Here is a 72,089-nt window from a genome sequence, read left to right as displayed (position 1 = left end):
TTAGGTATCTTTTGTAGAGAAAGTTCTTTTATAGGATTAAAGGCAGGATAATTGAAAAAATTAAATGGAGAGACTCTTAAAATGGCAATTTATTCGGAATATCCAGGGAGTTCTTGAAATGTGGATTCTAAGGAAATGGGTAGTACTTAAGAAGAAAAGGTAAACTCAAACTCACTATTTCAAGTGGTAAAACTGTAAGTGAATCACAAAGGGATGGAGTTGCCAGTGCTTTCAGAGGAAAAACAGGAGACCAATAACAAAGCGACTTGGGTCAGCTTTTAAGTAATGGTACCACCAATTCAAGAAAATCCTAATGAGGAAGAAATCAATCTGCTCTGTTATGGCTATATAATGGCTAAGGAACAATAGTAACTAGAACCTAAATTAATATTATACTGCTTATTTTATCTAATTTCAAAAAGTTATCGTTACCTTAAATCATACATTTATCAGACTGTTTTATACAAAAGTAATGTTTGAGTTTGACTCCTCATAGTAAAATTAAGTACTTCTAAATTTAAAATATGGGACACAAGATATGCTACGGACTGAATGTTTGGTTCTCTCTAAAATTCATATGTTAAAATTCTAACCTCTAAATCAATGCTAGGAGGCAGGGCCTTAGGAAGGTAACTAGGTCATAAGGTGCAGCCCTAATGAATGGGATTAGTACTTTTATAAGAAGAGAAAGAAGAGAGATTTTTTTTTTCTTTCTCTGCCATGTAAGGATAAAATGAGAAGTCAGCCATCTGTAAACAAGAAGAGGACTCTCACCAAGAACTTGACCATGCTGGCACCCTGACTTCAAATTTCCAGCCTCCAGAATTACGAGAAATAAACATAACAAATGTTTGTTGTTTAATATACCCAATCTATAGCAGTCTGTTATAGCAGCCAAAATTGACTAAGACAAAAAAGTATCATCTGAAAGCAATCACTAATGTATAATTCTGAACTTGACATTCACTATTCCTAAGGTTACATTGGTTTCCAAGTTGCCAAAAAATAAAAATAAAAATCAGGTAGCTCATCTGAGAAGACACACAGATGGAAATTATGCACGTGAAAAATATGCTTAGCATCATTGGTCATTAGAAAAATGTAAATTAAAACCACATTGAGATACAACTACACAAGTATCAGAATAAAATAAAAACACTTTTAAAAATTAAATGACAATATTAAGTGTTGGAAAGGATGCAGAGCAACTGCAACTCTCAGATATTGCTGATATGAATAGAAAATGGTACAGCCACTTTGGAAATCAGTTTGGCAGATTCTTATAAAGTTAAATTTATACTGGGCATGGTGGAGTGTGCCCATAGTCCCAGAACTTGAGATACTAAGGCCCGGATCCCAGGCATTCAAGGCTACAGTGAGCTATGATCATGCTGCTGTGCTCCAGCCTAAGTAACAAAGTAAGATGCTGTCTCAAAAAAACAAAAAATATTCCTCATTTGAGGAATAGATAAACTAACTAGTATATTCATAAAATGGAATAGTGTTCAACAATATAAAAGAATGAACTATTGATACATGCAACCACGGGATGAATTTCAAATGCCTTATATGGAGTGAAAAAAAGTTAGACTCAAACAACTGCATATGAAAATACTCCATTTAGATGACATTCAAAAAAATGCAAAACAATAGTTATGACAAGATCTGTAGTTGCCAGGGATTAAGAGTATAGAAAGGGGCCAAGTGCAGTGGTTCACACCCCTAATCTCAGCACTTTGGGTGGCTGAGGCCAGGAGTTCAAGACCAGCCTGGGCAACATGGCATGATCCCCCCACCATCTCTACAAAAAATGAATTTTAAAAATTAGCCAGGTGTGGTGGCATGCACCTGTAATTCCAGCTACTTGGGAAGTGGAGGCAGGAAAATTGCTTGTGTCCAGGAGGTCAAGGCTACACTGAGCTATGACTGCATCACTGCATTCCCATTTAGGTGACTCAATGAAACCTAGTCTCAAAAAAATATTAAAAAAAAAAAAAGATTGTAGAAAGAGTTTGACTACAAAGGAGCAGCGCAAGGATATTTGGGTGTGTAAAGTGTTCTATATCTTCATTGTGATGGTGGTTATATGAGTTTGTACATAAATAAGACTCACAGAACTATATACCAAAAAGAGTGGGTTTTACTGTATGTAAATTTTAAAACAAATTAAGAAAGTGTATTGAAAACACAATCATAGACCACAATACCATTGTATTAATTTCCTATTGCTGCTGTGACAAGTAACCATGAACTTGGTGATTTTAAACAACATAAATGTACTTTTCCATGGTTCTAGAGGCCAGAAGTCCAAGGTGAGTCTTACAGAGCTAAAATCAAGGGTAGACAGGCCCAAGTTCCTTTTGGAGGTTTAGGGAAGAATCTGTTCCCTGCCTCCTCCAACTACTGGTGGCCATTGGCATTTCTTGGCTTGTGGCTGCATCAGTCCAATCTCTGTTTCCATGGTTATATTAATTTCTCCTCTTTTGTCTGTGTGAATGCTACCTTTGCCCCCTGTCTTATAATGATACTTAGGATTACATTAGGGATCAGGTGAATACTCCAAGATAATCTTCTGTCTCAAGATCCTTAATACCTCTGCACAGCCTTTGCCATATAAGGTAATATTAACTGATTCTAGGCATTAGAATGTGGCCATTTTGGGGTATGGGGCCATCATTCAGCCTCCCACAATCATAGTAAATAGCAGAAGTCTACACAGGGAACTTTTCATATACTGATGATGTTCAAATTCTTAAGTGATAAAAACATAAATGTTCAGCATTTGAGAGGCAGAAAAGAAGAAAGGGGGTATTTCTACCAAGTGAGTAGTTTGGAGGAGTTGGAAAGTATATGGCAAATTCAGGCTATGATGAATCTTGGTTCAATTGTGTTGCTATAAAGGAATACCTGAAGCTGGGTAACTTATGAAGAAAAGAGGTTTATTTGGCTCACAGTTCTGCAGGCTGTACAAGAAGAATGGTGCCAGCACCTGCTTGTGATGAGAGCCTCGAGCTGCTTGCACTCATGGCAGAAGGCAAAGAGGAGCCTGCGTGTACAGAGATTACACAGTGAGAAAGGAGGCAAGAGAGAGGGAAGGGAGGTGCTAGGCTCTTCTTAACAACCCGCTACCACAGACACTAAGAGTAATCATTCACTCACCTCAGAAGGTATTAATCTATTCATGAAGGATCTGCCACCGTGATCCAAACACTTCCCATTAAGCCCCACCTCCAATATTGGGGATCAAATTTAAACATGAGATTTGGAGGGGTCAAACATCTAAACTATAGCATGACTATACTCAAGTGACTTTAACATGGGATGCGGTGGAATATATCATGAAAGAGGTTTAAAAGACAGGTTACAGCCAAATAATAGAGGACCTCAAATCTTTTGGTAATAATTTTGGTATCATTCTGGAGCTCTTACAGAGAGATTAAATGTTTCTGAGTCAGTGGGAATCAAATCAGTGCATTAATTCATTGTATAAATGCATACAAAGTATAATAGCATGTATTATGTGTCAAGATTGGCTTCAGCACTTTAAATATTTTAAATCATTTTATTCTTGTAGCATCCCTAAGAGTAAGCACTGTTATTATCATCATTTTACAAATGAGGAAACTGAAGCACAGAAATGTCAAGCAGCCTTCCCAAGGTCACACAGCAAGTAAGTCACAGAATCAGGATTTGGATCTAGGAAGAGAGCCTTCAGAGTCCTTGTTTTAACTATTTGCTCTACCAAGAAGAAAAAGAAAGAGAGAAAAAGAAAATAAAGAAAACAGGAAGGTTAATGAGAGGAAAAGATAAATAATGAAGAACAAAAAGCAAGGAGCAATATTCTGAAGAGTACAGACATAATGGAATAAAGATCAAGTTGTCAAAAGGAGCTGCAAATGCCCATATGCTCCCTTCCAGGAGCGCTAGACTATCTTTATGAGACAGAGAGTAAATCCTGATGCCATCGCTCAAACTAGATCTACAGGTGCCTCAGGTTCTTATAGATTCCATCTTTTTGGGCAAAATATCCAACCATCCTTCAATTCATTCCACAGGTCAAAGAACAAATGTCAGGTTACACTCTTGAACAGTCTAGTCCTATTTTCTCCCGTAAATGCCTGCATAAAACATCTTCTTCATATGGACCCTAGAACATTTCTGAGAGTTGTAGACTTTTTTTTAGAACCGCAATAAAGCAAAGTAATTAATACATTGTTTGAATTTTTTACTGTTTTATATATAATACCTGAGATTGGAATTGTGTCCCTTTTATATAAAATTGGGCTGTTTTATTTTGTGCCATTTCGAAGATATTGTTCTATGTCACTGTAGTTTCAGATGTTTATTTTTTTATTATTTCAGAGTCAAAACATGAGGAAATAAGATGTATGTTTCTCTATGCCTTTAAAAATGCAAACCTGCAGCATTAATGGGAACTTTCCCCAGGACACTGCATTTCCGTTCCAACTGGCTGCTAATTACTTACTCACAGTGAAAGTGTCACACTGCTTTCCTTTCAGCACTTCGTTGGCCAAGTGTCTCTGGCAATAATCTCTCAACACATAAGCACTGTTCCCTTTCATCACATTATTTAATCAATAAAGTAATGTCCTCGCACTGGCCAGGCCCAGAGCCATCTTGTCACAAGTGCTAAATAAATGCAACAAACACCAGTCCTGCTTCTACAACCACTCCATTAATAAACACGAACAGAGATGCCTTTAATACAAAATCCATTCTCTCGAACATTTAAAACTGCACACACATGCACATTTGTGAGACTAGAAGAGGAATCATTTACATGATGGTGAGAACAGGCCAAGTAGCACTGGGCCAAGTCCCACTCACAAGTGATGAGATTACATTATTTCCAACTGGGACAAGTGCCCCTTCCATGCTCTCCCAGGGCCGCTTGTTCCCAAGTGGTTGTGTTTCCTCATCCATGTCCTGACGGTATAAAGCAAGCACATTACGGTGGGAAGGAAGGAACAGTGCCCTCTACTGCTCAGTTTACAAAAGAATGATAGGCTGCCCCATTTTCCCACCTCTTTTTCCTAGGGGCCCTGTGCTATGGTAGTATTGGGCTTCCAAATATAAAGCGTGGATCCCAATTCATCCTCTCCTAGTTCTCAATGGAAATAAAACCAAAGAAGAGAACGGTGGGTCTTAGCCTTAGTCTAACAGATGCTGACACACTCTACGTATGCAATGTCAAATGGATAAATGACCTATTTGAGTAGCATCAGAGTCACCTTCTTTAGAAGCTAGCATTTACTAAGCACTTATGTGGCAGGCACTCTGCTAACAGGTAACTTGTTTAATTCTCTTATTTTGTAGATTGATAATTTAAGGCTTGGGAAGGATAAGTCAGTTACCCAGAGTCCCAGCAGGTGAGAACAAAGCTAGGATGCCTTCCTTTCCCTCTTTGAAAAGTCTTATTTACAATTTTAGTCCTAGAACTTTCAAGATTCAATTTTTTTCCATTGTTTTTTATTTTCCTGGGCTGCATGAGGGAATATATTATTATGACCAACTGGCATTGCTATCAGTGTTTCAAGAATAAGCTGCCTATCCCCAGGTTCTGTTGCACTCAAGTATCAGAGACCATGTTTTCATAAAGAAAATCATCCTGTAACCATTCCACTTTCTGTGAAAAATCTCACTGTACCACAATATTTCCATGGGTTCCCAAAAGGCTCCCTCTGTCTGATTCCTACTCTTTCTGAAATCCCCCACCTTGCCATCTCACTTCCAGGCGTGTTCTTCTTCATTTCCACTCTGTCCCAAGCAAAGGAGAGCTCTTCTTCCTGCATTACCCAAAGCACCATTAAATAAGGGTGCTATGTAAAACTGACTTTTATTGAGGATTATGAAAGGAAATTAAATTATGCTGCAGATCAAAAAAACTAACTTCAAATGGAATATTTTACATCATAAATACATTCAGCCATTCTGCTACAATCATTCTTACCAACCGTCTTCCTCGCTTAGGTCCTGACTGTTATCCACGTCATCTTCCTGCTAAGACCCTTTTACTCCATCTCTCCTTTATGCTGAACATTATTCAAACCCTAAACAACTCCTTCTTGAGTATCCAAGAGACAATTATCAAATTCTTGTTACTTGAGGATACAGAGCAAATAAAGCACCTTTCCAATATCTAGGTGAGTTTTGGGGAACTTGCTTTTCATTTTGAAAAAAAAAGCAAAAAAAAAGTTTTCCTTACAAAAAGAGAAGTCCCCTTTTTATAGGGTGGCCACTTCAAAATGGAGCCACCCATTATGTTTTTCCCACTGCACAATTTTTAGAGTTCTAGAAGGTGAACAGAGCCTTGTCTAAGCACTCGAAGCTCTCGGCGGTGTGGATAACTACCCTTACCCTAAAACAATGCTTTCTTTAAGATAACTAGAGGAAGTACATCCTAGTTAAAATATTCTTTTCCTAAATAAAATAGAAATAACTCCTCCTGAGCTATTTAATAAGTTAGTGTCACTTAGGGTGAGTGTCACATTCTTGATGTTGTTCAACAAATATTTGCTAAATAAATTGGTGATTGCAATCACTTCCCAAAGGAAAGAAGACAAAGGATAAAAGTAAAGTAAAATTACGTTATTTTCACTTTGAGAGCAAAAACTTTAATAATTGCCTTGAGTCTGTTTTAGCAGAAATTAGGCACTTGGTTTTCATTAGCAGAGGCATTCAGAGATATTTCTCCTAATGAAAATCTAAAACCAGGCCTTTTAAAATGGCTTAGTGATAGTGATGATTCTTCAGAGAACCCACGAGTTTCACAGCCCTATGGGACATGTTGATCATTCATTTTATAGGTCAAATGCAAGTGCATTTATTAATGTATGCTCTGATCTAAACCACATTGCGGGATTAACTTCACAGGGCTTGATCAATGATACCCAAATTAATGGATTCATCAGTGTTGCCTAGTGAGACACCCTCGTCATTTATATTGCATTTCTTCCAACTCGTAATTAGGCATGTAATCTGTGCAGTCTCTAAGTGGATTCTTGAAAAGAAACCCACATCAGAAGAAACTGTGGAGATTTTTATAATCTTGATGACTTCGGCTCATCATTTGCTCCTGTTCTGTTGCATTATTGCTTCTACATCTTGACAGTTACTTTCTTTCTCATGCTGAAATTCCCCCATTCTTACAAATCCTCAGAGATTGTATTCTATATCATGCCTTTCCTTTGCCCATAAAATTTCTGTTCCTACTACTGCATTGAAATATTCATTTCAAAAGTCTTCACAATAATCTTCTAACCACAATATTTAATTCCCTTTCATAGACTCAGTAGCATCTGATATTGCTAACCATACATTCTTATTTGAAATTTTTTCCCCTTCTGGACTCTAAGACATTACCCTTTCCAGATCCTCTTCCTGTCTCTCTGTTCAGAATTCATCACTGTCTTTGCAAGGCCTCATTCTACTGGCTTGTTAAACTTTCCTCCAAGTTCTGCTGCCTCAACTCCTTTGCTCTTATTCTCCACAATACACTCACTCCAATGGCTTCTGCAATCACCTCTAGGTACATCATTTCCAAACCTAAGTCAAACTGAAGAGGAAAGCAAGGGAAAAATGAAATAATTTGGTAGAAATAAATCCCCAAATGCCGTTAATAAAAGCAAATATTAAAAAACTAAATCCTCTAGTTTAAAAGATCTGTGAAGATAAAAAACAAATTGCTTACAAACTCTAAGACTGAATAAACATAGAAATTTGTTTGTATGTGTTTGAAAGAGGGATACCCAAACATAAAGACACAGAAGTTTGAAAGTAAAGAAAGAAACAAGGTATCTGCCTCCCACCACCATCAACAACAACAACAAAAAAGTCTTTCTCTCTATATTAAGAGCAGATAAAATGCAATTTAGGGCAAAAAAGTAAATAAATTTAAAAGTTAAGATAAAAAGGACAGTCTCTGAAAAATATATAACTTATCTGACCCATCTCAAGAAATAAATAACTCAAATGGATATATAACCTTTAGAACACAGATATTGACTCCCTAATTAAAATCTACACATCTCACTCTTCAGCAATAAAATGAAACAAAGTTAATTAAGCCTTTCATAAAGGGAGAATAATATATAATATAATGGAATGTTTTTTTGAGACAGGGTCTCGCTCTGTTGCCAGGCTAGAGTGCAGTGGCATGATCTTGGCTCACTGCAATCTCCGCCTCCTGAGTTCAAGCAGTTCTCCTGCCTCAGTCTCCTGAGTAGCTGGGATTACATGTACGTGCCACCACATCCAGATAATTTTTGTATTTCTAGCAGAGACAAGGTTTCACCATGTTGACCAGGATGGTCTCGATCTCCTGACCAGATGATCCACCTGCCTCAGCCTCTCAAAGTGCTGACATTACAGGTGTGAGAGCCACCACAGCGACCCATCATGGACAATTAGAACTGGATGAATCTTAGAGAGCATCTGATACAACCCTTCCCTGAAAACAAGGGAACTGAAGTTCAGAGAGATGAAAATAACAACTGCCTCCACAACAGCTGCTCGTGTTACTGGAGTCCTCATTACGAGTCAGGTAGTATGTTAAATGCTTTGCATGCATTTCATTCAATATCAATAATCCTGTAAAATAAGTGCTAACATTTTTGTTATGCATGTGAGCAAATCGCAGCTTATAAAATTTAAATAACTTGCCCAGGGTCACTTGGCTAATAAGAGGCAGTAAGATTCAAACTCAGGTTCATCTGCCTGCAACACCTGTGCTCCCAGCTGCAGCAGTGGCAATCAGAATGCATAAGGCAAAGGTACAGTAGATACTGAATTCTCTCTGACCCTTCTGTTCTCCCTCCTGGTCCCCACCCCCACCAAAAATTTCTTTCCTACACTATCTCTTTGGGGACAAGTAAGTGTGAAATATTAGGAATAATAATACTAACATATTTTAAAGAAATTGTTGTATACAAATTCTATATAAAAGAAACTATTTGCTGGCAAAAAAAAAAAAAATTCTCACTATTGCAAGGCAGCACTGAAGACAAAAAAAAGCTGGTGAAGAATATGTCAGTGCTATCAGATTCTTTCCTGCAGAGAATATTAGCTATAGTATAGTGAGATTATTCAGCTCTTAACTAGAGATTTCTACTTCTTTTTTGTAGCAAGCAGAATAATACCGCCCACACACACCAAAACCATAAAGATGTCTGCATCCTAATTTCCAGAACCTATAAATGTGTTTTGTTACATGGTAAGGGAAAATTAAGGTTGAAGATCAAATTAATCTTGCTAATCAACCAACCTTATAATAAGATTATCCTAAATTATCTGGGTAAGCCCAGTGGAATCTCAGGGGTCCTTATAAGTGGAAGTGAAATAGCAGAGTGAGACAGATTTGGCCTAATGTTGTTGGCTTCCAAGATGGAAGAATGGAGCCATGAGCCAAGGAATACAGGAAGTCTCTAGATGCTGCAAAAGGCATGGAAACAGAGGCTCCCCTACAGCCTCAGAGGGAATGCAGCCCTGCCAACCTCTTGATTTTAGCCCTGTGAGACCCATGTTGGATTTCTTTCCACCAAAACTATAAGATAATAAATTGTGTTGTTTTAAGCCACTAAGTTGACCGTGATTTGTTACAGAAGCAACAGGAATCTAACACACATCCACATAAAACAACACAAAGTGTCATGACTAGAGGCACTGCTTGGAGTGACCCAGCTCTGCCTATAACATGTCATGCACGTTAGCAGGGTTACTTCTGATAGCAGGGAAGTAGCAGCTTCATGTTCAGAATTCTGGCTCTGCTAATTACTCAAATGCAAGAATTCCAAAGGCATAGCTAGAACATACTTTGAGCAATGCTAATATACAGTCATTCATTGCCTAAAGAAAGGGATAACTTCTGAGAAATGTGTCATTAGGTGATTCCATTGTGTGAACATCACAGCACGTATTTATACAAACCTTGATGGTATAGCCTACTACACACCTATGATATGTGGTATAGCCTATTGCTCCTAGGCCACAAACCTGTGCAGCACATTACTGTACTGAATACTGCAAGCCATGGTACCACAATAGTAAGTATTTGTGCATCTAAACATATCTAAACATAGAGGAGATACAGTAAAATACCATATCGAAGATTTAAAATGGTACACCTGTGTAGGGCACTTACCATGAAAGGAGCTTGCAAGACTGGAAGTTGCCCTGGGTGAGTCAGTGAGTGGTGAGTGAATATAAAGCCCTAGAACATTACTGTACATAATGGTAGACTTTATAAACACCAGATACTTACGCTACAATAAGTCTATTTAAAATTTTTGTTCTTTCTTTAATAACAAATGAATCCTTAAATGACTGTAACATTTTTATTTTATAAACTTTTTAAACTTTTTAACTCTTGACTGTTTTCTAAAAATATTTAGTTTAAAACACAAACACATTGTACAACTTTATTGTATCCTTATTTTTGAAGATATTTTTCTTTTTTTTTTTTTTTTACTTTTTAAACTTTATAATTAAAATCTAAGATACACACACACACACACACACACACACACACACACACACTAGCGTAGGCCTCCACAGGGTCAGGATCATTAATATCACTGTCTTCCACCTCTACATCTTATCTCACTAGAAGTTCTTCAGCTGTTATCTCCCATGATAACTATGCCTCTTTCTGGAATACCTCCTGAAAAACCTGCCTGTGGCTGTTTTACAGCTAACTTTTTTCATGTATATAAGTAGAAGAAGTATACTCTATAATAATGATAAAAAGTATAATATTGTAAACACATAAGCCAATAACATAGTAGTTTATTATCATTATCAAGTATTATATACTGTATATAATTGTATGTGCTAGACTTACACTACTGGCAGTGCACTAGGTTCGTTTACATGAGTATCACAACTAATGTGAGTAATGTGTTATGCTATGGCGTTAGGATGGCTACAACATCACTTAGGTGATAGGATTTTTCAGCTCCACTATAATCTTATGAGACCATCTTCATATATGCAATCTGCTACTGACCAAAATGTTGTTACACAGTGCAATGTAATTTTATATGATAATAAAAGATTACCACGTATTTTAAATAATGCTCATAAAAATAATGTAAATGAGCAAATGAGATATTTCATATAAAGTACTAAGCAGAAAGCACATATCAATAAATGTTAGCTGTGGTTTCTTTTTAAATTACTAGCTACTATTTCTTGAGGAGGTATAGTGCTACATATGTTTTCTATAAACCTTGTAACAACTTTGCAAGGTCAGTATATTCATCTTATGGATGAGAAAATGAAAGAGTAGAAAGATGAAGAAATGTGCCCATGGTTACACAGCTCATAAATCAGTTTTGGAATTAATGTGTAATTTCTTAGTGATTCTGAAAGGGATAAAACTGATTTATTGTATAAATTTTAACACCTTTAATTTAAGAAATATCAGTCACTTATGCTCCAGATTTCAGTGAATTAAACTCTAAAGTGTACATATTATTAGCTGAAGCATCAAAGAGTGACCACAGAAGTGAAAATATAAGAATCTGCCATCTGATCTCAGGTTTAATTGCCACCCCCAACCTCTGAAACCCACCCCACTTTGTGAGATCTCAGACAAGTTTCTGGATCTCAATTTTCTTGCTTGGAAAAATGAATGAGGGAATTAAGACTCACCATGGTCTCTTGCAGCTCTTAAACCCATGGCCTTATGATAAGTATCTTCCTCAAGGTGCTAATCGTTAGAACTACTAGCAATTTATTTATTAACGAAATGCAGTTTCTTCCTCTCCACTCCATTCTGACACTCTAGCGTTGATTCTCCTGATTCTCATTCCTTATTGACTTCTCTTTTTACCTACATCATGCCCTACTCTCTCCATTCTTTGATCAGGATACCTATAGTTCCTCTCTGAAAGAAAAACATTGAGAAGAAATTTAAAAATAGGTGCTCAATACATGTCGATGGCATTATGCTAGAAATAAAAACATCTATTGAATATTTTGCAACTTAATAAACTTTTTTGGAAAAGTAAATTTAATAAAAAAGATAGAGCCTATATCAGTCCATTTTAACACTGCTGTGAACACATTTCCAAGACTAGGTAGTTTGTGAAGGAAAGAGGTTTAATTGACCTACAGTTCAGCATGATTGGTCAGGGGTTACAGGGTGTCTCAGGAAACTTACAATCATGTTGGAAAGAGAAGCAAACACGTCCTACTTCACATGGCAGCAGGAAAAAGTGTGAGTGCCCAGTGAAGGAGGAACCTCCTTATAAAACCATCAAATCTCATAAGAACTAACTCACTATCATGAGAACAGAATGGGGAAGCCAGCCCATAATTCAATTATCTCCATCTGGTCCCTCCCATGACACATGGGGATTATGGGAACTATAGTTCAAGATAAGATTTGTGTGGGAACACAGCCAAACCATATCAATCTGCTCCTGGCCCTTCCCAAATCTCATGTCCTAATATTTCAAAACATAATCATGCCTTTCCATCAGTCCCCCAAAGTTTTAACTCATTCCAGCATTAAATAAAAAATCTAAACCCAAAATGTCATTTGAGACAAGGCAAGTCCCTTCCACCTATGAGCCTGTAAAATCAAAAGTAAGTTAGTTACTTCCTAGATACGACGTGGGTACAGGCATTGGGTAAATACACCCTCCAAATGGAAAAAACAGGCCAAAACAAAGAAGCTAAGGTCCCATGCAAGTCTGAAATACAAAAGGGCAGTTATTAAACCTTAAAGTTCTAAAATGATCTCCCTTGACTCCATGTCTCACATCCAGGTCACACTGATACAAGAGGTGGGCTCCCACAGCCTTGGTCAGCTCCACTTCTGTGGCTTTGCAGGATAAAGCCCCCCTCCTGGCTTCTTTCAGCCAGTGTTGAGTGTCTATGACTTTTCCAGGCACACAGTACAAGGTGTCAGTGGATCTACCATTCTGGGGTTTGGAGGATGGTAGCCCTCTTCTCACAGCTCCACTAGACAGTAGCCCAGTAGGAACTCTGTGTGGGGGCTCCCACCCCACATTTCCCTTCTACACTGACCTAGCAGAGGTTCTCTGTGAGGGCTCCATCCCAGCAGCACACTTCTGCCTGGACATTCAGGCATTACCACACATCCTCTAAGTCTAGGCAGAGCTTCCCAAACCTCGATTCTTGACTTCTGTGTACCCACAGGCCCAACACCACATGGAAGCTTTGGACGTGCACCCTCTGAAGCCATGGCCCAAGTAGTACCTTGGCCCCTTTTAGCCATGGTTGGGAGAGATAGGACTCAGGGCACCAAGTCCCTACGCTGCACACAGTCAGGGGGTCCTGGGCCCAGCCCAGGAAACCATTATTACCTTTTAGGCCTCCTGGCTTGTGATGGGGAATGCTGCCATGAAGGCTCTGACATGCCCTGAATATATTTTCCTTATTGCATTGGTGATAAACATTCAGTTCTTTGTTACTTATGCAAATTTCTGCAACAGGTTTGAATTTATATCCAGAAAACAGGGTTTTCTTTTCTATTGCATCATTGAGCTGCAAATTTTCCAAACTTTTATGTTCTGCTTCCTTTTGAACACTTTGCTACTTACAAATGTCTTCTGCCAAATACCCCAAACTATCTCTCTCAAGTTCAAAGTTTCACAGATCTCTAGGGCAGGGGCAAAATGCTGCCAATCTCTTTGCATAGTAGGAGTGATCTTTTCTCCAGTTGCCAAGAAATTCCACATCTTCATCTGAAACCACCTTAGCCTCGACTTCATTGTCGATATTACTACCACCATTTTCATCAAAGCCGTTCAACAAGTCTCTACGAATTTCTGAACTTTCCCATATTTTCTTGTCTTCTTTTGAGCCTTACAAACTTCCAACCTCTGCCTGCTAGCCAGTCCCAAAGTTGCTTCCACAGTTTTGGGTATCTTTACAACAGAGCCCCATGAGCTGATATCAATTTACTTTATAAGTCCATTCTCATACTGCTATAAAGACATACTCAAGACTAGTAATTTATGAAGGAAAAGGTTTAGTTGACTCACCCCAGCATGGCTGGGGAGGCCTCAGGAAGCTTACAATCACCGTGGAAGGGAAAGCAAACACATGGCAGCAAACACTTTCTTTACATGGCAGCAGGGAGAAGAAGTGTGAGTGACCAGTGAAGAAGGAAGTCCCTTATAAAGCCATCAGATCTCATAATAACTAACTCACTATCATGAAAACATGATAAACCATCTCCTGATTCAATTATCTCTACCTGGTCACTCCCATAACACGTGGGGATTATGGGAACTACATTTCAAGATGAGATTTGGTTGGGGACACAACTTTGTTCTCTTTTTTTGTATTTCACCAACTGCAGAACATTAACACACACACACACACACACACACACACACACACACACACACACACACACACCCTATGATCTCAAATAAATCCTAGCACTTCCCAAGAAGAATGTGTTACGTGATGTGAACCACTGACTCTCTGAGTCCTTTCATTGTCCTTTATTAATGTTTATCATCAATATATGGTGTAACAAAATGGATTTTGTTCCTCATCAATAAAAATTACCCAAGTTATATAGCCCTAGAGCACAAAATCAAAATGATCAGAGAAAGCAAATGCTTCTTGTTATACCAAAATCATCCATCGTTGCCCAAAAGGGTTCCCAGTACCATCAGCTGCCAAGTCCATACAATACATGAGTCTTACAACACAAATATGGAACATTAATATAAAAACATACAAATCTATGAATCAGGTAGTCATGTTTTACACCATAAACTGCAATTTTAATTAAAGTTGGCATATTTCTGCTGCTATGATTTAAAAGATTAACTAAGTTGGACAAGGTCTCAGATCTTTAACTACACCCAACCTGTTTGTGATTTTTGGCACTCTGCATTTTAGGTGTGTTATGAAGATGACAATGTGCCAGTCATCCAAGCTGTCAAATGCCTGCTAAAATCTGTTCAGAGCCAAACTCATTTGCACTTGGATGAACACCTCTCAAGAAGCGATTGCTTAAATACCTGCAGTTTCAGGTGCCACTCATGGCTAATAAAACACATTTTACAACATACCCAGAATGATTTTTCCCAAAGTGCTGAAATAATTCCATAGAATAAACCAAGACAAAGAGTTATAGGAGTTATTATTAGTACTATAATTATCATGTATCAAACATTCACAGAATAAAGCATTGGGTTTGGACATGTATACAATTATGTGGTTAAAACATTTTTTGAAACAACTTAATTAACATTATTTTGAAACATAATATTAAAAATATGTCCTCATTTTGGTGGGAAGGACACTTTCACACACTGCTAGTAGGAGTTTAAATTGATACAAATTTCTGACAAATATTTCTTGGATATGCATGAAGATGTTTTACTGTTTGTATACTTTGATCCACAAATCCCAGAAGCAGGACTGATCTAGGTAAAGAAAGGGGGTGAATGTGGTAAAAGAGCCTTTAAGGCAGAGAGGCCCTCATCTGCAAACTACAAAGTAACAAAAAGTCTAATATCTTTTCTAGAACCACTAATACAAGAAGGTCTCAGGCACTCAGAAGCTCAGTGCTCACAATATGAGCTCTTCCAAGAAATCATGAAGTTGATAGGGAATAGTCTGCCATGTTGCTGAGGTATGACTGTATCTGAATGGGTGGGGGCTTGGGAAAGTCTCTCTGCCACTGATTGTGTCAAAGATTATCTTTCATGCAGTGATCTTCATTAGAAATTTGTGGGACTATTCCTATTTTTGGTTATACTTCACTGTATTTTTAAGGGGGAACATTATATGCTATGATGATATTTTGAAAATTGATCCATGTTTGTCTTTAGGAACATGAAGTGTATAGATTAGTTTTATATAGCAGTACACCACTCTCTCTTTCTCTGTCACTCTCTCGTCACACACACACACACACACACACACACACACACACACACATTAACACAGATTATTTTGGATACAGAATAAAGTACCTTACAGATAAAACCTTATTTTATGTGTGTGTAGGAGAAGTAATCTGTTTCTTAATATATCCATCAGTATAGGCTAAACTGTGCTGAGAGAATCAGCAACAAGGAAATAGCAGCAGCTTAAAATAACAGTTGATTGCACACTTTTATTAAATCTCAGCGAGCACAGAGGTGGGGAAAATGTAATGAAGCACTCCCTGGTTCTTACGACTTTTAATTGAAAGTAACACACGATTTGTCCTTTCATATTGCATAGGCCAAAGAGAGTCACTAGGTCATTCTTCATTTCAAAAGGGTAGGGTGTTTCATTTTTCTACAGGATCTTAATATATGTAAACAATTACATAGAACTCCATGTTTAGTATTATGAAATGTCTGTCTCGCTGCTTAAAAAAATAATTATAGGCCAGTCGCAGTGTTTCATACCTGTAATCCCAGCACTTTGGGAGGCCAAGGTGGGTGGATCATGAGGTCAGCATGGAGACCAGCCTGGCCAACATGGTGAAACACTGTCTCTACTAAAAATACAAAAAAATTAGTTGGGCGTAGTAGCGGGCACTTGTAATCCCAGCTATTCAGGAGGCTGAGGCAGGAGAATCGCATGAACCCAGGAGGCAGAGGTTGAAGTAAGCTGAGATGGCACCATTGCACTCCAGCCTGTGGCAAAGCGAGACTCTGACTCAAACTAATAATAGCAACGATTATAATGTGCAGATATTAATATAAATATATATATATATATAGCCTAACATGGCTATATCTCCTAATGGCTGAAAAGTGCCTCCGGGTAGACATGCATGACCAAGAATGGATGTAGATTCAAAGTGAAAGGAACAATTGAGCCAGGGGCCAGTGCTGTTGATGAAGTCAGCTATATGAACCCACAGTTCAGTTAATGACATTGACTAGTAAGGTAGTGGTAGCATCTGAAGAGAGAAGTCTCAAAAGAGGACAGTTTTCAGCCAGTCGCAGTGACTTACGCCTATAAACCCAGTGTGTTGGGAGGCCCAGGAATTTGAGAACAGCCTCAGAAACAGCAAGACCCCATTTTCCAAGAAAAGTTAAAAATAAGCCAGATATGGTGGTGAGCACCTGTAAACTCACTTGGGAGACTGAGGCGGGAGAAGTGTTTGAACCCAGGAGTTCCAGGTCACAATGAGCTGTGATCGTACCACTGCATTCTCCAGCGTGGGTGATCAAGTGAGATCGTGTCTCTACAAAAAGAAAAACAAAAGAAAAAACACCACAGTGTTTTTACACTAAAGTAGAACAGAGTAGGCACATAGGCATGAGGACCTAGACATTGTTTCCAGCTTATCCCCATCACACGTTTCAGGGAGTTCTGATTTCATTGCAGTCATACAGCTAAGGGAGATCTAGGAAAGGCTGAAGACCAAGGGGAGAGCTTATTTACTGTGGAGCAGAGGCTTCAGTGGGCAGAGTGGATAGTATTAGGAGAAGGTCAGGGACAGCAGGAAGGGCAGGGAGAACATGTAGAGTCCAGGGGGAGAGGGCTAAAATGAGCAGATGACCAGAGGCTGGCATTCAGAGCATGGCCGAGCCTGCTTAAAGAGAGAGGTTTGGAGCAATTAGCCAGCACCAAGGGCCCAGGGGGAACCCCAGGACAAAGTGGGCTTTTCAGTCCTACACAGGGTAAGATCACAGGAGATCTCCTAAGCCTGAGGGAGCTACAAGATGCTGCACCCAACACAGGCCTAGACTCCTAGACTGGCATAGGTCACAGGATATTTTCTATTCTTTTTTATTTTATTTATTTATTTACTTTTTGAGACAGATTCTCTTTCTGTCACCCAGGCTGGATTGCAACGGTGGATCTCAGCTTACCAAGACCTATGCCTTCTGGGCCCAAGCAGTTCTGGTGCCTCAGCCTTCTGAGTAGCTGGGATTACAGGCATGCACCACCATGCCTGACTGACTTTTGTGTATTTTCAGTAGATACAGGGTTTCATCATATTGGCCACGCTGGTCTCGAACTCCAGGCCTCAGGTGATCTGCCAGCCCTGGCCTCCCAAAGTCCTGGGATTACAGGCGTGAGCCATAGCTCCCGGCCAGATCACATGATACTTTCTTACTCATCAAACTAATAAAGACTTAGGCCCTGAACACATTGGGGAAAGCAAGAAAATCCCTCAACTAATGACAATTAAACTGTCTCTCGATACTTCATTTTACTTTGCCCTTTCAATCTAACTCAATTACATCCATATTTTATCTCTGCAAAAGAATTTTCTATAAGCATCTTAAAAGCTTCATAGAAAAAAGTATAAGGAGAGAATTGGGGGAAAGCTAGTTTAAGAAAGAAAAGCAATTTCAAGGTTAGGGAACATGGTACAGGAAAAGATAGAAATAAAAGTGAGAAACAAAAATGTAAAAGTGAAAGATTCATACATTGGATAAAAGTGTTAAAAATGAGGTAGAAAATTTTTTAATTTTTGATCACGAAAAGCAGTTGCAGAAACTCCAAGGAGAGAAATAGCGTGACTGTTATGGCAGATATAGCTGAAAGCTGTATCATCAAGAGCTACTTTATTTTTTCCTCTGTTTTTAATCTATGGAGAATTAAAGGTACTATTATGTGGGGTGTCCCTTTTTTTCTTTAGTTATAGTATGATTTCTTTTGAACAAAATATCTCCCTCCCAATTGCATTAGCTGGTGAAATGCAACTAAATAGTTCCTTCAGGACTTTGTTGCATGGCGTCTTTTGTATAACTCCATGGCTTTCAATGCCAACAACACAAGCAAACACCCCTCCTTCACCACCACATGGTAAACTAAGGATAGTATGTTTGTCATGGAACGCAAAGCTGTATTTAGTTGTTTTTATCTTCTTGCAAAGTTTAATATTCAGATGGTAAAAAATACTCATTTACTTGTGAACTATCATAAAATAATTCCTTTATGATCCAGAAATAATTTTATTTCTGAAAAGTTTGAAAAGTGTAGACTCTCAATCATGTACTCCACATTAATTTAGCAGATATTCAGAGACCGCATACCACATGTCAGGCATTGTTGCAGGCACTGGGGATATGTAACAGAGAACAAAAACAAAAAGAAAATCCCTGTCTTCTTTCTATTTACATTGTAGTGAAGGAAATAAATATAAGCAAGATTAAAATGTGAAAAACATAGTGTTAGTGAAACTTGCTATGGAAAAGATAAAAATAAAGAAGAAAAGGGAGATGAGAATGGAAGGGTTGAAACTTCAGATATTGGGTAGCCAGGGAAATAATCACTTTTGAATAAAGTCCCGGAGGAAATGAGGGAATAAGCCATATAGCTGTCTGGAGAAACAGCATTCCAGGAAAGAAGCAGCAAGTGCAAAGGCCCTGGCCAGAAGGCTGCCTGGTGGGTTGAAAAACAGTGATCGAACTCTTTGGCTAAAGCAGAGAGAAATAAGGAAGAGTAATAGAAGACGAGGTCAGGAACAGAAAAGAACCTGGGACGTAGATCACAGGAGGCCTTATAAAAGTAAGGATAGTGGCTTCTGTTCTGAGTGAGATCAGAAGCCAGTAGTGGAAGCATGATGGGATCTAGCGTATGTTTTTCAGGATGACTCTGGCTTCTGTGTTGAGAATAAGGTTCAGGAGAACAAGGCTAGAAGCAGAAAAAACAGTTCAGATGACTACAGCAATAATCCAAGCAAGAGGTGATGATGGTTGAATTTTTATTATTTCCAGGCAATCTTTGGTTTGAATATACTGCAGAACAGTAAACATGACTGTATAACTTAATAATCAATAATCTTATCTTAATAATCAATGGGAATAATTATGATTATTCTACAACCTTTAAAATTTTTCTTACAACATTCAAAACTCTCTTGCTGTCTGTTAAAATGTATAGGGAAATGAAATATTAAAAATACTAAAACAATTATTTAATTAGAACACTGTAATTTGAAACATTAGAAAATTAGTGCTTTGTTTCTTTGTAAAAAACATAACAAGTGGTTTGAACAGTTCTTGCCTTTTTAAATTTGCCATATAACTTACAATAATGAGCAAGCCTCTTTCCTATATGTCTTGGTGAATTATTGTACCTCTATCTAAATTTGGGTCAACTTTCAACATTTAATGTTTGTACTTTTAACATCATGAAGTACTTCTGAGGGTTTCTTTAATGTGCAGTTATTTCTCTGTCATTTCCTCTGGGACATCTTCATCCTTTTTATCACAAGCACTTTCTTCATTTTTGTTGGTAAGTCCATCTGAATGAAGTCCTTCTGGCTACAAATCTAGTCTCTTGAAGTATGGTAGCACCTACATTCCTATGGATAAGTATTTCTTCTATAACTTTTGATTTGCTGATTTACATTTGATTTGCATTTTACTTCCACCATTATTATCATTTTGGGGGTTTTTTTGGCCACACTTTCATCTTTATGTGTCAATTTCTTCTTTCAATTATCCATTTTTGTAAAATGGGGTATATACTTATTACTAAGAGACAAGGAGTCAACACAACTGCACACTTTGCTGTCTGGGAATTACAGATGTTCTGTGATGAGTCACAGACAAGCTCTGAAAGAAGTCACATGATTGGTCATTGACTATGATGAGCAGCTATTTTTCTTTTTTAGAGATTTATGAACTGAAGAGCTAGTATTACTCAGTTGATATATTGTGGTAACTGAAATTTGAGCCACGTTGCTGGTGAGCTGGTATTATTTTAACTGTGGTAACTGAAATTCAAGCCTATCAACCACAAAGTGAGGATTCCCTATATGATGAAGACAGAGGCAATGGAGTTTTTTGGAAGGTGGGATGTGAAGTGGAGTAGCATGTCACAGATGCAGCTTTATATCGGCTAGTGATATTGATTATCTAATACTGACTGCCCCTCCTGATAGCAAACTTCATGAAGGCAACCACACTTATCTTTGTTCATCATTATAACTGATGTTGCACTTTCCCAAAGAATGTCTCTTTAAGTCTCACAACCCCAAGCAGCAGGTACCATCTAATTTTGCAGATGAAGAAACTGAAATTCAGAGAAGTTAAATAACTTAGCACCATTTCACACAACTAGTGAGTGACAGATTGGGACTCAAATTCATATCTTCTGAAGTTCAGTTCTCCTTCCTTTGAATCACATACTCCTCCCTAATAAAAACATAGTGCTATAAAGCTTTGCTCTGGAAATCATAGCACCATGTTTTCTACACCACAATGAATTATCACATGAAAGCTGTAGAATATAAATGACAGCAGAAATAAGACAAACACAGTGCATTTGAATCTCTTGTCTGTATAAATATCCTACAAGTTTCCATTTAATTCTGTTCTTAGCCTCATGACAAGGATTTATAAAAAGACAAAATGTGGCAACTACACGACTGAAGGCAAAAGAGCACATCCTACCCTTCAAGGAATTTCCCATTTCTCTGCAAACAATAAGGAGGAGTTAAGAAGTACATTCTGGAATTGCTCAGACTTTAATCTATGAATCCGAATGTTAAGAACAGGTACCTGCAAGGTAGAAAATGTTTTGATTCACATCACCGAACACACCCCTGGGTGCATTTACCAGAAATCCACCTCTGTTCTCCAAAGCAATTATTTTCTAATCAGTCAACATCTTTCTCTTCCTTCACCACTTCCAAGGCTTTTCTTTTTCCATTTGCATCCAGATACCATTCCTCTCAAGATGCAACAGTATCACTAATCAAATGCACAGAGCAATTTGAGGCAAACTTACTGATCCCAATATAATGACTAAAGAGACTATTGTCTTGGCTATTTTAACATCCAAGTTAGTCCGTCAGAATGTAAAATCATTGCTTTGTTACTAGCATATTATTTTAGCAAGGAAGATGCTTAGCAAGCATAATCACTCCAATTAAGGGACACTTTCACTCTTTTTCATTTTGATACGACATAAATTTTTTACAAGTATATGTTACTTTTAGAACTAACAATAATTTTTAGGTGTCATAACTGAGTTGGCTTGTAAGGATATATAAATAGCTCTTAAATGATTATTACACAATAGCCTAAAGAATTCAATTAAATATATATATAAAATTGAATACTAAAAGATCTGATTGGAAAAGAGATGTGAGAATATTCTGTACAATCTGGAGCTGAGAATAAGATTATAATGTAACACAAACACCTCTTACAGCCATTTTATAATAAACACCCAATCAAAATTAAAACTTAATGTAAAAATAAAAAAATTGATAACGCCTCTGGCTGAATAAAAAATAAGATGCTTTGGACTTGGGGGAAATTTCCTCTATTTATATGATCAATAGGAGTTAAGAAATGCATTTCTGAATTATTCAAACTCTGCTTTGGGAATGGTAATCAAGAAGACTACCAAAAGCAGAGGATTCCTTTAAATTTTCCAATGGAAAAATATGTGCCATCATTAAGCAGATAAATGCATGTATTATTTAAAATTAAATGAGTATGACTATTGCTATTATAACAAAGAAATGAGAGGATTTGATATGCATATTATGTAGGATAATAGAAAATAAGCACATATTTTGCTTAGACTGGTTCTGGGGATAAAAAAAGGTTGTTATTGAGTAGACATATGAGTCTGGGTTTCATATAATTTTTTCTGCATGTTGTCTGACACCCATCTCATCCCTCACTATCTGTGCCAACCCTAGCCCATCCCAACCTCCAACCTCCCTAATCCTCCGACTTAATTTTTATCGACCTCATGTATTTCCCCAGAAGTTGACATTCTCTGCTCCAGGGTGTGGATGTCCATTTCAAACATCACTTACCAATTTTCCTTGGAAATTGAGATTTTAATTGTTTCTTTGTTTATGCAACATCAAAAATAATGCTGCAGTCAAAATAACTATGTCAGTTATGTAGATAAAATGGAAGATTGAACATACCCCTATACTTTTTCCCCTTCCACTAAAAATGGCAATAAAGGGATTTTTGCTTTTAAAGACATAAATCTCAAAGTATGAGTAGAACAGGAGGGGATACAACTTCAACCACATTTGGGGAAAGGGAAAGCAGATGAAGCGATTGTAACTGATAGGAAACTGGAAGAAGATGAATCCTAGTCCAGTAATGTGGGAAGCCTAAATGTGTTCACAGACTCTTCCAAAGGCTTAGATATCAGAAAAACCAAGTGCTCCCAGAAATGGGGTGCTAACATAAGGAAAAACGGTTAAGAACAGTTTAAGAAATAGACACCAAATCCCCTCTACTCTGATAAGTTGGGCAAATTATCCCCCATTACCAGGCAGAACACCAGGAGTTTATTCTGTGGATATTAATCCTAGGTTGATACTCTTAAACATAAGTAGGCTACCAAGATCCCCTAGACAGTAGAGGAAACCTCATGATGTGAATAACTGAGACCAAGAAAACAGAAAAAAACATGCAAAGCAAACAAAGGCTGCTGGGAAAATAAAACTTGAGAAAAACACAATAATCCTAGAGAAAGAAGATCATTTATAAGATGCTATAAAAAGGAACACTCAAAGAACACAAGAAAGAATATGGAATTGAAGACATGAGAGCATCAATTTTTTTTAACTCAATAGATTTATTAGAAAATAATATTTAGAAAAATCTCCCAGAAAGCAGAGGAAAGAAAAATATAAATTAGGAGAGAAAAAAATAAGGAAGCTTGTATGTTTAAAGTCTTTCTTATTAAATTTATATGCTTTAAAATTTCAAATTGTACTAAAAGGTTTGTAACATAAAATTATCCATTCCCCACCCACTTTTTCTACTCCCTGCTTGGTAATTTCAGAGGCACTTTGATTCTTTCAGCTGTTTCTTTTGACATTTACCTAACTTTATATGTTTAAATAGTATGTGTATTTGCTATGCCTAGATACATGAATGTTGGGCATTATCTAATTACTTCCTATTATGGTAATTGAGCATTTTACTCTCTTAGACTCCCACTGCCTCTGCTTTCCCTCCTCTATGATTCCAAATCAGTTGTAGTTGTTTTTAGATTAAATCACTATTCAGTTAAGTCTGTGTAAATATTACTCACAGCTGAGGACTGTACTATGATTACATTTCCTTTCTTATATTTTCACCAAAGTTAATTATTACCATCTTTTTTGATTGAGGTACAAGTTATACAGCATAAACTGCACCCATCCTAAGCATACAATTCAGTGAACTTTGGTAAATGTATAGAGCTATGCAACTATCATCACAATCTAGCTTTGAAACATTTCCATCACCCCAGAATGCTCCCTGGTGCCTGTTTGCAGTCAATCTTCACTTCTACTCTCAGTCCCAGGCAACCACTCATCTGTTTTCTGTCTCTATAAATTTGGCTTTTCTGGAAACTTCATATAAATGGAATCATGCAATACACGTCTTTTGCATCTGGCTTCTTTCACTTAGCATAATATTTTTAGATTCATTATGTCATAGCATGTATCTGTAGTCTGTACCTTTTTATTGATGAATTGTATTCTATTTTATAGATATACAACACTTTGTTAATCCTTTCACCAGTTGATAAATTGTTTCCACTTTTTGGCTACTATAAATACTCCTGCTGTGAACATATATGTACAAGTTTTGTGTGGACTTATGATTTCATTTCCCTTGGGTAGATATCTAGGCATGGAATTTCTGAGTTGTACAGTAAGTTTATGTTTAACTTTTTAAAAACTGCTAACCTTTTTCCAAAGTCGCTGTCTCATTCTACAATCCCAGAAGCAATGTATGAGGGTTCCAGTTACTCCCCATCCTCACCTACACTTGATTTTGTCAGTCTTTTTTCAAGCCATTTAACGGGCACATTGCAATATCTCATTTTAATTCACATTTTCCTAATCACTAATTATTTTGAGCATCTTTTCAAGGGCTTATTAGCCATTAGTATAATTTTTTTGATGAAATGTCTGTTCAAATCTGTTAACCACTGTATTGGCTTTTTATTGCTGCTATAACAAATTAACACAAATTTGGTTGCTTCAACCAATACAAATTTATCATCTCACAGTTTCTGTAGGATAGAAGTCCAGTTGAGCTCAGTTGGGTCTTCTTGGTTTCATAAGACAAATTATGGTCTCAGTTGGACTTACTAGATGCTCTGAAAAAAAAAAAAACCTCTCTCAAGCTCACTCAGGTTGTTGGCTGAATTCAGTTCCTTGTGCTTAACCAGGACTAACACCTTCATTTCCTAGCTGGCTGTCATCTAGGGACCAATCTTTGCTCCTAAAGGCTACCTGTTTTTCTTCTTTTACTTTCTATGTGGCTGCCTCCAGCAACAGGGCTGGAAGCAGCCACACAGAAAATAAAAGAAGAAAAACAGGTAGCCTTTAGGAGCAAAGTTTGAATTTCTCACAGTTTGAATTTCTCTCTGACTCTATTATAACTTTCCTAGGTAAAGAAAAGATCATTTCTAGCTAGCTCATCTCTTTCTAGCTTATCTTTCTGCCTCTAGCTTTTAAAGGTTAGCATTATTAAATTGAGACCACCCAGGTAACCTAGGACAGCGTCCCTGTCTTAAATTCTGTAACTGACCTTAATTACATCAGCAAAAATTCCTTATGCATTCTTGCATAACATATTCACAGATTCCAAGAATTAGGGCATGGACATTGCAGACAGGAGGGTGAATTCTGCCTAGAACACCCATTTATTTTGTTTTATTATTTTTATAAGATAGGCTCTTGCTCTGCTTGCCTAGGCTGGAGGGCACTGGTATAATCAAAGCTCACCGAAGCCTCCAACTCCTGGGATCAAGTGATCTTCCCACCTCAGACTCCCTGCCAAGTAGCTGGGACTACAGGTGCATGTCACCACACTCAGCTAGTTTTTTTTGTTGTTGTTTTTTGCCTTTCAATACTTTTTAGAGATGGTGGGTCTCACTTTGCTGTCCAGGCTAGTCTCAAACTCTTAGGTTTAAGTAATCCTCCTGCCTCAGCCTCCTAAAATGCTGGGATTACAGGTGTGAGCCATTGCACCCAGCCTAAAACACTCATTTTTAAGTGAGTTGTTTGCCTTCTTATTAACGATTTGTAAAGGTGTTTCATATATTCTGGATATAAGTCCATTAACAGATCTATCAGGGGCTCACACACTTTTTCTGTCAACGAACAGATAATAAAATACTTTATGTTTTGCAGGCTACAAAGGATTTCTTTTGCATATCCTTTTTTAAACAACACTTTAAAACTGTAAAAACCATTCTTAGCTTATGAGCCTTACCAAAACAGATCATAGTACAAATCTGGCCTTCAGGCCATAGGTTGCCAGTACCTGAGATGTGTGCTTTGCAAATATTTTCTCCAAGTTGGTGGCTTGTCTTTTTCTTATTTTCATAGTGTTGCTTTTGGAAGAGTATAGTGAACAGACTTGAAGATGGCTCTCAAAACCCTTGTCTCCAGGTGTTGGTGATTTGGTATAATTCTTCCCCTTGAGTGTGTTGGACCCTTTGTGACTGGCTCCTAACCAATGGAATGCAGCAAAAGTAGTTCCAGGAACATGATTACATAAAAGTGTAGCACATATCTTGCCATTTTCCTCTCTCCTCTTTGACTGTCTCTTTTTTTCCTCCTTTATTCTTGAATTGGCTATAATAATTTGTGTCTTCCTGGCTTTGAAGAAGTAAGATGACATGAGCCCCACATCCCCTGAGTATTGAATGTTGCCAACAATCCTGCAAGTGGGGAAATGGACCTTATAGAATAATTATGTGTTGTTTTAAGCCACTAATTTGTGGCTATTTGTTTTAAGCCCCGGAAAACTAATATAAAGAGTACATACCTTTAATTTTATTAAGTCCATGTTATTGTCTTCTTTCTTTTGGTATCACATCTTAAAAATCTTTGCCTAATCCAAAGTCACAAAGATTTTTTCTCCTGTGTTTTCTTCTAGATATTTTACAGTTTTAATTCCTACATTTAGGTGTATCAACTGCTTTGGGTTAATTTATATGTATTGTTTGAGATAAGAGTCTAAGTTCTTTTTTTTTTTTTTTAATAGATGGATACCTAGTTGTCCTAGAGTCACTTGTTTGTCTCCTTTCTTTCATTGAGTTGCTTCGGCACCTTTGCTGAACATTAATTGACCATGAAGGGAAAGGTTTATTTCTCAACTCTCAATTTTGTCTCATTGGTTCATACATCTATCCTTACCCAAATACTCCATGGTATTGATTACTGTGGATTCATAGTAAGTTTTATAATTGGGTATTCCAAGTCCTCCAAATGTGTTTTTCTTTTTCAAAGTTGTATTGACTAGTGTTGGTCCTTTTTGTTTTCATATAATTTTAGGAGCAGCTTATCAATTTCTAACAAAAAAAAAAAAACAAAGTAAAAAGCCTGCTGGGATTTTGAGAGAAAATGTGTTAAATCTACAAAGAATTACTATCTTAACAATATTGAGCCTCTCAGTCTTAGAACATAATTTATTTCAATCTTACTATTTCTCAGCAGCAGTGTTTTATAATGTTCTGTGAATAAGACTTGAACTTTTGTTACATTATTTCTCAGTATTTTATTTTATTTATTATTATTATTGCTATTATTATTTTTGAGACAGAGCCTTGCTCTGTTACCTAGGCTGGAGTGCAGCGGCGCCATCTCAGCCTCTACCGCACAGGTTCAGGAGATTCTACTGCTTCAGCCTCCTGAGTAGCTGGGACTGCAGACACTTGCCACCACACTCAGCTAATTTTTGTATTTTTAGTAGAGATAAGGTTTTACCATGTTAGCCAGGTTGGTCTCAAACTCCTGACTCCTGAACCACCTGCCTTGGCCTCCCAAAGTGCTGGGATTACAGGCATGAGCCACTGGGTCCAGCTGAGTATTTTATTCTTTTTGATGCTGTTGAAAATGGAATTTCATTTTCCAGTTGTTCATTGCTAGAATAAGGAAAAAAAATATTTTTGCATATTTACCTTATTCCTGTGACCTTGTTGAACTTCCTTATTAGTTCTAGTTTTTTGGTTTGTATTCTAGATTTCCTAGGTGTGTCTATGTTCAAGATCATGATGTCTTCAAAACAAAAAGTTTTACTTCCTCCTTTTCAATCTGTATGCCTTTAATTTCTTTGTCTTATCTGATTGCAGTGGTCAGGGTCCCTAGTACAATATTAAGTAAAATGGATAAGAACAGATGTCTTTAACTTATTCTTGATTTTCTTGATTCTAGGGAACAAAGCACTATTTTTAGCAATTTACGATGTTAGCTACAGGCTTTTTTAAATGCCTTTTAGCACTCTGAGAAAGTTCTCTGCTATTCCCAATTTATTGAGAGTTTTTATTTATGGGTGCAGGATATTTTTTTCAGTTGGTTTTTCTGTGTTTCTTGAGATGACCATACATTTTATATCCTTTGTATTATTAATATGGTATGTTACATTGATTTGTCTACATATTTGTAGATGTTAAGACAACCTTGCATTTCTAGGATAAATCCTACTTGGTCATGGTTGCTGGATTTTGTTTGCTAATTTTTCAAAAAATTTTGCATTTGTTTTCAAGGAAGTTTTGATCTGTAGTTTTCTTTTCTCGAGATATCTTCATGAGCCTTTCCTATCAGGATAATACCGGTCTTATGGCATGTGAAGTGCCAACTATCTGCTATTTTCTGGTAGAATTTGTGAAGGGTTGTGATTATTTCTTATTTAAATGTCTGTTAGAATGTTCGTCAGAATACACTTGTGTAAAATATCTGGGCCTGGGTTTTTTTAAGTGAATTTTTAATTACTAATTTAATTTCTTTTTTGTTGGTCCATTTCAATTTATTTCTTTTTGAATGAGTTTCAGTAGTTTGTGCTAGGAAAATGTCTGCTTCATCTAAAATGCCTAATTTGCTGATATAAAATTGCTTATAATATTTTCTTACAATTATTTTAATTTTTGAAGGTTGGTAGTGATGTCTTCTCTTTTATTCTTGAATTTGCTATGATGATTTGTCTTCTCTCTTTTTTTCTCAGTAAGGCTAGACTGAGGACCAATAGAGTATGTGTAGCTTAGTGGTCAGCCCAACACTGGCCACATGTTATGCTCCAACATCTTGAGCCAGTAAGGCTTACACCCCATTGATAGACCTGTTTGTGCAATGGGAGCACATTCACACATCAGGCTTTTACTTCCTGTAGTGTCCTTACAGGTCCCAGTCTGCTAGTGATGTGTCATGAAGACCTCAGCTAGCTCTTCTATAGCTTTCTCAGTTCTGCTCCTCACCCCACAGAGTTACAACCTCAGATTTGTATTGCAGGGTTATGGCTTTCATTATTCGTTCCCTATTTGGATGTGAGGGTTTTTTGCATTCCAAATCAAGTCAGCCTCTACAGTAGCAAAGCTGCCATTAATAGTTTTATGACCAGCCCCACCAGACAGCACTATCACGCCACGTGACCAAAGGATTTGATGGCAACCACCCCAGGCAAGAATGGCACAGACTTCCACTGCTCTTAACTGAAGTTGAATTATTTCTTTTAATTAATAAATTCTTTCCAATTTGTTGTTTGCATTTGTTAATCTCCAGAGCCCTGAAATATGTGTGGTTTTCTGTTTATTTTTAAATTTGTCCAGTTTCATACTTCTTTTAGTCAGAGAATATTTGCCAGCTTCTTCACTTTACCATAATTGGAAATCCCTGAACAGGCTACCTGGCATCTCTGATTCCTGCCTGTTTTATTTATTTCATTTTTACTTATATTTATTGCTAATTATTCACACACTTGCCAGTTGTCAGAATAATATTTCACCAGATATAAGTTCTCTGTTTTTGTGTTTTATTTTTGAAGTCTACTTTTCTGAGAACTTTCATTCTGCTTTTATCTGGAGTAGAAACAAATTGCACCACTAATGTCTTGGGCAGTCGCCTCCTAATTGTCCTAGGAATTCTTTTTGCTCATCTCCTAATTTAGATTATACATCCCATGGATTTCAAGATTTTCTACTTTTTTGGTTAATTCCATTATTTGGGTGGAACCTGGTCTCCAGTAGCACTTTTTCTTTTCTTTCTCATGTTAAAGATAGTACAATGCAGAGAGAATGGTGCCAGCAATCCTCAGCATGCCTGCTTCTTGTCACACTGTTCTGATCTATACTTCTCTCAACTGTAGTTTGGCCTATAGAATTTTTTTTTTATTTGTTTTGTTTTGCTAAATAGAGAGTGCAATTTGAGATAAATAGGCTAATTGCTAAGAAAAAACAGGCTAATTGCTAAGAGTAAAGAAAGAGAAGAAAAAGACACAGTAATAGTTTTTCTTTGCCAATGGTTTTTAAGTTAGTTTCATTTTGGGGAGTAGGACAGATTGCTGATTCCTGCCTCAAGGTGGTTTCAAAACCAAAGTAAAGACATTCAAGGAAATGCATCACATTGTTATTATAGAAACATGAGGATTATAAAGTTGACCTTACAACTGTACATCCTAATAATACATCAGCACAAATCTGTGTGGGGAAAAAAAAAAAAGGTTCATTGTGCAAAGACTAGATAATTTTATTTAGCAAAGTTGTCGAAAAGCATCTTCCAAACACAACCCTTGTCTAAAGGCATCTTCCAAATTTCCGTATCTCAAATCCAAACAAAAAGAAGACTCTCACAGCCATGGAGACCATGGTAAATCCAGGTACCCTGGAAATGATGAAACTGGTTGTGTATTGGAGAAGAGGGGCAAAAATACTGATTGTGCCTTAGAGATGAGGGAAAAGAATAAGGCAACCCCTCTAACAAATAATTGTATCCAGTCTAGAATTGTTGGCCTTTTTATACTTTGAAGTAGGATATAGATGACTTGACCACTATTCCCTTTATCTTCTGAATTAAATTTGATCCTAATATTCCTCTATGCTGCCAAGTTTCTTATTTTTATCCAGTATATTCACTGTGATGACATCCAAGAAAAATTCCTAGTTTACGAACACCTTTCAAAAATTCTAAAGGCTGCCAGGACACTTGAAATGGTAAAACATTTATTTGTTGAATAAAAATTCAATTGAACAAGACATCTTGGTACCTAAGGTGCAGATGGAGTGCCTGAAATGATGAACTACTTGTTTAATTTTGCTTCTAGGCTGAAGATGAAAGCTGTACACACAGTACTGAGTTTCGTTATGTTCTCTACTGGACTACACTGATATCAAGGGGCTGTCTGCATCCTATATGAATGCTGTCTTCTGCAATTAAAGTCATTTTATCAAAATCGAGAACAAATTTATTACGTTTTCAAGAGGTTTTGCCAAGAATGAAAGACAGAATATTAAATTCTTAACTGCACAGAAGTATATTAGATTTCAGAAAAGTCATAAGGTGATTTTTTGAAAGATAGATTTTGTTGTTGTTGATGATGATGAAATATTTGTTTGCTTCTATTTACATTTCAAAGCCAAAAAAAAAAAAAAACCACTCTCAGAATCATTTTAAAGAAAGCTATCTTTGGCCTTGCTCTCTTGGAAGATAATTGAATCTATATAAACGAAATAAATGCTTTCTTTTAAGACAAAAGTCATTATGTTGTTGCTACCAAGCGTTAGCCAACCTGAAAATTCAACAGGGCCCATGACCACCAAATAGTCACAAAGTATTATGCCAAACCAAGCAACAAGATGGACAATGAAGAGAGGCCAACGCCTTCCTGGCCTCCATGTCTGAGTCAACTTTTCCCCTTTTATTCAACCTTATGATACTGTGTACTTCTCCTTATAATAGTTTACTTAATTGTTATTTGGAAAAACATATTTAATAGTCTTTTTTTAAAAACAGCTTTATTGTGATATAGTTGATATAAATATATTTAATGTATACAATTTGATGAGTTTGGATATATGCATACACCCATGAAATCATCACCACAAGAAAGACAATAGACACAGCCATCACCCACACAAATTTGTGTCTCTTTGTTGTTGTTGTTGTTGTTGTTTTTGGTTTGGTTTTTGTGGTAAAAATATTTAAGATGAGATTTACCCTTCTCACAAATTTTAAAGTACACAATACTTTATTAGTGTTATACTTCAGCAGTGTTAATTATAGGCATTATGCTGTATAGCAGATCTCTAGAACTAATTAATCTTGAATAATTGAAGCTGTATACCAATTGAACAACTCCCCATTTCTCCCTTCTCCTGGAAACCACTGTTTTGTTCTCTGCTTCAGTAAATCTGACTAATTTAGGCACCTCATATACATAGAATCTTGCAGTATTTGTTCTACTGTGGCTGATTTACATGTAGTTGGTTGTTTTGCAAATGTCAGAAGTTCTTCTTCTTTTTTTTTTTTTTGAGATGAAGTTTCACTCTTGTCGCCCGGGCTGGAGTACAATGGCATGATCTCGGCTCACTGCAACTTCTGCTTCCCAGGTTCAAGCAATTATCCTGCTTCAGTCTCCCAAATAGCTGGCATTACAGGCATCCACCACCACGCCCTGCTTAATTTTTGTATTTTTAGTAGAGATGGGGTTTTACTGTGTTGGCCAGGCTGGTCTCAAACTCCTAACCTCAGGTGATCCGCCTGCCTTGGCCTCCCAAAGTGCTGGGATTATGGCCAGTTTCTTCTTTGTTAAGGCTGAGTAACACCTGGCCAGTTTCTTCTTTGTTAAGGCTGAATAATACTTAACTGTATATATAAACCATATTTCTCCATTAATTTGTTGAAGGGCATTTAGGTTCTTTCTATGTCTTTGTTATTGTAAATAATGCTGCAATGAACATGAGAATACAGATATTCCTTCAAGATCGTAATTTTAATTATTTGTGGTATATACTTAGAAGTGTAATTGCTTGATGATATGATAGTTCTACATTTAATTTTTCAAGGAACCTCCATACTGTTTTCCATAGTGGTTGAAACCAATTTACCTTCCTACCAACAGTGTACAAGGGTTCCTTTTCTCCACACCTAAATCAACATTTGTTACCTTGTTTTGCCTTGTTTTTATTTTTATAAAAGCCATCCCAACTGATGTGAGATGATATCTCATTGTAGTTTGATTTGTATTTCCCTAACAATTAAGGATGTTGAGTATTTTTTTATATGCCCATTGGTCATTTGTATGTCTTGATTGAATTAATGTATATTCAAGTCCTTTGCCAATTTTTAAAATGGGATACTTGTTTTTCTCTTATTGAGTTGTAGGAGTTCCTTATATACATTGGATATTAACCATTTATCAGATATGTAGTTTGTAAATATTTTCTCCCATTCCATAGATTTACTTGTCATTCTGTTTATTGTTTCCTTTCCTGTGTAGAAACTTTTCACTTTGTTGTAGTTACACTTGTCTGTTTTTATTTTCTTTGCCTTTGCTTTTGGTGTCATATCCAAGAAATCATTGCCAAAGCCAGTGAATTTGAATTTATTTATTTGCCAACCATGCTATCTCATGGCCTACAATAGTGTCTCACTTACAAAATCCAATCAGAAATCTTTGCTGAATGAATAATTAAAGCTTTATGGACTTTCACATTTTAACTAAAAAATAACCCTGAACAAAAGAAACTGAAATAACTAAAAGCAGGACTGTATCTTCCAAGTCCCTGAAACAAATACAACTGAAAAAATATATAGTTCACCTAGTAAAAGGCAGATTAATAAAGAACAAGAAAAATAAATTTAGAAAAATAAAATCTCAAAAGTAGATTTAAAAGATTACTTGTGATAATTAATATACATGGGTTAAAATTTCTTATTGCCACATGCAGTGGCACACACCTATAATCCCAATTACTTGTGAGGCTGAGCTGGGAGGATCTCTGTTCTAGACCAGCTTGGGCAACACAGCAAGACCCCATTGCAAAAAAAAAATATATTCTATTAAGAAAAACAAAATGTTTAGATTTAGCTTTATAAAAATCCAAATAACTGTTGCTTACATAAAAAATATTGAAAATAAATTAAGCAAAAACCTTAAGAAAATGAGACAGTCAACAATATTTTCAACAAACATTTTTAAAAGATTTAAAAAGTAGAAGAGTGACATTACTATCGACAAGAAAACACTCATGGAGGAATAAAATTATATATGAGTTAAAGAAGATGAATTGAGAAGATTAAAAGATCAGAGTTATAAAATTTTGTCAGATTACAGTAATATAAAAAGTTCACACTGAAAGAAGAAATGGACAGGAATGAGACTATATTGGGATTCTTCATAAACCACTATAAGCCCATGAAACATCAAGTAGAAAGTATTTAATTGATAGCAAATTAATTTAGAAAGCTAAATTACGTAACATTTTAACTATGACAAACATATATAGCCTTTCTTTACAATGTCCTTGAAAAATATAATTTCATCATTTTCTAGAAGCAAAACCTCAGTAAACTTTAAAAAATGAAAATTGTACTGGTTTTCTTCATAACATAAAACAAAACAAAATGCAAAATAACTAAAAGTTAATCGTAAAAAAATCAGACAAATATTCATAACCCCTTACTAACTAAAATAATTTCTTCTAAATAACTGTTGACTAAACAGGAAATCAAATGCAAAATGAGAGACTAACAGAGAATAATGAAAAGGAAAATCACATATACAAAAAGGTAAGGAACCATATTTGAAAATAAATTGATAGACTCAAAAGCTTGCATCAATTTTTTAAAGTAATAAAATATACAGAGAAACTAGATTGCTATAATTTGAATATGGTTTGTCCCAGCCAAATCTCATGTTGAAATTTGATCCCCAGTGTGGCAATGTTGCGAGGTGGGGCCTTATGTCTGGATCATGGAAGTATATCCCTCATAAATAGATTAATATCCTCTCATGGGTGAATGAGTTCTCTCTCAAGAATGGATAAGTTCCTCTGAGAGTGGGTTGCTAAGAAAGAATCTGGCTTTCTCAGTTTATCTCTTGTTTCCTCTCTCACTGGAACTGTAAGCCAAATACATTTTTTTTTTTTTTTTTTTTTGAGAAAGGGGTCTTGCTCTGTTGCCCAGGCTGGAGTGCAGTGGCATAATCTCAGCTCTCTGCAACCTCTGTCTCCTGGGTTCACGCAATTCTTGTGCCTCAGCCTCCCAAGTAGCTGCTGGGATTATAGGTGTGCACCACCATGGCTGACTAATTTTTGTATTTTTAGTACATATGGGGTTATGCCATGTTGGCCAGGCTGTCTTGAATTTCTGGCCTAAAGTTATCCTCCCTGCTTGGCCTCCCAAAGTGCTGGCATTACAGGCAGGAGCCACCATGCCGCCTGGCCCACCTCTTTTTTTTTAATAAATTACCCAGTATCAGATATTCTGTTATAGAAACAGAAAATGGACTAAGCTGTAGCTAATTATTTTAAGATATTGGGAAGAAACAACTATAGTAGTATTCAAGGTAGGCAGGAGGTAGAAAGTAATGATCCTATATTTACAGCACAATGAATTAGAAAATAGAGAAAACTGATAGATAAAGTCATGGTCTAGTTCTTTGAGAAAAATATACTGCAATTACAATTCTTTAATAATTTTAACAGAAAGAGATTGTGACAACTATGGAGGTGATTTTTATGTGTGTATTTTGTGTTCAATTCTGTGCTAATAAATTTGACAATCTCAATGACAAGGAAGACATTGAAAATCTAGTTCAACTATGAATAAAATGTTAAATTATCATAAAATAAATTCCTCAAATGACTACAGAATCAGATAATAGGTACCTGGATTCATTTTATGGATAAATTATTTAAAACATCTGAGAAATCAATAATTTCCACACAACATAAACTATTCTACAACATAACAAAAGGTGGAAGGCCTCCCAGTATAACAAATAAATTAAAAATCAGTTTATGGAATAGGAGTCTTAGAATATCCTAGATCAGCAGGCTTAGATGAGCTCTCTCAAACTCATCTAAAAAAGGATAACAATAAAGGCATAGATTTAATAAAATTGCTGTGAAACTTAAATGGGATAATGCATGTAAACCTCAGCTTAGTAGATTCCCAGGGACACATTACGCATTTAATAACTACTTTTTGGTAAAACTAGAATAACCCCGATATAAAACTTGTTAAATATAACTCTGAAGTCAACTACATATCAATTTAATTAATGCAAAACAATGCAAAAATCTAAACAAAATATATGCAATAAAATTTAATGCACCATAAGAAAATAATCAGACATAAATAAAAATGATAATCTAGTATTAGGACATATGCCAATGCAATGAGTCCAGCTACATCACTACACTAAATAAGAAATGCATATAATCACATTTTTAAAAGCTATTCTTAATATCCTTTTTATTCTTTTTCTTTTTTTTTTTTTTTTTTTTTTGAAATGTAGTTTTTTCCACTCTTGTTGCTCAGGCTGGAGTACAATGGCTCAATCTCAGCGCACTGCAACCTCTGCCTCCCAGGCTCAAGCAATTCTCTGGTCTCAGCCTCCAGAGTAGCTGGGATTACAGGCATGCACCACACCTGGCCAATCTTGTATTTTTTAGAAGAGACAGGGCTTCAACATGTTGGTAAGACTTTACATGAGAGAAATGGTTGTTAAATATTTTCCAGAATACTACTCATTGCAACCCACAGATCTAGCCTTGTCTGATGTCAGAACTGCCCCTAAAGTTAGTATGTAATCATGAGGGGTACTCAGCTTGGCCACTGTGATATTGTAAGTCCATGGAAATGCCACATCGATAATGATTAAAGCCAGAGAGGTGAAGCTTGAAGATTGAAAAATAAGAGTGAATGGTGACTTAAATTGGAGGCACACACTTGAAAAGGGACAGAGAGTAAGTCAGGATGGGAAACTAGACAGCCAGAGAAAGAATGAGAGGCTGGTCTCAAACTCCTGACCTCAGGTGATCCACCCACCTTGGCCTCCCAAAGTGCTAATATTACAGGCATGAGCCACCATGCCCAGCCTTGATATCCTTTCATTAGTGAGAAAGAAAAGTAAGATATCCCCTTAGTATTGTCAAAGATAAAACAGAGCTGGACAGTAGTTAAAACAATAAAAACAGATCTTATTCAGGACTATTACAATGCAGTAAATGAGACTTCAGTATAGAACTGGGCTTAATTCCAAACATAGCATGAGCAAGCGGGAATCTGTAGCCAAGAAACAGAGTGTGAGTCAGCGCATGGAAAACTATTAAGAGAATACATCAGGGTTAAGTGGGGATTCTGGCTGAACAAATCTAACAGAATTCTTGTCAAGGCAGGCCAAGATGTTCAGATATCACCTGGGGGATGGTGGAGGATAAGGAACTCCATTAGATATTGAAGGTGATCAGATACTGATGGTGGGGGATTTTAGTTAAAATGACTTGGCAGGATTCTTGCTAAAACTGTACAATGCACAGATTAACATGAAAATCCAAAAATTGGGGCCTAGTTGAAAAATAGTTCACAGGGGCCTAGGCAGAGTTTGGTTGAGTGAGAATCTTTTTCTGTATGAAAAGCCAACATCTTAATGATGAGACACTAGAAACACTGCCACTGAAATTACAAAGAACACATAAAAGTCTGCCATATCAATTTTTGTTTAGGGTAGAAATGTATCTAGTTTAAGAAAATGAAAAGAAAAAAAAAATCTACATTTTCAAGTAATTATTCAAGGTAAAAGTGGCTACGTGTCACAGTTCTAGCCAAAACCCTGTAAGCAGAAATCCCTGGGAGGAGGCTGAAGAAGGGGAAGGGGAGGGGAGTTTAGAGGGAAGCTGTTCCTCTTCTTCTTGAAAGAAACATGGAAATGCAAGAGCCATCCAGAGATCATGAGGTCTAAAGCCACACTTTCAGGATTATGGTGCTGAAAAAATCAAAGAGACAAGGTTCCCAAAGTATCACACAACCACCACACCAGGCCTGAGTGGCCTACCTCTAGACAGTCAGTTTTTTGTATCCATTTGTATTAGACCATTTTTGCTAATAAAGACATATCTGAGACTGGGTAATTCATAAAGAAAAAGAGGTTTAATGGACTCACAGTTCCATATGGCCGGGGAGGCCTCACAATCATGGTAGAAGGCAAAAAAGGAGAAAAGTCATGTTTTACAGGGCAGCAGTCAAGAGAGCATGTGCAGGGGAACTCTCCTTTATAAAACCATCAGATCTTGCTAAACTTATTCACTATTACGAAAACAGCAAGGGAAAGGCCCACCCCCATGACTCAATTCCCTCCCACTGCGTCTCTCCTATGACTCACAGCCAAACCATATCACCATTGATATTCATCAATCCTTTATTTCTTGAAACCAGTAATTCTGAAGGAAGTCCTCAGACCAGCAGCATTTGGTGTCATCTGGGAACTTGTTAGAAATCCAGATTCTCTGGCTCCATTCCAGACCTACTGAACCAAAAACTCTGGAGAAGCAGTCCAGCAAACTGGGTTTTAACAAGTCCTCCAGGAGATTCTGATGCTTATTTAAAAGTCTGAGAGCCTCTGGTTTAAGCCACTGTTTTTCAAGTGTCTCTCTCACTAAAAACGTATTTTACTGATGAGCATGCTAAGAAAATTTGGTAGATTTCAGAAAAAAATTAAGCCAGATCTTCCCTTCACACAAAAAATTGAACTTCAGATGGATTCACAATTACATTTATGTGTGTGTGTGTGTATATATACATATATATAAAATACACACACCTTTACACATGTGTCCAGAACAATAAATCGTCTGGCAGCCTCACATAAGATGGGCCTACTTTAATGAGAGAATTCAGGAACCACCTCCATGCTTCATCTGATTCTTTGACTTAGTTTCCCATTCTGGCTTACTCTCTGTCCCTTTTCAAGTGTGTGCCTCCAATTTAAGTCAGCATTCACTCTTATTTTTCAATCTTCAGGCTTCACCCCTCTGGCTTTAATCACTATTGATGTGGCATCTCCAAAGACTTACACAATAGCCAAGCTCAGAACCTCACATTATTACATACTACCTTCAGGGGTAGTTCTGACATCAGACAAGGCTAGATACATAGGTTGCAATGAGTAGTATTCTGGAAAATATTTAACAACCATCTCTCTTATTTAAAACAAGTAATATAGCCATAGATAGATGGACACATACATACAATTATTATAAATTGTGAATAATATGAAGGATGCTTAGCATAAAATTTGCAAATAATAAAATATACAATATTTGTTACCATGAATTCTATATAGCTAATTGAATCTCACAGAATGTTTCTGTTTTTACTAAACTCTTGCATTCAGAGCCAACCTATGGCTGCAATTGATCAGCCATGGTACAGTTCTGACATGAATGCTGATTAATATATTTCTTTATGTTAATAAGAAAGTGAAACAATGAAGACAAATAGAGAGCTTCAATAGTTCTCAATGATTTAAGTGACTTCTTTGCCCTATCAGAGAATTGTTTCTGAATACTTGAAGAATATTTCCTCATTTTTCGATTGATTCACCATGCTGGTTACAGTCAGGGCATACATTTAAGTTTGATGTACATTTCCTATATAACTGTCTAAGGTCTAGGCAATCAACAAACAATAAGTCAAGTGATTTGTAGTGCTCACCAGTTTCTATGGCGTGACTGTGCCCATCATGGCTAATTTCAAGCCACCAAGGTGACATCACTGAATCCAGAACTGAGAAAAGATATATAATGACAATAGCAGACCACTGTAGAATATGTCTCCCATACAGACACAAGCTCAAAACACAGATATATTAAAATGTAGTAAAATAATTATGAAGTGGTGAGTTTTGAGTGTTTATTAACTTTGTTTTTAAGATACTTTATTTAGTTTAGATTTATATATAAATAAATTTTTAATAATGGCTTTCAAAAGTTTTGAAACTTTTTAAATGAGCAAACCACTGGCCCTATCTTCCCTATATTCCCCCCAGAAAAGTAGATTTCAACATAATTCATGTACTGATAGGATTTGGAGGTGTGACCCTTTCAAATCTCATGTTAAAATGTGATCCCCAATGTTGGAGGTGGGACCTGGTGGGAGGTTTTGGATGATGGGGCAGATCCCTTATGAATGGCTTAGCACCATCCCCTTGGTGAGTTCTCACTCAGTTAGTTCACAATAGACCTAGTTGTTTAGAGTCTGAGACCTCCCCCTTTTCTCTCTTGTCCCTCTCTCACCATGCCTGCTCCCCCTTGACCTTCTGCCATGAGTAAAAGCTCCCTATGGCCCTACCAGAAGCTGAACAGATGCCAGCACCATGCTTCCTATACAGCCTACAGAACTGTGAGCCAATAAAACTTCTTTTCTTTATAAATTACCAAGCCTCAGGCAAAAATAAACAAACACATATACTGATAAAAAGAAGTCTATAATATGTACATTCATGAGTAACCTGAATGTCTTCCATCTTGCTAATATGCTCTTCCAAGAAAAAGATAAATATTGCAGAGCATCAGAGAAATGTGCTGAAAATCTAGGTCATTTTGATTGTATAAGGCATCCCTATTCAAGCCATAGGGCCATCCTAAAGGCTTTGGCCCTGGCCCTCATGGTTCAGCCTAAATATTTGTAAGATACCAGTGTTCATTCAGTCCTATCATGGGCTCCTTTCATGATCATGGGACATCAAGCTGGGTTGTCTTATTACAATGGATGCTTGGACCAAGTGGTCAAAATGTCTCTTCTCCACCTTGACTGTGCTGTAACATTATTCTTAGATCTAGAACTAGGTTCTGGTCAAGTAGGGACAACAGCTAAGAATAACAATGATCATTTACCAAATGTTTACTCTATGCCAGGCATCATGCCAAATGCTATACATACATCATTTCTTTAATTCTTAAAACAACTCTGGGTGGTAAGAATAATTATTCCCATTTATAACAAGAAAACAGAGAAACACAAAGTAATTAGCAAATATGCCCAAGATCACACAAATAGCAAATGTTAAAGTAGGATTTGAACTGGCTGTGTACCCCAAAGCCAGTGCTTTGCTATACCACCTTCTTCTTAGGTCTGAAGACTCAGGGTCTTTGAGAGCCCATTAAGAAAATCTTGAATGCTGATTCATTCGTTCTTCAACATTTCTCATTGATCCATTAGCCAAATTCTGGTATCCACCTGTTTTCCAGCTAAAATTGTCAACAGCATCACTTTTTACTGTCACAAGTGTCCTAGTTTAGGTGTTAAATTATATGTTGCCTCATATGTAGAAGAATCTGTTCTGTGTGTAACCAGAAACTGAGGCAAGCTGTGCCTCTGTCATACCTGTCATGATTCTAGTGGGCCCATGATAGCCACAGAACAAAACGACCATACACCCTGCTTATCTCCACAGAGCTTGCAGGCATTCAAGTGGATGCATAAAGAAGAAAACTGAAATTTTCCAAACACAATTTCAGCCATTAGAATTTGGGGTCATGTACTTTGACCTCTACAATTACCTTCACTGATTTCTACTACCTAAACATCATCTTGTATGAATAATTTTTCCAGACCTGACTTCTCATGAAGACCTAATCTTGACAGTACTGGAATGTATTTCAGAGCAACTATCCCCATGCCATTCTTATAAATTATGTACAAGTTTTCACTTCCAGGAAGCCCAGTAGTAAAGGGGCCAGCCCTCAACATGATCAACATTCTCTGGTGCTTCTGGGACATGAAGTCAACTATTAAATGCAACCAGTTTACAGAAGACTTTGCAAGCCAATCTATGCTGTTTTGAGATTATTAAAAGTAATTCAAAGAAGGGGGAAAAGACATGGTTTCCAAAGTTTTCCTTGGAAAACCTTCAAGGAAAACATAGAAAAAAATGTTGTAGATTAGCTATTTACATATTCTTAAAGCATATGTAAATTAAAGGCCTACTTCATGTGAACGTATCAAGCAAAACCAAAGCTCAAAATGATGTGAACAAAAATAATCTACCTTTAATTCTTGAATATGGTAGTCTCCCTGTAAATAAACAATGTCCTAAGAAAAATTATTTATCATATTAGTAGCAAAGTCTTCACAACTTTAAACTATATTCTTTGTAGAACTGATTAAATTCAGAACTTCAAACATGGGTCAGTTCTTTTGATACCAGAGAAAGAAACAATCTATAGAACATAATATATGATAACTTTCTTTTATCTTTCCTAGCAGCTAAACTATTTTTTCTACTCTTAAAATGAGTTTATTACAGGTTTTCTTATAACAGTTAAAAAAAAAATCCACAAAATATTAGCCTAAACAGAAAACTTACTTCCCATTCCAATATTGCCTAGAGCAGTGAACAGGTCAGCTTGTGAGTATGTGTGTTTGTGTACAATATATGTGTTATGTTGTTCTTTTTCCGAGATTTTTCATTCATCTCTTGCTAATAATTATTTTAATTATTTAAGCATTAATACAATCTGGGAACGAATTCTGACAGATATGTACTTTAAACACAAGTGATGGCTCACAATGATATTAGACTGCAGTCTTACAAGCACATAGAGATTAAAGAATACTACTACGGTCAAGTCACAAAGTAGGTATTGCCATAAAAAATTTTAAATTAACTACTGTGCCATAGTATCATTAATTCTTCTGCTATTGATATACTGAGTCAGTCTTTCTTTCTTTTCTCTTTCTTTCTTTCTCTTTCTTTCTTTCTTTCTTTCTCTTTCTTCTCTCTCTCTGTTTCTCTCTCTTACTCTCTCTCTCTTTCTCTCTCTCTGTCTCTTTCTTTCTTTCTTCTTTTTGAGTCAGGGTCTTGCTCTGTTGCCCAGGCTATAGGCTAGAGTATAATGGCATGATTACAGTTCACTGCAACCTCAAACTCCTGGGCTTTAGGGATCCTCCTGCCTTAGCCCCCTGAGTAGATAGGACTACAGGCATGCACTACAACACCCAGCTATTATTTTTCTACTTTTTTTGGTAGAGACTGCATCTCATTATGTTGCCCAGGCTGGTCTCCAACTTCTGGTCTCAAGCAATCTTCCTGCCTCAATATCCCAAAGTGCTTGGATTACAGGCATGAGCCACCACACCCAGTAAACACTTCTTTACAAATACGATTTTAATGAAAAATCAAGAATTGGTTATATTCTAAACCTTTGCCAAGAGCACAGTTTACTTTTATGTCTTGGCATTCATAAGAAAATAAAAACTATATAATATGAAGTTATTTATAATCTTCCACTCTTATTAATAGCTTCTTTCTAAAGCATGTAAATATTTATTTTCATTAATATTAGGATAACTTTTTATAATTTTTCCTAAACCTGAGCTCAAAATGTTTTGGAACATAAGGCAGAAAGGAATAGGATAGGGCGTTAACAAACAACGGAATAACGAGCATTGATTGCACACCTCTGTAACGGAGACTTGCATAATCTTGTAAATAAGATTTGCGTAACTCCAGTAATTGTTAAGAAATGTAAGATTATATAATCAATTGCTAAATTATATACAGCAGACTGAAGATAAGATAAACGTTCAAAGAAAAGAGGCACTATACATTACAGGCCACAATTATTAGAGACAATCTCTGCAGATGGTCACCTGTGGAACTTTCTTGTGATGGGGAATGGCCCAGGATCTTGTTACCATGCAGATTCTGCTTCAGCAGGTCTGAGACAGGCCCAAGTTCTGCATTTCTAATGAGCTCCCAGGCGATATCAGGGTTGCTGTTCCATACACTACTACACTTTGAATTGCAACAACTATTCAAAGACAGGGAGGGTTTGGAAATACGAAGAGTAGCAAGTAAAGGAACCTTCCTCTTGACGATTTTGAAACCATAACAGGCTTATAAAAATAGTTCAACAGCAGAATAAATGTTCCTGTGTTTTTCATACATTTCTTTGCCAATGGGATAAATCTCAGGCCCAGTTTTCCCTAACACTGTCATCTACATTATTAATTCTAGTCCAAAGCCAAAGAGTCCCTTACATTCATGTGAAATGCACAAACCATTTCTTCCAGTAGTCTGAAAGATAGGAAAAGCCTTGTTGAAATGAAAATTTTCTTAGGCTGGGAACTGAATTGAAATGACTAGTGTTAGTTTTGTTATACAGGTTTTGCAATTTAACTAATTTCTTCCCTAAACAATCAAAAGCCATTTTCAGCTTGGGCCAGAATATTCTGCGTAAATAATCTTTCACCAAAAAGCTATTTGCATGTAGGACATTTCTAGCATTCCTAGGCCTGCACTTGGCTAGGGTAACCTAAATACTATGAAGAATCGCAAAATTTTTGAGATTTTATTTTTCCTACAAGATAAAGAAATTTGTAATAGTCTAGGAGTGTTTTATGTTAAAATTATGGTGACAGAGTGAATGATCTGGATCCTGCTGCTGCTTGAAGAAGAGTCAAGGACAAGCTTTAAAATCAGGCCATCTTTCTGGTATTCATAAAAGCAAAAACACATAGATTAGGACTAAATTCCATTATGGCCAGTGGAAAGAAAGTTATTAACCCTGAATAAGACATTTTGGGACTGCTGAGGGTTTTTTTTTTTTTTTAATATTCTTAAGGTTTTACTTAAAGCAGTAGAGGAAAATGTCTTTTCAAATTACCTCTATGACACCCACAGCCATTACTCCTGAGTAGATGTAGGCCAGATGGAGGTTTGTATGTGAAATGATCACTGGGGTTGGATTCAATTAGTGCTACTAAGTGGTGCTTGCAGAAAGCAGTGAGCAAAAGTATGCCCCACATCACAATTGGGTAACCTGCTTCCCTTCTTCCTCCTACTGACATTCACAGACTGAACTCCCAAGGGCGACTTACTTAGAAAGGGACCCTTTCTATAAGTCAGCCGCTTTTCCCAGCAACCTCCAATTTCTCAGCCCTCGTCAACTGCTCCAGGCTTTCTCTTCCTTTAACGTTTACTGCGTGGCTTCATTTTTAAGCCTATAACCTACAGTATAGGCCTCTCTAGGTCCAGATCTGAGCTCAACCACCGAATTGAGAGGTTTAAAGTTGATGAAAGCCTGGAAAAAATAGGTAAGATGAGGAAATGTCAACGAAACTGAAGTTACTTAAGCTGGAGAAAGGAGGCTGAGCTGTAACAGAATCAGTGGTGTGCTGTAGCCAGTTGATACTAGATTGTAAGAGCTGATTATTAAATTCCAAGTAATTTTGCGAGCTTCTTGTCTAACACAGCCACGAAACAAAAGTAAATTATATCAGCTTACCTATTACAAACCAAAGTAATACAAAGGGGCACAGGAAACTTTTGGGAGTGATGAATAGGTTTCATTATCTTGATTGTAGCGAAGACTCCAGGGAGTGTATTTGGTACTGCAGAGTGATTGCCAAAAAAACATTGCAAGTTTATTTATACCATTATGGAGCTTTTAGTATAATTTCTCATAAGTTTATCCTTAGTAATTAAATCTTTATGTCTCATACTATCTATTCTTAAACCCATTATTTTCACCCTTCACATGTAATATTTCATGCATTTTTTTGTTTTAAAAGCAATACATCTTCAGTGTAGATAATTTGGGAGAAAAAAAGAAAACAATCATTAGTTAAATCCCACAATCCAGAGATAATGCATAGTTAATATTTGGAATATTTCATTTGAGATGTATGTGGGTATATGTACATACTCATGTGTACATGAATAGTAGCTACAACATGCATAACTTGCATTTCTTCCATACCATGGTATAAGTACTTTACTTTGTTATACAAATTTTTACTTTTTTATATTAGTGGTTAATATAGTAAAAATAAGAATGTTACGTTTTTAAAGCTAGCCAGTTTTTTCAGCCTCATATATGCATAAAAATACATTTTTTATTTGGTTTTTAGGAAGACCTAAAAGACAGCGACTTAAACTAGAGGTTCTCAGACATGAAAATAGTGTCAAAATCACCTGGAGGGCTTATAAAAACTCAGATTTCTAAACCCACACTGTTTCTTATCCAGTATGTCTGGAATGGGGCCCAAGAATATGGATTTCTAACAAGTTCCCAGGTGATACTGATGCTATCAGTTTGAGAATTATTGGTTTAAATAAGTAAGGGATTGATGAATATCAAAGGACAAAGGATTGATGGCATAGAGCCAGGCCACCCAGGCCAGGTACTGTGGTCACATGATACCTTGGGAACGTCGGCTCCTTGAATTCTTCTGCTCTACCATCCTTAGAGTCTGGCTTTAGGCCTCAGAATCCCATCATGACCTCTGCGGTTCCTTGTTTCCATCAGAAAGAAAGGTTTTTTTTAGAAGCTCCACCTAGGGACTTCTGCTTGTGGGTTTTAGGTTAAAACTTTGTAATGTGGACCCCCTTACTCATAAGAAAGGCTTAGAAATATAGTGAGTTCATGGTCAGTTGGCTACTTTTAAAGCAAGTTATATTCCACCCTGAGCAAAATTAGATATGACAGTCATCCTTATCTAATTCATAATTTTAACAAGGGGTTTTATATTTCATAGATCAATATTTTTTCTGGGAAATAGAATGCAAATACGTTTAATAAAGGAAAACATGAGCTGGAAGGGGATTTGTAGAATGTGTTAGAAATTTGGAATCTCTATTTTGGAGAATAGAAGGATGAGCTGCTCAGTGACATTGTCATGTGCCACTCAAAGCTCAGCTGATGACTATAGGTTCACAGTGGTGCAGTAAAGAATCTTTCCAACATAACAGCTCAGGAGCTGAGAAAATAAACAGCATGATTGATCCAAAGCTGAAGCCTAGTAAGAAAAGTGTATTGGTAGGTTCAGAGGGTAAGAAAATTGAAGAAACTGATAAAGCAAAGCTTGTAATGTCATCAGGAGTATGGGGCTACAGAGGAAAAAAAAAAATACATTCCATATTTCCCTAACTCTTAGGTCTTTATAAAATAATCGAACTGAAAAAGTGATTTCAGATGACAGCTAGTGTCCAGTATAATTTGTCTCATGTCCAAAGGAGTCACTAAAATATTTTAACTTCCAGCTTCATCTTTAAATGGAATTTTGTTTCATTCTATTTTGAACTTTTCAAAATAATATTCCTTTAAGAAACAATTAGACTGCAATCCTTGACCAAATCCTGGTGTTTTTTTCTATATTTTAGTTCAGGTTTCTTTTTATATGTAAGAAATAGAGACCAACTGGCATTAGCTAGCCCCCACCTAACAAAGGAAGTTTACTGTAAGGGCTCACATTGAAAGAAAAAAGGACTGGTATCACAGTAAAATCTGCTCTTATGGACATTGAAGCTGAATGGTGGCTGGGTTTCAAGGTATCCAGAATCAACAGAAGTAGATTCCAGTGATCCCCAGTCTGCATAATTCTGCTGCTTCCTTCAGTTCCACTTTGAGCAAGCTTCTTCACAGGTTCTGCCTGCCATGGTTTTGCACAAGGCCCTCTAGCAAATTCTTAGCTAAATCTCGAACAGAGAATATGATTGTTTCAATTCAGTCAGAGGTGTCAGTCAGAGGTGGAGGGCCAGGCTATGGACTGGTTCCTAATATCAGCTGCCCATGTCTAGTACAGTCATTTTTACCTGATTGGGCCCATCTGGCCAGACATGGTCACCTAGGTAGCAGGGGCTCATGATGAGGCAGTTAGGCATGCTAGGTGGTTCTAGCTAATACAATTGCAGGTAGGTCAAGACTAAAGAAAAATGGGCCCAGCACTTACCCAGGTACATTTCGGTACGGCAACATAGTAACAAAACTATTAAAAACAAATGAAAAAAAAGCTTCTAATCATTTTGTTGCTTGTTCAGATTCTGCCAAATGCACTCATAGATTTAAAGCTGGAGCTCTGTATATAAAATATAAACATAATTCACATTATTACTGTTTTGTTGTTTTTGCTTTTTTTTTTCTTGAAAGGAAGACTGCTCATAGTTAGCCATTGATCCAGCAGCATTGACCCATCACTGTAATGTAAGTGAGGAGGCAATCACTGGCAGAGAAGCTCCTCTGTCACTCAGACCTTCAGTGTCACTATTTTTCCCTTAATAATTATTGTCAAGTTTTAACTGATCCCTATAAGTGAAACAAGCAAGAGTTTTACTTTCGTTTATTAAAATTTTTAGTTGCATTAAACCTTACTTATATATATATACATTATTCAAATGCCTAGAAATGCTGAGTTATGAATCATATTGCATTTAAACATCTATAAGACTGTTTCATATTAAGAACATTTTATTAAGGAGTTAATTGTGCTATACTTACTTCAGGAGTTATATTCAGGAAGTATATCTAATTTCAAGTACATTTAGAAATGTAACAGATTATGTGAAATAAGTAATTTTCAAGTTAAAATTTACTGTCATTTCCTGCCACGTAATGATTACAGGTTACAGCAATCCTAGGTATGTTAAGATAACAAGTTTGGCTCAAGTTGTCCATTTCAACAATGGTTACTTGGGCGCTAAAGAATTTGGAGTTATGGTAAAGTATTCACCGTGATTTTACTTGCAGCATTAATATGCTTTAAGAAAATACGACATGGTTATTTCTCCAATAAACATCACTAAATTCTTTAAAATTCTTTATTTTCTAAATGTGAGTTGCATATTTATTTGGGTAAATTAAGTTCTTTTTAAAATTTTTTTTAAATACTTCTAGGATTTTTGGTCACTTCACAGGTAGGAGAGATCGCTGAGAGAAATAATAATATTCCTACTAATTTATACAAATGAAGGCTTAAGTAATCAATTTGAATTTTAGAAAATATAACATCATTTGTATTCCAAACAGTCTTATCTGGTTATAAATAAATAAAACTAAACAATGGTTTAAATATATGTAGGTTAAAAACAATCATGGAAATGAAAAGTATTAGTAGAAGGTCAAACACTGAGGAAAAATAATGGAATTATCTATTCACAGTGATTTATATGGTTTATATAACTGCCAGACCTGAATCTCAAATTTAGTTCTAGGATATCTGTCAGCCAAACTGAAGAGTAAAAACAGAATAGTTTACAAGATAGAAGAAATATATCAGTTCCTCAGCGGAAACTAAGATCTTTGCCTTACATTAAAATTTTTAAACATTTTAATTGATAAATACAATGTATGTAGACAGTGAAAAAAAGTACACCTCAGTAAATTATCACAAAACAAATACTTCTGTAATTAACAACTAGAATATGAAAATAAAGCCAGTAAGTACATGAAATTCTCTCCTCCCTCTGTCCACTTCTAATCACTGTCCCTTCCCCCTCTGAAAGTAACTATTATCCTGACTTTTATGGTAATCATTCCGAGATTTTTCTTAACTGTTTTAACACTAAAGCTTACATCCCTATATAATATAGTAGAATTTTGCCTCATGGACTTTATGTGGGATTTATTTAATACTATGGAGGAGGATTAGGAGGTCTAGCTTTTTTTGCTAATCTTTGTGAGATATCCATGTTGTCGCACAGAGTTGTAGCTTTTCACTTTCATTACTATTTTGTGGTGTGAATACAGTCCAATATATTTATCATTCTACTATTGAAAGGCATTTTATCTGCTTACAGTATAAAGTAATTTTGAATTGAATTTTACTGCTAAAAGCATTCTTTCTTTCTTTCCTTTTCTCTTCCTTCCTTCCTTCCTTTTTTTTTTTTTTTTTTTTCTGTTACCCAGGCTGGAATGCAGTGGCACAATCATGGCTCACCTCAACTCAGCTCCTGGGCTCAAGTGATCCTCCCACCTCAGCCTCCCTACTAGCTGGGACTACAGCCATGCACCAAAACTCCCAGCTATTTTTTTGTATTTTTTGTAGAGGTGGAGTTTCGCCATGTTGCCCAGGCTGGTCTCAAACTCCTGGGCTCAAGCAACCCACCTGCCTCAGCTTCTCAAAGTGCTGGGATTACAGGAATAAGCCACTGCATCCCACCAAAACATTTTTATAAAATGTATCTTGATGAACAAGTCCATGCATTTCCACAGAGAATACTCCTCAGAGTGGGATTGCTAGACCAAAAACTGTTTTCCAAAGTGGTTGTACCAAATCACACTTTCACCAGCAGTACATGAAAGCTTCCATTGGTTTACTTCCTTGATACCTGCATTGTCAGTCTTTTTAATTTTAGCCATTCTGATATGATTTTCATTTGTATTTTCCTAATTAAAAAATGAATCTGATTTTTCTATAAGTTTGTTGATAATATTTTCTCTTGTGAAGATCCTGCTCAAGTGTCCCATCCACTTTTGGTTTTGATGGTCAGTCATTTCCTTAATTTGTATCAGTTCTTCATATAACTTATATATGGGCCCTTAAATATGTCTTCTAAATATTTTCTCCCAATTTGTGCCTCACAATTTATACCTTCTAAAATATTATTTTATCTTTTACAGTTAAATTTATAATGAATATGCACCTGATTTGGGGATGAAGTTTGAAGTAAAGGTCATGTTTCTTTCTTTTTCTAAGTGAATATCAAATAGACCAAGCACCATTTAATTTCAAAAGTCCCTTTTCCATTGCTCAGGAGGGTCATCTTTGTCTCAAATCGTGTTCATTTACATGAAAGTCTGTTCCTGTGCTACCCTGTTTCTTTCATCTTTATCCCATCGCCATTATAACACTGTCTTAATTACCATAACTTTACATAAGTCTTGATACCTGGTTGATATCTACCCTCATTATTCTTCAAGAGATCTTCAAGAGTTTATTGATATTTTTGGTCCTTTGCATTTTCATGTAAATTGAACAAAAAACTTGTCACCACACACACACACACACACACACACACACACACAAACTATAAAATATATCTTGGGACTTTGGATGTATTAATGTCGAATCTATAGATCAATTTGGAAATAGCTGACATTGTAACAATATTGAGTCTCACAACCCATGAATATAGTATAACCATTTGTTTAGGTCTTCCTGTTATTTCAAAAATGTTTTATAGTTTTCTTTGTAGGAAGGACAATCTTTAACTTATTTCTAGTTACTTGTTATCTCATATACTATTATAAATAGTATCGCTTTAAAACTTCAATTTTATATTTGTTGCTAATCTATTGAAACACATTGATCTTTGAATATTGACTTTGTATCCATCAACTCTTAAATTACCATGTTAGTAATTTTTTCTACTTTCTTTTGTTTTTTTTCTTTTTTTTTTTTTTTTTGCAATCTGCTAGTGGATCTACCATTCTGGGATCTGGAGGATATCTTCTGGATTTTTCTATAAACATATCATCTATGAAAAATTAGCTGTATCTCCTCTTCTTGACAAATTCGAAGATCCTTAATATGAATCTAAGGTGCAATTTTCGATGTAAATTCAATAAAAAGCTGTTAGTGTATTCAATCTCCTTTCCATCTCACAAGCTCCCACTCAGTTTACGCGTACGACTACTACCCCTATAATCCCTTCCAGTCCGGAGTAATTTGAGCCTAGACCCTCCTCCAAGGCATGTTCCTGTCCCGGCTGCGGAAGCGCGCGCGCGCGCCCTTGACACCTTCACAGCTCTGCCCCTTCCCCAGACGCAGCCAATCAGCGGCCGCCTCTTGCGCGCGTCCCACCGGCCAAAATGGCGGCTACCGCTAACGCCGAGTCGTGTTTGTAGTGCGGTTGCCCTACTCATCCCTTTGCAAAATGTGAAAGAAGCGGCTGCTGGAGGCAGGTCATAGGCAATGAGTCGGCGGAGGAAACTTGATGACAGCCCTAACCCGAAGAACACGCCGCACAAAACAGCGGCGACTGAGGAATGCGGCTCGGTGGTCGAGCCAGGGAGGAGGCGGCTGAGGCCGGCCCGCGATTCGTGGCCCCGCGGGGCTAAAGAGGGGCCTCCTGGGCCAGTGCGGCAGCGAGAGCAGCCTCCAGCAGCCGCCTTGTGCAGTAAAAGTAACCCCGAGGGTGAGACGTCGGCAGCGCGGCCTGCCTTGGCTTTGGCTCTGCATCCCCACATCCCCGCTTGGAACAGGGAAATCAGGGGTGGGGGTGGAGTTTGGAGTGTGTATTCTTTCTCTGGGATTCACCCCTCGAGAGTTCAAAAATAATCCTTTACCACTCCCCGATGGGCTTTTGTCCTCGAGCTTGAGCACTACCCCGTTAGGTTTGACCATCCCCTTGCCACCGCCACAGCAATAGGTCATGTGGTTTACCTGTTTGCGGGAAGGCGGCGGCTTTCTGGGCTGCTCCTCCAGTCAGCAGCGGTGGCAGAGCGAGGAGAAAGAGCTGATAGGTCCGCTATCCTCAGTTAATGCCCGGAGAAGTTATTTCTCTTTAAAGCTTCCCCCCATCCCCGACCCCCGACCTGTTTTAGAGAAGAGGCCATATGAAAAGTTAAAAGTTTGTCTCAAAGCCTGGGTGATACCTCACCTCATTATTAAAAAACCGGAAGTTGCTATGTAACATCCCTCCAAGTAAGATACTAAGGCCCCCTTTTATCTCGATTAGTTTTTGGTGTTCCCTTTTAAAAGACTTCTAGTAAATATTAGTTGGAATTGAAACTCATACAGAAGCCTTTATTCTGGAGCATGTTCATTAAATAGTGCTTGTTACCTTACATTTCTTTAATAATACTCCCATAAAGCAATTCGGGAATGAACAAAAATCTTTATAAAAGTTTGAAAGTGAATTCTAGACAAAAATTCCCAAGCATTTTATCACTAATGCTTTTTGAAGAATCACAATTAATATAGATTGGATAGAGTTGATAAAAGGGGCTAAACATATTTAGGTTTTTGTTAGGATACTTTTGATTTTTGAAGTGTACCTATAAATATAGGTGGTTCCCCAAAGCCTCCAAGTCTCAATGATAATAAATAGAATGACTTAGGTTATACAGTATTGTATTATGCATTCATAGACCTTCTAGATTATCTAAAAGTGCTTGCTATTTACAATGTCAAGATTGGGAAGTGCTGCATGGATTTTTATACGAAACAATCATTTATGGTTCAGGGACTTATCTCTGGGAAAAAAATTATATTGGACTATTAAAGGCTAAGCTATTAATTGACTGGGGTATTATGAAGTAAGGTAATACTTTAAAATGCAACAATTGTAATTTTAATCATATTTTATATAGAAAGGTATGAAACACCAAAGAGAATGCTGAAAATGGACTTACTGTCATCTTCCTTCAGTTCTCCTAATGATCCAGATGGACAGAATGATATCTTTTGGGATCAGAATTCTCCATTGACAAAGCAGTTAGGTAATTCATTATGAACATTTTTTATGTGGGTAAATATTTGATAAATGATTCAGATTTAACTAGAATTCTAGTCAGATAATAGCATCGGGCACTTCCGAGAATCTTAAATGATTTTATCTGTGTATGTGATATAAACACATAATCCTCTAAGCTGCACTAATTAAAATTATTTTCTAAGAAGTGACAGGTATTTTTAAAAATTGAGGGTTTTTTGTTTAGAATTTATAGAAATGTCTTTATTTGCTTAGGTAAAGGAAGAAAAAAACGGATTTACACCACAGATAGTGATGAGATTTCACAGATTGTTAATCGTATTGCTCCTCAGGTAAATATCACTAGTTTTATAGTTTGTTTTAAAACAGTGAAGACTGTGCCACTAACTTCTTGTACAGTTTCTTTAAATGAAAAGTATTGTCTTTTATAATTCTTTTTTCCAAAAATAAGGCAGCAAAAATTACTGTTTTGCCTTTTCTGCTTTTGAAATGCGTATTTTGAAAAAAGGAACATAATATAAAATTAGTAATAGATATTTTCGTAAGTATATATGTTGTTTTAATTTTTTAGAGTAATTTTTTACTAGGGCATTTGAGTGTTTTTATCTAATGTGCTTAACAACCTATGGCATCATTTTTCAAGTTACTAAAATAATAGAATAAGGCAGTCAAAAAAATTTAAACTTTTATGGTTGTTTTGTGATTGGTATTTACTGTCTGTAGTATAACATTTCCCTATTGAAACTGTTTTTCTTAATAGTCATTGACTTACAAGATCATCAAGAAACACAAAAGTGGAGATCACTGAATTCAGTTTTAGTCCTCATTCAGCCTCCTGTGCTGTGTGACCCAGTGCAAGTTATTTAAACTTTCACCACCTCAGTTCATTCAGCTATGAACTAGATTATTACTTGTCTTGCTCTTGCTCTCTTCGTTGGATCATTATGAGGATTAAACTACATAAAAATTCTTTGTAAACTATAGAGTGCTATAATTGTAAGGCTATGTTAAGGTTATTACTGTAATAGAACCATCTCCAAACTTTTTTTTCTCGGCCAGGCATGGTGACTCACGCCTGTAATATCAAGATTTTGGGAGGAAGGTAGAGGCAGGAAGATTACTTGAGGCCAGGAGTTTAAGACCCTGTCTCTTAAAAAAAAATTTTTTTAAGTGCTTCATTTCTTTTTTTCATTTCAGTTCTTGTCCTCTGTGAGTGAAATAGAAATATGTTCAAGTCAATCATTTGACACAAAGCAATCCAATAACTCTAATATTATATGACATTACTGAGAAGCAAAGGCTTAATCCATAAAACTGTTCTGAACTTCTTTATTTTTTGTTCTATTTTTCTTATTTAACAACATTTAATTCCAAGAACATTTTTGCTTAGTGTCTTCTGTAAAGGAAGTATGCTATTTTCCCTTAACATGTCCTTGAATAGTTACTATATGTTGACCATAAACAGTTACATGGCACTGGTCCAAAACATGGTTTGAGGGATGACTGTCATCCAGGTGGAAGAGACAGGAAATGAAGTTTTTCTTAGCAGCTGTAAAATAACCAAAATTACACCTAGCACAGTCAAAACAACTCTGTTGCTATTGGCTCTACATTCCATATTTAACATGTCATAGAAATTCATTTTACTTACCATTCATTAGTTAAATAGCATTTATGCCATAATAGTACTTACTCTATAAGTTAAACAATAGATCTTCATTAATTGTGGTTTTCACATCAAAAAAGCATAATAAAATGTGTTTGGGCTGGCCAGCCTAAATAGTGATGAAAAGATAGTTGTGAATAAATTATTGGACCCTTCACCTTAGTGGGCTGGAAACAGTAGTTCATATAAAGAAATGGCAACAGTATGCAAGTGGTAACTTGTGTAAAAGAAAAAAATACAGTGAAATTAGTAGATTTAAAATGTTACCCTCTTACACTGAGTACTTTTAAAGCATATAAATCTTCAGCAGTTTCAACGTCTGTTTGAAAGCTTGTCATGTTCTCAGAATGACAAATACTTATATTGTTTATTTTTAGGTGAGTCCTTCTCAAATCATTATTTAATTTTCTTTTAACATTTTCAGAGAGAGCAATTTTTTTAAGACGCGCTTTTATTTTAATTGGACAATCAATTCACTTTCTGCAGGGATACTTTTTATACAGTGTTGTTTATTTGAAGATAGTATATATCTTCATTTATACAGCTTTGCACAGTATATAGTTTTTACAGTGAAGTGAAGTAATGCATTTAGATACCTTATATAGCATCTGGATTATGGTTGGAAATCAATAAATTATGTAATTATTAAGGAAGAAATATGTAATATATAACACATATAAATAGTATACAAACATGCATAGGACCCATGTATATATAAAGTTGGGTACGTAAAGTCATAATTTAGTTCTCTGAAAATTGAATTGAAAATTACTTTGGTAAGTGGCAGAGTTCATAATTAAGACTATTATTTTCTTTAAATTCAAGATTATTATTGAAACAAAAGGGAAAATATAGAGTCTGAAAGTGAAATTACTGATTTTCTTGAGTATTTGCAAAGCTAAAGGCAACTAGGTTCAAATCGACATTAAGAAAACTGCTTTTTGAATCACTGAGGATTTGAAGTACCAAGATGTAGGATGTCTTCACCTAAACCTTCTAGTAAATAAATGTAAACTGACACTGTTATGCCCAGTATTGTGCTAGATGCTGAGCTATCCTAAGAAGAGTCTTTGCTTTGCGTAGCCTATAATGTGGTAGTAAGATTATTTTTTACCTTGTGTGATATTTATGTTCATTCTAGATGCTATAAAGTAGAATGAAAATGGTTAATTTATTTGATTTGTTGGTTTGGTTTGCAATTAATGCCTGAAGCTCATTCTCTTTTAATTTTTTTGCATGATCAAGTGACTGAAAGGTACAGCAACAATATCCAGATCTAAAATGCCTTTTTTCTATATATTATCCTGGTTAAACTTTTCTGCTTTCTCTATTTATTTTTTATTCTTATTCCTGCCTCATTCTTAGCATCAGTTCTAACCTTGCTGTTATCTCTTAATTCAGTCCTGACCTTAATTCTGAGTATTCCTAATTTAGGTCAACATGGATTGTCCAACTTTAGATAAAGACTATAATAAAGGTAAAGAAAATTTGGAGAATCAGATGGTACAGAAATAATTTCCATATGTATCTCATTATTGTCAATTCTGATGATTTCTGCAACACGGTTTTTGGCACTAATGTTTTTATAAGTACTTTATGACAATTAAAATGTCCATTTTCTTTTGATAAAAGCATATACTTCTATTATTAAATGTACATTTGATAAATTTAATTCTTAAAACAATATTTTTTGAAAATAAACAATTTCTAATTCTGAACGTTTTCATATTCTGAAACATAAGTGGATCGATTCTTGTAGCTTATTATTGCTGTCTCCCAACTTCTCACTGATTATGAGTTTGTTTGGTAACTATTACTTTACCAGAATTTAGAAAATTAATTCAAATAGTTACTTTTTATTTTCTTTCTTTTTTCATCCCTCTCTCCCTCTTTCCCTCTCTCCCTCTCTCCTTCTCTCCCTCTCTCCCTCTCTCCCTCTCTCCCTCTCTCCTTCTCTCCTTCTCCCTCTCCCCTCTTTTATTTGGAAGGGTGGGTGCTGCATTGGTACTTTATACCATTTTTCCCCCTATCTGCCAAAGGATGAAAAACCAACAACAAATTCTATGCTGGACGTGTGGATTGGTGAAACTGCTATTCCTTGTACCCCCAGTGTAGCAAAAGGAAAATCAAGAGCAAAAATCGGCTGCACAAAGTAAGTTAAGACTTTTCAGCTTTTCTGAGATTCAATAAAGCAAATATTTTTGATAATTCTCCAGTTTGGTTTTGTGAATATATCAAAATTTTTGTTAATAAAATTTCCATATTTTTATCTATGAAATTTTGCAGTTAAAATAATTATAAGTGTTAAAATCTTAGAGGTTTAACATCAAAATATGTTAAATAAAATTGGATATAATGTCTCAGAACATTTTTAATTATAATTTTTTAATCTTGTTTAATAGGTTAAAAACAAAAAATCAAGAAGAAGAACTTATGAAACTGGCTAAAGAATTTGATAAAAATATGGAAGAGCTTGATGTGCTAGAAGAACAAAACAAGAGGAATTATGATTTTACCCAGATGATTTCAGAAACAGAGATTTTAAGTAATTATAAAGATAATATATGGATGCAGTCATTACATAATATAGTTCCCGAAATAGATAATGCTACAAAAAAGAAGCCAATCAAAGGAAAGACCAAGATATCTGTGGCAAATCATCAAAATAGCAGTCAGAAGCCGTTTGACCAAACGGCTGAAGCAGCATTGAATGCCATTTTTGATGGTTCTACTCAGAAATGTAGTGGACGGTTAAGCCAAGAACTGCCAGAGGCTTTTTGGAGCACCAATAATACTACCTTTGGAAAGACAAATGCTTTGAAAGAGGAGAAAATTAATACTAATGAAACTCTGGTCATGGAAAAACTGCCAAATAAAACCCCACGATCACTTTCTTCTCAAGTAGATACAACCATAATGACAAAATCATGTGTGACTTCCTGTACTGAGGAGCCAGAAACTTCTAATAAGTACATTGATGCATTTACTACCAGTGATTTTGAGGATGAATGGGAAAACTTAGTAAGTAATGAAGCTTTTGTTATACAAAATGTCGACATGCCTGAACTCTTCCTTTCTAAAACAGCCCAGGTTACTGATCAAAAGGGAATTTGTACCTTTAATAGTAAAAATGATAAAAATATGTCAAGAGTAAATACAAGTTTAGATGCCAGTTTAGGAGATTCAAAAGTATTACAAGATCTTTCTTCAAAGACATATGACAGAGAACTAATAGATGCAGAATATAGATTTTCACCAAATTCAAACAAATTATCATCCACTGGAAATAAAATGAAATTTGAAAACTCTTCCAATAAAATTGTTATTCAAGACAAAATTCAAAATTATACAGTTACATCTAATCTGACAAAAATAAAGGAAGATATTCATACTAAATTTACTCATACTGTACATGCTTCTGAAAAGAAGTCTGCTTTGAATACAGGATATTCTAATGAACAGAAAAGCAAGTGCATTTTAAATCAGTCTGTTAAATCACATGTGAATACTGATCTTTTTGGCTCTGCAAATCTAGGCAATAAAAGCAGTGTTAGTAACCCAAATCACACCAGTGCATCAAAATTAGGCTCTTTCTTTGATGATTGGAATGATCCCTCATTTGCCCATGAAATTATTAAAGCATGTCATCAATTAGATAATACCTGGGAAGCAGATGATGTAGATGATGATTTGTTGTACCAAGCATGTGATGATATTGAAAGACTAACTCAGCAACAAGACATCAGAATGGACACTAACACATCAGAAAGTATACGTGAGATTGATAACAATTCTAAACGTGGAGCCAAAAACATGTTTACTGTATCTAAACAAGGAAGTAATTTGGTACAATCGAAGCATTTGAATCCAGGCAACATTTCAGTGCAGACACCTTTGACAAATAGCTTACAAATAGATAAGCCAATGAAGATGGAGAAAGGGGAAATATATGGAAATTCTCCAAGTTTTTTAGGTACCACAAATTCGACTACGTATTCTGAGATCTCAAACTGTCAGATAAATAATCTGCGTGTCTCTTGTACTAACACATATGTTCCAGTACAAGTGAGTAGTTCCAAATTGGTTCTTTCAGGAAGTTCAAGTTTGAATGTAACTTCAGCTCATATGAGTACAGAAATTGCCGCTTCCAAGAAGAAATTGAGTACTAAGCAACCATGCCATAACACTGTAACAGATGAAGCTCAGAGCAGCCTTAACAAAACAGTTGGAATTCCAAAGTTTACATTTACAAAGATGAAAAATTCTCGGATTGTTTCTCAGTTTAATCAAGATTATATAACTGGAAGTATGTCTGATCCCAAAATTACACAGGGTGTGGAGAAAAAGAAAAGTGTCAACCCAATACTGGAGGGAGCTGTTCGACAGCATTCTTTGGTGAAGCTTCCTGAATCTTTGAAACAATCTTCAAAAGGTATGTATGAAATATGAAATAGTTTTCCTTGAAAAGTATTATCTTTAAAAGTAGTAAAATAATTGTTTTTGAGTGTGTAATGTATAAGATAAAACTATGACGTTTAACTAGAATTCTTAAAATAATACTTACACTGTATTATATGAAGAGTAGTTGGTTTAATTTTCAAAATATTACATTGAGTTCTTTCCCAGCATTTAATACAATGACTGGCATATAGTAGGTACTCAGTAAATATTTTTCAAATGATTTATTCTTTCTTAGAAAATCATACTTTTAGATATATGTATTACAGTGTTTGTTTTAGGATTGTATTTCCTAAATATCTCATTGTTTTAAAACTTGAGTAATCTTACTTAAAACTTGAGTAATGATGGAGCAGTGTAATATTTAGAAATTTAGAGCATTCTAATTAAACATCTTTATTCGTGTGATATTTGATATAAACCTGCTAGTGGTGATGGTTAAAATTATGATTTACTTACTTGATACCACCTATCATTCCTGATTCTTCCAATTCCTCTTTTCCCCAAGTCTCCATTCTATCAATAAGTTTCATTGTTTCTTTTCCCAAAACTATCCATTTTTCTTTCTACACCAAGTTAACATTTCTTGACGAAACTACTGCAGTTATTTTATCTGTCCCCTTTCAATTCTCATCTCCAAATAGTGGAATAGTCTTTTAAAATCAGATGGGCAAAAAGGCATTTCTGTATTTAAAACAACCTTAAATGGCTGCCAGTCATATTTCAAATAAAATCCAAACTTATACTGTGACCAACAAAGCTGTGGATTATCTCTTTTTAACCTGCCTCCTTTTTTTTTCCTTACCAAGTTTCAGCTACACCAGCTATCTTTTATTTTCTCAAACAGTGTATATTTCTTCCTTGTTCAGGAACTTAGACTGCTCTTTTCTTTGACTAAAACTACGTCTTTTCAACATTTGACCCCTCCACCATTCTTTTGTTGGTGCTTTCTTACAGCTCAATATAAGTACTACTTTCTCACAGGGACCTTCTTTGAAGAGTCTATAAATAGATCTTCTCCTTGTTTATTTTTTATTTTTAATTATTTCTTATTTAGTGATTCTTCTCTGTCTTGTTGACATTACCACAACTTTCCTATTTAAGTGACTTTTTATTAAACTTACAACAGTAATATGCTAGTTGTTTAAAAAGAAAAGTAAAACAGTATAGAATAATTTCAAGTAAAAAGTTAAGTCTTCTATTTCTCCTTTCTCATAACCATTCCTTAGGGGAAACCATTATTAAGTGTTTGTTATACATTATGTAGTATTTTCTATGCATATAAAAAGATATGTGTGTGTCTGTATACATATATATGTGTATGCGTATATACCTATAGATTTATTTAAATGTTAATAAACCTGTATACCCACTATTTGGCAATTGCTTTTGCCTTTACTTAATATATTATAGCTGTCATTTCCTATTAGTACATATAAATTTATTTTAGTCCTATTAATGACTGTGATATGTATGGATGTACCATAATTTAACTGTTTCTCTGTGATGGAAGTTTGGGTTGATTGCAGTTTTTTGCAATCACAAACAATATCCAGTAAATATCCTTCTACATAAATTTCTGCATTCTTATATAATTATATCTGTTAATTCCTAAAAAATTGCTACAACAGAAAGTTTTAAAATTTGATGGATACCACCAAATTTCTGTCCAAAGCAGTTATACCAGTTTATCTTATCACTGCTGACAATGAATAATTCCCTACACCCAGGGTGTTAAATCTTTTGGCTTCCCGGGGCCTCACTGGAAGAATTATGTTGGACCACACATAAAATACACTGACACTAACAATAGCTGATGAGCTAAAAAAAAAAAAATCTCATAATGTTTTAAGAAAGTTTATGAATTCATGTTAGACTGCATCCAAAGCTGTCCTGGGGTGCACGTGGCCTTCGGGCTGTGGGTTGGACAAACTTGCTCTAAACTATAGCCCAAACTAGATATTTTGGAATGTTAAAAATTGTTTTCAATCTATGATAATTTTAAGTATTTACATTTGTATTAAAGTGAGTATATTATAGCCAATTCAAGCAGGTTCCCAGCATGAATTTATTAACAGATACAGTTGACCCTTGAACAATGAGGGTGCTGATCTGGTTTGCAATCGAAAGTCTGTATAATTTTTGATTCCCCAAAAAATTAACTGCTAATAGCCTGTTGTTGACCAGAAACCTTTCTGATAATATAAACAATTAAATTAACACATATTTTTTATGTTCTTATATGAATTATGTACTGTATTCTTACAATAAGCCGGAGAAAATGTTATTAAGAAAATCGTAAGGAAGGGAAAATGTATTTACTATTCATTAAGTGAAAGTGGATCCTCAGAAAGGTCTTCATCCTCATAATCTTCATGTTTAGTAGGTGAGAAGGAAGAAGAGAGTAGGAGTTGGCCGTCTCATCTTGCCATCTCAGGGGTGGCAGATGCAGAAAACAATCTACAAATAAGTGGACTTGCCAGTTTAAGCCCATGTTGTCCAAGGGTCAACTATAGTTATAATTTGATAAGACTAAACCTTCTGGAGTATTTGAGTTTTCCCAAAAGTCCTATCTACCAATCTATCTGCATTTTTTATGGGTAATCTGCCTTTTAGCTTACCTTATCAATATTTTCTTTAAGATTATTGATAGTACCGAATCTCTTAATATTAACCTTGTTGATGTTTTCTATTGTTTCTACTTACTTTTACTTTGGTATTTAGCAAGCTGCTCTCCAGGGAAATATTTCTGAAACAAAGCTCACTTAACTTCCTCATTGATTTCAGGCAGGAGTTGGCAAACTATGATCTGTCCAAATCTAGCCTGCAGCTTGCTTATGTACAGCCAGCACACTAAAAATGGATTTTACATTTTTAAATGGTTGAAAAAAATCAAAAGGAGAATATTTCATGACATTGAAATATATATTGAAAATTATATGAAACCCGGATTTCATTGTCCATAAGCAGGTTTTATTTGAACACAACTCATCAGTTATTTATACATTATCCATGACTATTTTTGGTACAATGGTACAGGTGAACACTTGCAACAAGATACTCAAAGGTTAACATGCATGCTTTCTGACCCTTTACAGAAAAAAAAAATAACTAACTTTGCATGTAAGATCAAGACTAAGAAAAGCAGCTTTTGCGTAGTACTTTACAATAGTTTAAGGCTTTGCTGTGTATTTTTATTATAGATTGAGTTAAAGGAAAGACTCGATAGAAAAAATGGATGACTCCTTAAATCAGATTTTCATGGTGTGACCTGATTATCATTTGAAATTATTTTCTGTAATATTACCAAGCAAATTGTAAGATGAACTTAGTTATATTTTCTGTTGTTGTGTATTATTAACCTGTTTTATTTCCACACAGTCAAATTCAATATAAAGTCTCTGTAGGTGTGGTCTGAGTTTGTTGTGTTTCTTAACTTTGAGACTAAAGCATTAGATAATTAGCCAAACTAATTTCCCTACAGAAAGTGTCAAATTCAGTGTAAGGTCTTTGTGGGTGTGCTCTGAGTTTGTTGTCTTTCTCAACTTTGAGACTAAAGTATTAGGTGATTAGCCAAACTAATTTCCCTACAGAAAGTATCTTCTGGTGTCTTTCTGTAGGGAAAAATAGCTATAGTTTGTTATTTAAATAGCTTAGCAAATAAAGTCATCAGAGTCATCTGGGGAACTTATTTAAAATATGTATTTCTTAGCCTGAATACCCCTTTCCATTTCTGATTATACCAAGAAAGGAAAGAGAGACAGATGACATATTTTGGAAAATGCCTTTGTTAGTTAACAAGAAAAATGTCTCATAAATTGTGAATTTCTAGATGCCAATATAAATAATAATATTTCTCTTCTGTCAATATTACAGATTATTATTTCTTAAAAAGCATATTTTACAACATAAATACTTATACTCGTAAAAGTTTACTTAAACATGTATTAGGGTGATGGTCTTAAACTTGTATTATTTAAATGAGAAAGTGATTTCTGATACATCATCAACTTACTAAGTTAATTGAGATTATTTTAAAGTTTCTCCAAAATGTATCATCCAAATAAAAATATAATTTCTGACAGTCAATCACAGGTGACCAGTTTGATATAAGAGATTTTATTTTATCACTCTAAAATACATTTTCTCTGTGGATGAAATGAAACTTTTATAGTTCTATAAGGAAAAAATAGATTTGAATATTAATATAACATGTAAATATACATAATTTGAGATATTGATAGCTAATTTAATTTCTTATCTTTTGATTACTTTCCTATTAAAGTTTATATAACATTTTTAAATCCTAATTTATCCTTTATAAGGATATATTTATTCATAGGTCATATAAATGAAATGTCATTGTTCACAAGAATTGTTTGGTGAATAGTCAAATAGTTTTCTATCAAATTGAATTTTATCACACTGTGAAAAGAATTTGTCGAATAGAGACAGATCAATTGGTGCTTCATTTTTTTTTTGAATTGGAGCATTATATCTGTATTAGATACTTGGAATTTTGTATTTAGTAATTTAGTTTGATTTATTAGTCAAACCAGTATGGCAAATCTGAGTGATAAAAGAGCAAAAATTAAAGCACATATTGAATGACTTTATAGGCAATAAAAGTAAAACTTATCTTTTGTTGAATTTTCAGAGGAAGAGGAGAAAAATAGAAAGTGTTCTCCTGAAGAAATTCAGAGAAAAAGACAAGAAGCGCTGGTTCGGAGAATGGCTAAAGCACGAGCCTCATCTGGAAATGCAGCTCCCACTTCATTTCTTTAATGAAATATTAGTTGGAAAACATCACAAAGACTACTGATAACTATCTGTGATAGGAATTTTTTTTCTTGATTTCTCTGTGAGAAATGTAATGCTGACTTTTATAAAGGCCAGACTCCTATTTTATTTAATAAATCAGTGTTTGCAATGATAAATGAAACACTTTCTTGACATGTATTTGAAAGTCATTACATGTAAGTTTTGGAAATTCAGAAAAGTTAGCAATTATGTACAGAAATTACACGGAGGAAAATAGTTATATTTTTAAATGCTATTATTGCAGAGGATTCTCAAAAATAGGTAATCTATGTTATTTCCTATCGTAATGTCGTTTCCTAATACAAAACTTCAACTTACTAAGTTAGTAGAGACTATTTTTGTAGTTTTACTTTCATTAACTGTTGTTTAAGGTTTTTATACACATCCAGATTCGTATTTCTAAGAACATGGTTGATAAGAAATAGAGGACTTTATTTGTAAGGAAATTATTTTCAGTTCTTAGAAGTAGATTGGAATTTTAATAATTCTAAAATGTGACACATTTTGGAAACTTTCCACCATATTTAGGAAAACTCTGATTTAAGAAGTCAGTTTAGAAGAAAAGAAGTAGTGAATTGTCTACAAAACTAATGTGGCATCATTAACATTTAGAACTGGCAGAAACTTCAAATGTCATTTGGCTCAACTTCTTTATTGTATCAGTAAGAGAAAGTAATACTGTTTTCAAAGTCATAGACAAGTTGATAACTGTGCTAGGATTAGAATGATTCTTTGGACACCTAAACAGTTATGCCATTTGCTTCACAGTATTAGTACATAAAATTACTGAGGGAGTATTAATTATAGTATAAAAAAATAAAAGCACAATAAGGACTGTTTGATAATGTTCGTTGTTCCTTATTTTGCTTTAAAGAATTAGTCTTCCCAGGATATAAAAATGAGAATATTTTTTCAGTTTTTCTGTAACTGTGTAATTTTCCCCTTAATTTACTTTGCTAATTTTTTTTTTCTCTATTACTGTTTTTTTTTCTTTTTTTGCCATTTTGCCTATTTGGAATTTGCTTAACCAATAATAGAAATCCGACTAGAGGGCATGAGGCAGGGAAGATGCTTTATTTCTCTTAAATGGTTTTTAGGACATCTAGGGAAAGTTAGAGATATGAAACACCTGTCATGGTGTGGCATTTACCACTATTCGGGTGTCTCAAAGCTATTTTAATATGGTAGTTACTGCCCTTTAGGTATACAGATGCTCCTCGACTTACCATGGAGTTACTTCCCAGTAAACCCATCATGAGTTGAAAATACCTTAAGTTAAAAATGCATTTAACACACTTAATCTACCTAACAGCCTAACTTAGCCTAGCCTACCTTAAACATGCTCAAGTCAGTCACTTAAATTAGCTGATAGTTGGGCAAATCATCTGGCAACATGACACACTGTAAAGTATCAGTTGAGCTGATGCCCAGCATCGTGAGAATGTTGTACCACATATCTAGCCTGGGAAAGAACCAAAGTTTAGAGTATAGTTTCTATTGAACACATATCACTTTTGTACCACCTTAAAGTTGAAATATTGTAAGTCAACCATTTTAAGTTGGGGACTGTCTGTACATTATGTTGTAAATGGTATTTTCACATATATAGTGGAGTATGAGAGTTTAGCTAACCTATATCATTTTTCTAAGAATATATATAATAACCTAGATGAATGCAAGTAGTTTCTATGTAAGAAAATAAAGAGCAGAGAATCTTACTAAAAGTGGCTTCACTGTGTTCTGACTATGCTTTGAATATCTCTGTCCTTGCTTAAGCTCCGCCCTGATTACTGCTTGCTTTTTTTCGAGTACTTTTAGCCTATTCTGTTCATTCATTTAGACTCAGCCTAATAAGTCTGTTTCTTTGAATCTCAGCCCTAACCATCTTCACTGGAATTGATTGCTTCTCTCTGATCATAATGGTACTGATTACTCGTGTCTTTCGTGTAGCAATTCTATATTGCCTTATGTGTTGTTTAGCTGTATATAGCATCTTTTATAATTGGTTATTTTGTGTCTCTGATAATTCTGTCAAATTCTTACACAGCTCATAGTGTTATTTATGTAATAGTTTTCTCTAAGTGACTCCCTCTTTTTTTTTTTTTTTTTTTTAAAAAAAAAAAGGATACTTTTAAAGCACTTCTGGGTGGTGGCAGGTGTAGTGGCCCAGTAAGTACATCTGAACTGATTGGTTTTTAGGGTCACTGCTGCTGTTCGTCCCATGCTCCTTTCCTATCCTGATTCTTCCTTTAGCCTTATTGGAAACACTAGAGGGTGAGTGGCCCATAAATGAGCATGCAGAGGGCTGTCTACATAGTTTGCCTGGCTTTACTCTTTCCAAGTCTGTAGGGAATCTGTTCCCACAGGGGAAAGGACAACTGGTAGGCCTGGCAATTTCCCCCTAACATTCTGCTGCTGTTTCTGCATCTCAGACTGATGCTAATAATGCCATTATTTCAGAAAAATAGCCTGTTGCAAAGTAGAGCTTATCTCCCATTAATCTTTTCCTGTTATAGACAGATGACCCTGATCCCAGGAACACTTGGGTTGCTTACTGTAGACACAATCAGTGGTATGCAGATCATACCATGGGAAACACTGTCTTATATGCTACTCTATTAATCACCAGCTTCTAAGTTACCGAGAATGTAGACACCTTACTCATTTCTGTCCACCTGATACTGATGGCCAGTGGTTATTCATTAAATGTTGAATGAATTTAGACAATGTGGCAGCAAAAATCCTGCCCTCCCTGACTTGAAACAATTTAACTCTTGATTCTCTCAGCTTTAGGGTTGGGGATGTTTCTAGGAGCAATTTAAATAAAGCCTAGCACTAACATAAGTGATTATTTAGAATCTGACCATGGGTTTCAGTTCTTGCCAGGTGTGATCATATCACTTGTGTGATCCTAAAACAAAAACTAAACTGAACTCCTGCCTTCTCTTAGACCTCATAAATGAGTAGATGCAGTTTTTTATTTCAGATGTGTCTTTTGAAAGCCCATTGGCTAATAGGCACTATTGAAAATAAATATAATTGCTGAACTTAAATAACATTGCTAAATGGCTTTAACTTTAACTAACTTACTTCTCAAAACAACCATATAAGGTAACACTTTTACACCCATTTTACAAATAGAGAAAGTAATCAGTTTGACTTTCTCAAAGTCCCACATTTAGAAGTTGGAGCTAGAGTTTAAACCCAAATAATCTTAATACCAAATACTGTTATCTTAACCACTGAGTATACTATCTGGAAACAGTTCATAAGAACTAGTTATCTATGGAAAAATTAACAGGAAAGAATTAAAGCATTTCGGGCATTTGTGCCAAAAATACCATTACTATTCTGTAGGTCTCTTATAGCTCAAGAGAATACTTTTTCTGATCCCAATTTCTATTATAGATGATTGCTATACTTTGTGTGGGTAGGTGGATAGGTTTTTTTTGTTTTGTTTTGTTTTGTTTTTGAGACAGAGTTTCACTCTTGTTACCCAGGCTGGAGTGCAATGGCGCAATCGCGGCTCACCGCAACCTCCGCCTCCTGGGTTCAGGCAATTCTCCTGCCTCAGCCTCCTGAGTAGCTGGGATTACAGGCATGTGCCACCATGCCCAGCTGATTTTTTGTATTTTTAGTAGAGACGGGGTTTCACCATTTGACCAGGATGGTCTCGATCTCTTGACCTCGTGATCCACCCGCCTCGGCCTCCCAAAGTGCTGGGATTACAGGCGTGAGCCACCGCGCCCGGCCGATAGGTTTTGATTGTATTAGCCCACATAGAGGTTGCCTTTTTTTCATTCAACTGTTAAACAAAAGAATAGAGAGTACATAAAATGCATAACTACTTTAAAATGCCTTCATTTCACTTTATTGTTTTAGTACCTTCTGGATGTTCTGGTTTTAAATCTGTTGGGGAAAAACTAATTTCCTAGTCCAAGATGTAATGGCATACCTCAAGCTGCTAATAAAACTTTAAGCAGTTAAATTAAGGTTTGTGGTTAGATGCACACTATATAGAGTCCTGGTATTCAAAGGTTTTAAGTACTAGGGCCTTTTAATACTCTTAAGTTGAGGACTCCAAAAAAGCTTTTGCTTAAGTGGGTTTTATCTGTTGATATTTACCATATTAGAAGTGATACATTTATTAATATGTTTTAAAAGCTATTACATGTTAACAAATGTGCCTGTTATGAAAAACATATTTTAAAACAAAAATCTGAGCTAAGAAAATAGCATTACTTTTTGGCAACTCTTCGGTATTTGACTTTACAGAAGATGCCTGCATTCTCACATGTATTTCACTATTTAATTTGCTAAAATTGTTATAGCTGAAGTATACAGAAAAGTTCAGTCTCATACAGATATGTAGTTGGGAAAGGATGAAGTATTGTGATAGTCTTTTCACATAATTTTGGATATTCTTCTTTGATATTACAGTAACACTCAAAAAGTAATTTCTTGCAGATTAGTTGTATTAGTTCCAAGATGGAATGACAAGGACCACATGTACCCTTCTTGCTGAAATAACCAAATTTTAAAAAGACAAACTACATGAAAAAGTGGATTTCAAGATACGGGACAGCAACACAATTAGGAAAGTGGAAACATGGATCTACACAAAGGAATGATGAATGTTGGAAATGATAAACACATGGGTAAATATACAAGTTTCAAAAAGTTATTAAGTCTCTTAAAAAGATAATTGGCTAGTTAAACAATAATAATGTTTTGGAGTTTATAACATGTCAAAGTTAAGTACATGACAATAGGGTAAAGGCCAGGAGGAAAATAATGAAAGAATAGATATTCCTTATTCTGTACTCTTAACATGCATGACATTTGGTTACCTAACACTGTTCCCCCAGCAACACTATTCAACTTTCTGTTAAATTTTACTATCTGTAAAATATATTTACAGATAATATAATTTACAGGTATATTATCTGTAAATAATTGCATGAAGTACAGACTTTACAGATTCCTCAGTTCACAAATCACTACCTAAATAACAGATATGAATTGTAAGTGACCAATCACGTCACTTCTATTCAAGGTCTGCCAGTGATTGGACACTGCACACCTGTAATTCATTATAGACACAGCAAAGGTTGTAATTGTGTGCCTCCTCCTGATAAACTCATGTGCTATTTTACAAAGATGGATCTTTGAAAGGTGGAAGTAACCAATAAAGATGAAAGTGTAGCAAAAAACAAAAAGCAATAGGATCAGAAGTGAAATTCAAATCCAGCATAAATGTAGGTATGGGAAGAATAGCTGTTGATGGGAATGTTGGCACCCTTCAAGAGTCTATACAGTCAGAGTTGCTTAGTGAAGGTAAACAATATGAATGGAGAAAGTGATTATGACTTAAACATTGAAGATGTCCCAGAGGAAATTACATTGGCAAAGAAACTTAACATTGAACTTTGGACTATTTCAAGACGTTAAGAGTACAAATTTTAAAATATTGGAAGCTGAACCAAACTTGGAATATAACTCATTATACCATGGAAAAGAGGCTCACCTCATATTGTAAGTTATATGAGAGGAAGAAAAACGCATTGTTCAAACTGCCTGATAAATTTTTTTACAAAAAACTAAAACCTACTCAATATTCCTAATGTTTTATATTGAAAATATTGGCTTGTCTATTTTTAATTTCTCCATACATTTGCAACTGAAACAGAGCTTTTCATTTTTTGACAAACATTTTTAAAGGTCATGGAACAACTGTAAATTTTTCCATTGATTATTAAGACTGTTTTGAATGGTTTCAGCTTGCACAGTCATTTTTATGGTCCTGCATTCATGTGCAAGGCATCAACAGCCTGTATACTGGGGTCAACATCTTATACTATCCACAAAGTGGTATCACTTGAAGATAAGACTGATAAATTTAAAGTATATACTATAAATCCTAAAGCAACTACTAAAATAACAAAATAGAGTTATAACCAGTAGTCCAACACAGAAGACAAAATGAAATAATAAAAAACCTTATAAATGCAAGAAAAATAGGGAGCAAGAACATATGGAAGAAGCAGAAAATCAATATAAATGTGAACGAGTTTTACGAAACCATATCAATAATCATGGGGAACGGAAATGATCTACACATTCCAATTAGAAGGCAGAGATTGGCAGATTGGATTTTAATAAAGGAGTACACAACTATATGGTGCCTACAAGAAGCACACTTGAAATATAAGGACACAGGTAGGTTAATGTAAAAAGATGGTAAGGATTTGTCATGCTAATGCTAGTCAAAAGAAATCTTGAGTGGCTGTATTAATATCACATAACATAAATTTTATAGCAAATATTACCAGAGAGGAAAGTCATGTCATAACAGTAAAGCGGTCAATCAAGTGATAACTATCATAACTATTTCAGATATGTATGTACTTAACAGCTTCAAAACATATGAAATGAACTGATAGAACAGCAAAAAGAAAAGGACAAATCCACAATTACAGTCTGAGATTTGAATATGCCCTCTCATTAACTGATAGAATAGATAAGCAGAAGCAAGGGTACAATAGACTTGAGCAACACTATCAACCAACTTGATATGAATAACAGAACACTCCACAACCAACAACAACGGAATACACATTCTTCTCATAGGCACATGAAGCATTTATCCAGTTAGACCATATTCTGGACCATAAAATAATTCTGTTTTAAAGTACTCAAGTCATACAAAGAATGTGCTCTGCTCTCAGTGGAATTTTATTAGAAACTGATAACAAAATCATCCCTAGGAAATCCTTAAATATGTGGAAATGTATACAGCTCTAAATCACCCATGAATAATTTTTTTTAATTAGACATTTTGGTATGAATAAATATAAGAACACAACATAACAATGTGATGTGCTGCTAAAGAAGTACTCAGGGGAAAATTTATAGCACTAAATACCTATCTGAAGAAATAAGAAACATCCCAAACTGGTAACCTCAGCCTTTAGTCTAAGAAATTAGAAAAAGAAAAGTGAATTAAAATTAATCAAAGCCAGGTGTGGTGGTACATACTTGTAATCCCAACTCTTCAGGAGGCTGAGAGAGGAAGATGCTTGATCCCAGGAGTTTGAGGCCATCCTGTGCAACATAGCAGGACTCACTTTCAAAATAATCATAATAAAAAAGTATGCAGAATAAAGGAAACAATAAAGATCAAAGCTGATTTAACGAAATGTAAAAGAGAAAAATTAATGACACCAAAAGTCAGTAATAAGCAGGTTTTTTAAAAAGAAACAAATTACTAACAAGAATAAGAAAGGTGACATCACTGCAGATTGTACAGAAAGGATGATTAGAGAATATTATTAACAATCATAATGCCAACATATTTGACAACATAGATTAATTGAAAAATTCCTTGGAAGTTACAAATAATCAAAGCTCACTCAAGAAGCAGATAACCTAAATAGTCTGACATTTTTTTTTTTTTTTTTGGAGACAGAGTTTTGCTCTAGTTACCCAGGCTGGAGTGCAATGGCACGATGTCGGCTCACCGCAGCCTCCGCCTCCTGGGTTCAGGCCATTCTCCTGCCTCAGCCTCCCGAGTAGCTGGGATTACAGGCACGCGCCACCATGCCCAGCTATTTTTTTGTATTTTTAGTAGAGGCGGGGTTTCACCTTGTTGACCAGGATGGTCTCGATATCTTGACCTCGTGATCCACCCGCCTCGGCCTCCCAAAGTGCTGGGATTATGGGCGTGAGCCACCGCACCCGGCACGACATTTCTTAAACTAATATTTTTCATTAGTTTATTTTCAACAAGTGTGCTATCTTAGTCTGTTTTTGCTACTATAACAGATTATCTGAGATGAGGTAATTTATAATGTACAGAAATTTGTTGGCTCACCATTCTGGAGGCTGGAAGTCCAAGATCAAGGTGCTGGCATCTTGCAAGGGCCTTCTTTCTGTGTTATCTCATGAAGGAAGGAAGACAGGCAAGGGAGAGTAAGATGGGCCCAGTTTATAACAGCACTAATCCCATCCACCAGGGTGGAGCCCTCATGGCCTACTTACCTTTTAAAGGTCTCACCTCTTAATGCTGTTAAAGCGACAATTAAATTTCAACATGAGTTTTGAAGGGGACAAACATTCAAACCATAGCAGGTACGAAAAGTCATTCAATGAGGAAAGAAAAGTCTTATCAGCAAATGGTGCTAAGACAACTGAATATCCACATGCCAAAGAATTAAGTTAGACCCTCTACATCACATCATATC

The 72,089-nt window shown here is 35.7% G+C and overlaps 1 protein-coding gene across 3 annotated transcripts; it reads left to right on the top strand.

Annotated features, from left to right (window-relative positions):
• The first annotated feature begins 51,241 nt into the window (after positions 1-51,241).
• Positions 51,242-65,718, top strand: ETAA1 (ETAA1 activator of ATR kinase). 3 transcript variants are annotated; one of them, XR_004272996.1, is made up of 7 exons: positions 51,242-51,602; positions 52,780-52,908; positions 53,157-53,233; positions 56,556-56,719; positions 56,970-58,999; positions 63,683-65,375; positions 65,406-65,718. XR_004272996.1 is itself a non-coding variant. In XM_032291928.1 (6 exons), the coding sequence occupies exons 1-6, from the start codon at positions 51,380-51,382 to the stop codon at positions 63,808-63,810; spliced, it is 2,751 nt and encodes a 916-aa protein (XP_032147819.1). In that variant the 5' UTR covers positions 51,242-51,379; the 3' UTR covers positions 63,811-65,718. The 3 variants fall into 3 exon arrangements, 2 of the variants coding, with proteins under 2 accessions (XP_032147819.1, XP_032147820.1); XM_032291928.1 differs by having other exon boundaries at positions 63,683-65,718; XM_032291929.1 differs by having other exon boundaries at positions 51,273-51,602; positions 56,607-56,719; positions 63,683-65,718.
• Positions 65,719-72,089: the final 6,371 nt, after the last annotated feature.

Source organism: Sapajus apella, unplaced genomic scaffold, assembly GCF_009761245.1.
Source record: "Sapajus apella isolate SASKATOON/1434 unplaced genomic scaffold, GSC_monkey_1.0 scaffold26, whole genome shotgun sequence".
NCBI classification, from domain to species: Eukaryota; Metazoa; Chordata; class Mammalia; order Primates; family Cebidae; genus Sapajus; species Sapajus apella.
Note: the sequence above shows the minus strand (reverse complement) of the source record. Positions and strands in the feature narration are given on the sequence as shown.

What these genes read in the sequence shown, in the direction of transcription:
- ETAA1 (XM_032291928.1), top strand. Translation starts at nt 51,380, where the DNA reads ATGAGTCGGCGGAGGAAACTTGATGACAGCCCTAACCCGAAGAACACG. An exon ending in CAGTAAAAGTAACCCCGAGG is followed by an intron (nt 51,603 to 52,779) that starts GTGAGACGTCGG and finishes TATTTTATATAG; the next exon opens with AAAGGTATGAAACACCAAAG. An exon ending in GCAAAAATCGGCTGCACAAA is followed by an intron (nt 56,720 to 56,969) that starts GTAAGTTAAGAC and finishes CTTGTTTAATAG; the next exon opens with GTTAAAAACAAAAAATCAAG.